Here is a 69,642-nt window from a genome sequence, read left to right on the forward strand (position 1 = left end):
CACTGGAACGGGATTAAACATGTTCTTCGTTACCTGAAAGGAGCGAAAGACTTGGGTTTATTTTATACTAACCATAACAAAGAAGGGTTAGTTGTCTTTGCTGATGCAGGTTATCTCTCAGATCCTCACAATGCTCGATCACAGACCGGCTACGTCTTTACTCATGGTGATACGGCCATATCATGGCGTTCCATGAAGCAGACGATCGCGGCCACATCTTCAAACCATTCGGAGATCTTGGCGATACATGAGGCCAGCCGCGAGTGTGTTTGGTTGAGGTCCATGACCCAACATGTTCGAGTTGATTGTGGGATGTCCGAAGGCAAGGACGCACCAACCGTGATGTATGAGGACAATGCAGCTTGCATTGCTCAGCTTAAGGATGACTACATCAAAGGAGACCGGACGAAGCACATCTTGCCTAAGTTCTTCTTCACGCACGAGCTACAGAAAGCCGGCGAGGTCCAAGTAGTCCAAGTGCGTTCCAGCGACAACTCAGCCGACCTGTTCACCAAATCACTTCCTACTTGCACATTCAGAAAGCTTACGCATCAGATTGGGATGCGTAGGTTGAAAGACCTTCAGTGATGTTCAGAACAGGGAGAGTAATACGTGTTGTACTCTTTTTTCTTCACCATGATTTTGTCCTACTGGATTTTCCTGGTAAAATTTTAATGAGGCAGCTCTGTATGGTTATGACATCCAAGGGAGAGTATTATAAATCATATTGTGGATGTCCATAACCGGCCCGGTACATAACCGGCCCAATGCTAGAGAGAGAGAGAGAGAGAGACGGCCGCGTCTCAGAGGAGAGAGAGAGCCGGCGGCTATAGAGAGAGAGAAACTCTAGTTTCCTTTTTCCTTATTAGTTTATGATTTGTACTATTTCCATATTTGTGTTTCCTTTTATCTCTCTTGTAATTCCCTATATATAAAGGACTCTTTATGTTTATGAATAATAACAGAAACAAGAATACACAGATTCTATTCTCTAGTTTCACAATATAATAGCTATAATTTTAGATTATCTAACAAAGATTTAATGGACTGTGTGTTTGATTTTCGTTTGAAATGGTTTATTTTAAAAAAAAAATTAAGATGGTTTGAATCCCGTTCTAGCGAATGTATGGGCTTTCAAATATCGAATCTCTAGAAACGAAGAAAAAAAAAGAAGTTGAAGCTAAGAATTGCTCTCCGGAAAACATATAAATGTATTCAACTGCACATAAATGTACTGTTCAGTTTTTATTAAAACTCTGAATGGTGACGGACTGCACTGCATCGCTGTTAATGGTAACCAAAATCTTTACATATACTTACGTATCTATATGTTTTTGTTACTATTAGAATCATACCACAGTTGTCCCGCATTTGTCCCGTTCGTTACCATTCGAACTTTTAGGGCTGTTCTTGAATAATGCATCCTATTGACTTAAGTTTGGTCAACCAGATGTTTTTCTTTTACATTGTTATGACCGGTACCTACCTTTGTTGAGATATTAGAATTGGACCAAAATATTTTTAAATATAGAAGTTTATAATCTTAATTCTCAAAAATATCTCATATTATTTCAAACTGCATTGATAGAATACAAGACTATATTCACTTAACTTTTTTCATTCTCTTAATCTAGTTGGAAAGGTCCTTATAGTGCTAACTGTGAAGTGAAAACTTGGATCCTCATGTTGTAATTTACAGTTTCCTGCATTTTTTTGGGAATCTATTCATGTCCCAAACGTCGATGACAGGTTCCCAATAGAGACACATGGCTTGTGGTAAAATAAAAATATAGTTTTATATTTGTCTTTCTCTTGGATCTCCTATATAAACACTAGTTAATTAACATTTATACTTCATCATCACCATTTGCATGATTTGATCTCATAACTCATTTCTGAGAACATTTTCGTAGCTAAGGTCAAAAATAAGCGATGACCATCACTTCAAGCTTTCTATGTTTGTTGATCCTTCTTTTGTTTTGCCTCTCGTGTGGATATTCCCTTCATGGTTTATCTCTCTCTATTTTACTTCCCTTTTCTCTGATAAACTATTCATATTTTGAATGTCATGAATATTCGAGATATTAACCCATAGTTTATGACCTTTACGTAATAACTTGCATTATGAGAATGCCAATCGAATTATTATTTGTTTCCATTTTGTATGAAAGATAATGCATGCATGATTTTATATATTTGTCTTAACCAGAACGTATCTAATATGTGTCATATTTTATTTCATCAGGAGATAAGAATGAAAAGTCAAGTGTTAACGTTGTTTCAAATGCAAAGGTATACTATTCACGTTCCAAATGTTTACTTCTATGTTTTCTTTGAGTAGTGAATAATACATACGTACTACTTTAATATATAATGGCCTCTCTTGTAGTTCTTATATGTTAATTAGTCAAGATTTAGCTAGGTTGAATCTACTCATGAACATGTATGTACTCCAGTAGTAGTATACTTTATATGAAAACTAAGAATATGTTGAATGGTGAAGCATGTTGATGGTTATGATGCAATGAAGAAGGCGAGAGTACAAGGAAGAAGTGGAGAAGAGTTTAGTAAGGAGACGACAAAGATGAAGATAAATCCGAAGAAGCCAATAGAGAAGGAGACAGGTGTTGAGGAAGAGGATGATCTCGTTGCCTACACTGCTGATTACTGGAAACCAAGGCACCATCCTCCCAAAAACAACTGACGAGATTTATCTTATATTTATATAAAAGACCCAACAAAATGATCCTCCCTATTAAATATTAATCAAATATCAGTATAAGATATTATACATACATATATATGGGTAATTTGTAATTTTGTGAGCTGTGTTTGTAATATCGTTATATTCATTATATATATAGAAATGTGGTATATGTATAACCAAGTGGTGTTATCTCAATGGTTTCATTTTGTCATTGGTGGATGTTGTCACAAACACACATAAAACTTGCTTGTAGTAAAAAAATGATTGAATATTTGCAGAGTTCCAAGTTTTGTTGTAATCTTTTCTTCGATACATTGTATATAATAGACTTCTTACATCCGAAAATCGTCAGAGGAAACCAAAACAAAAAAAAATGATGGGGATTGGTACACAAAAAATGAATCAAACATTGACAAGATATGTTCTTACATCAAGAACAACAACCTTACAAGATGTCACAGTCAAGAACAGGCTCAGACTCTTGAGTCCCATCCCAGAAAACTGAAGTAACAAAAATAAGCCTAACACATGAAGCTTGATTAGTTATATACCCTTTTCCCCATTTGAACCCATTCATCAACACTACTGTACAATGCAGATTTGGACCACGGGGTTTACCTTCAGAAGAACTTCAACAAGACAATACGGCTTTAGACTCGAGAAGCAAAACCACCAATGACAGCTTTGTGTTTGTAGAGAGAAAGTCAAAAGCTGCTTTGCACGGTGCTTGATCAACAGTAAGAATTAATCATTCGATGATAAATGGACAACAAAGAGGAAGTATCTATAAGAACAATAAAACCAATGATCAAGAAACATCACTAACAGCGATCCATTGAAGAAGCTAATGCGACAGCGATACAATTGGTGGCCGATGGTACCATCCAGTAGCTAAAATTAATCTGCTAATAAAGCATCAGTTAATTAGCAAAGCAACTTGTTTGGTTTATTATTTTACAATAACATTTAAACTAATGAAAGTTACCTCTTCATGTGACAGTTTCTCTACTGAAGTGTGCCTTCGCCAGCTAGCTAGCACATAAGATGAGACAATAACTTTTCAAGGCAATAAACCTGCTTTAATTGTCCAAGCAAGCACATCTGATGACTTGATCATCACCCTGCAGATATCTAAATCAGGCGAAACTCCCCGTGATAACATCAGGCAGAAGAAGAACTTAGCCTCCTTTGCCAATCCTCTCCTACACAGACGATTGATCACCGCACTGTAATCCCTAACAGAAACATCGAATCCTCTATCTAGCACCTGACAAAACAGCTTCACCGCCACTTCAGGATCACCTTTTACACAATGCGCCTTGATCAGTGTAGCATAAGCAAATTTCGATAAACTAGCATCCCTCTCCTGAAGCGAACAGAGAAACCTCTCAGCATCCTTTAAGTAACCGTAGAAACAAAGGCCGTTGATTAGAATATCATAAGTGGCAGGCGTGGGCTCAAGGTTTCGAGATTTCATTTCTTCGAATAACTCAAACGCTCTGAACAAATCTTTAGCCCTGCATAGATGCTGAATAACAGTGTTGTAAGTGATCTGATCTGGAGTTACACCTTCGGAAGCCATGTCCCGCAGTACCTGGTTGTATTTCTCGATTTTCTGGCCTATGCAAAGTCCTTTGATGATCACAGAGTATGTGAAGTTGGTCGGTGAGATCCCATTCGCTTTCATCTCACGGCGCAACTCGTCTACCTTTTCAGTATCTCCACAGTTAGCATATGCATTCATCAGAGTTGTGTAACTCACAGCGCTTGGAACCAAGTTATATAACTTGATGACATCCAAGACCTTTCTAGCCTCAGCTATGTTCTGAGTCTTGCAATAACCGTGAATCAAAGAATTGAAAGTGGCGACATTCGGAGTTATCCCACTCTCTGTCACTAATCTGAATAACTCTAACGCCTCCTCAATGCAACCAGACTTTGCATACCCATCAATAACGATATTGTACAGGATAATATCAAGTGTGCAGCCGGTTGAGATCAGAGAATTCAAAAGCGCTCTTGCCTCAAGTATCATCCCTTTCCGACATAAACCAAGCAGCATAGCACCATGCGTCCTCGAATTCGGGAGTATTCTTTTGGAACACATCTCGTCGTAAAGCCAAATAGCCAAATCAAGCTCTCCTAATCTACACAAGCCATGAATCACAATAGAATACGCCACGAAATCAGGTCTTACACCATTGGCTTTCATTCTATAGAACAGCGAGAAAGCTTCTTCGATCCGTCCTGTTTTACATAAACCGCTGAGCATCACACTGCAGGGGATGACGCTGTTCAACTCAAACCCTCTCGACAACATATCCTTCAGCAGTCTCAAGCCCTTGTCTATGTTCCCTAACTGGCAATGACCACATAGTAATATCGTGTATGTAATAACATCAGGAGTCAAACCTTTATCAAGCATCTGTTGAATGACCTCCCAAACCCATTTGATCATACCGAGGAGATGAAACCCTTTCGCAAGAATATTGTACGTCACGGTATCAGGCTCCACTCCGTGGATACTCATATCACCAGCCAGTTCCAAAGCTTCTCCGATTGAACCAGCTAGACAGAGTCCGTTGATGAGTATGTTGTGGCTATGTACACTAGGAACCAATCCGCATTTCAAAACTGTACAGAGAAACGACTTGGCCGTATCTACAAAACCTAATTTACAGTAAGCTGACATTATACTATTGAAAGAAACTACAGAGGGGCCAATGTCTTTCCACTGGGAAGTCCGGAGGAAAGAAACTGCGTCTTCTAGCTTTTGTTGGCGACACAATCCATCTACAACTGTTGAGTACGTGTGCTCGTTCTTAGACTCGATGGCCTTGTACAGATCCCACATCTTATCTGTTTCTCTCAAGTTGTACAAGATTGAGTTGTATGCTTGTGTAGAGACACTCAAGTTCAGATCCCTCATCTTCTCCAGTATATAAAGAGAATCATCAACCATTTTGGATCTCGATGAGAGAAACAGCAACATATCCCAAACTACGTTGGTAGAATCCCACTTCCTGAAGCTAGTAGAGAGAAGCTCACATAGCGAAAATGCTGAACCAGAGCCTAAAAGAAAAAGCAATAAGGTCATATTCAGGTAACAAACGAAGAAGAAGATTTCTACATTACACAACTCTAAAGGTTCCTCTTTTATACAAAAGCTCTAAGCATTAAGCGAAATTGAACAACTTGCCTTCTTCTTGGAGGAGCTCTTCCAAAACCACTTGAAGCTCTTTGAAACGTCTTTGACCGGCTAAGATATGCGAAACCAACAACGAGGAGAGCCTCGAGTGGCGAAACCCATAAACATCTTTCAGCTCTTTGAAAAACCAAACCGAAAGATCCGAACTTTCACCCATCAATTCACACATGATCTCTTCGACGTGGACCTGCTTCAACTCCGAAGCCAAGCTTCGAAACTGACGCCCGTGGAGATACTCCCGGAACCCGATCTTCTTCATCCCGAAGAGAATCTCTCGACGGAAGTAATCTCTCTGATCCGATGCGAAATTGGCTGCGGAAAGCGGCTCGTCGTCGAGTTTCGCGACGGAGGAGGAGGGTTTAGTGGATGAGAGGGAAGAGAAAGGAGAGAGGACACGGGACAATTTGCTTGGATTGAATGCAATCCATCTGCAGATCATGGAATTTGGGAATTAGGGTTTGCCAATTCGGGAGACTCCCTTGTCGTTTCCAGAGAAAATTTAGAGAATTGAGAGTCGCCGGAGAGAAAAATTTGTTTTCCCGGAAAGTTTGGGAGGGCAGAGACGGAGAAGACGACAAGGGTTTTAAGATTTTCGGGTTTATGATTTAAAACCTAATTCCGGTTTTCAACTAACCGAATCTATTATCCGTTCCGGTTCTATTTCTAGAGCGGTTTCAAAATCATTGGTACAGTACTGTCCGTCTACACGGATAGTTAGTTATATACACATCAATTTACCCCTCTGTTTACATGCAATAACATCCATTTAACTAATTTAGACAAACTAAACATATATACGTAGAGAGAGATGAGCCTTCTTTGTCTGAAATAGGCGAAACGTTGATGTCTCTTTAAAATCAACATGCAGCAGCAAAGAGTAGAAGCTAAGAATAATCCTCTTTTACGATTATTTAATTTACTTTATTTGATTAAATCCTTTTTATTTCATCACTAAAAGATTTGGCGAGTGCGAGCTAGACTATTGTGGTTTTTAAACAGCATCTTATTCCAAGATTAGCAGTTTTTCATCACAAAATTAAAAGTTACAGAACTTATATTTGTTATACATCCATTCATGCATGTATCATACTCAAATTTGATTATACATCTATCAATTAGTGTTTCAAATCAAATACACAAAGAGAACTCTAACAAATTAAATATTAAAGTTGATGGATTCCAAAAGGTAATAAGATGGATCACTTCACCAGCTTGGTTGTCTGTCACCTTTCTTGATACATGCATTAGATCTAAAACACCTTAAATATATATTGCAAAATCGTGCCATGTCTTTTTCAACTTAAATAAATTTCATTACCAAGAGATACATGAAACTGCCGTTTCTTTATACACTAGTGGAGGAATTATTCAAATATGGTAAAATTTCACAAACATGAAATCTACATTTCACCAACTTAGGTGTAGTTACTTCTATCGAGCTATTGATCTCCATTTTTTGGTGCACTGCTCTCCCTATAAGTACCTGTGATCATCTTTTGTTTTTATTTACTCTATGAACCAAACATGTACAAAGCAAGCCCTAATAGAAGAGCCATCTTGGAGAAAAGTAAGAGTGTAAGAGAAAAGGAGACTAAGCAAACATCAAATTTCTTTGCCAAACACTTAAAGAGGATATATCCGATCACGCTACAACGTAGTACTTCTTCTTCTTTCTCACTCTCTTCCATATCTCTATCACTCTCTCAAAACTCCACCGATTCCTCTGCCACGGATTCAACTTCCACGTTAGAACAAAGGATCTCTCTAGCACTCGGTTTAATATCATCTCCTCGTAGAAGAGAAACATTTGTTCCTAAAACTATTCCGCGACAACAAGAACAACGTCTACATGAGGATTTCAATAGTGATGAACCAAAGAGGTGTAATTGGATCACCAAGAAAAGTGGTAAGATCATTGAGAAATGTCCTAAACTAAAACCATATATGTATAGTATCTTATATCTATATACAAGTTAATTAGAGGATCATTAATGTGATTAAACTAAAACAGTTCCGTTATGATCATGATAAGTAAAATATAACGAGGGTTTTTTGTTGTTTCGTTGTAGATGAAGTCTACGTAACGTTTCATGATCAGCAATGGGGAGTCCCTGTCTATGATGATAAGTATGATTATAGCTTCCACAATTGTATACCATGCTTACAGTTCAATTGTTTAAGAAAAAAAAATATTATTTTTGAATGATGATGACTAATCATTAAACCAGCTTGCTTTTTGAGTACCTTGCCATGTCGGGAATGTTAATGGACTATAACTGGACTGAGATTTTAAAACGCAAAGAACTCTTTAGGTGAAATCTCTAACTACTTTTCATAAATTGCTATAGTATACCTGTAGATAATAATTTTATGGATGTTAATGAAATTTTTTGAAAGTAGAGAAGCATTTTGTGAGTTTGACCCAAATCTGGTGGTCAATATGGGAGAGAAAGAGATCACAGAGATTGCATCAAACAAAGCAATAATGCTACAAGAGAGTAGAGTCAGGTGTATAGTTGACAATGCCAGATGCATAACCAAGGCAAGTTCCCATATTTTCTTCCCATTTTTCTTGCGAAGCACCTCTATATAATCTCTTGTATAGATTTCTGTTACACCTTTGTTTTATATTATAATAACAAACAAAACTTTTTTTTGCAGGTGGTCAAGGAGTTTGGATCATTTAGCAGCTACATGTGGGGGTTTATGGATTACAAACCGATTATTAACAGATTCAAATATTCAAGAAATGTACCACTGAGATCTCCCAAGGCTGAGATAATTAGCAAAGATATGATCAAACGAGGGTTTCGATTCGTCGGTCCAGTTATCGTACATTCTTTCATGCAAGCGGCAGGGTTAACAATTGATCACCTCGTTGATTGTTTTAGACATGGTGATTGTGTGAGCCTCGCTGAGAGGCCATGGAGGCATATATGATATTTGGACTGAGGCTAATCAAGTTTTTCGGTTCATTTTGGGGTAAAACATATTTGGGAACATATTTTCGAGCGTTTGACTTTTTCTTTGGTTTAATAAAAGTATTTGAAATCAAACTGCTTGTTATTTCAAGGTTTTTGATCCCTTATCAAACTTATATAGTTTATGGTTTTGATTGGATTTTACTCTTATATCGAAATGTATGGATCTGCCTTTTTCAGCAAAAACATATTATAACTACATTGCTTATAATTTGATTAGGTATTTAACCGAACTTTCATTTTCAGTTCGGTTTGGCTTTTCCCTAAACTAAAAGCTGTACTTTATGTTGAATACAGCTGAATAGGGCCTTAATTTATTTGTTTCTTTTTAACAGGAGAATAAATTTCAATAAATCATACAATAATTAAGAAAATGCCTTTTAAGTGAAAATTAATCATTAACGCCGACAGAGAACAAAAATTGCTAAGATGATCTTGTTTACTTTTGCTGTAATTGATTTACTGTATTTTCTAAGCTTTTCAGATCATTTCTACATGTCGGCTTCCCATGCAATGAGAACCAAAGTTATTCAAAATGCTTCCATTAAAACCTTAAAATTATTCAAAACAAATATGAAGAAAAAGATTTCAGAGACTAAGTTTCCCAATAATTCCAATGTCTCTTAACAGTTTCAACGTTGAACAAGTTGGTTACAAGTTTAAATAAAGTATCAAGACTTTAAAGAAAATGCTTTTGTAAGGACATTGACAAGCAGACAAGTAATGGTCATTGATGTGGCTGTGATAAATTGTGTCCACTAAAGTATAAGTTTATCACAAACACATCTCATTCTCAGACCAAACGATGACAAGTTGCCATAAAATTAACAAAAGCAGGAATGAAGATAACAATGGATGAATGATACGTTTCGATTTTGTTTGAATAACTTTAGCTGAAAGATAGTAAAAACCTTAATTTTAACTGGTTAAATATTGGGCAACTATTGTTATTCTTGTAAACATGAGAAAAAAATAGAAATATTTACGAAGCACTACAGATGATAAAAAAGAACTTTATTCGCATTGCAATTGTTCGTCGTGGCCACAAAAGCAAGCTAATCGTAACGTAGATAACAAGTCACTACTTCAAACCCCGTGAGACGTAAACTCCTCGGTCTTTTCTATTATGTGAAGTCTTGTATGTTCTCAAAACTGGCACGATGTACCAAGTCTCTGTCTACTCCTCAACGTCATGGTCCGACGCTCTGCAAAAGCAGAGTCGAGCAACTCCTGAAACTTCTCCAAGAACACAACCCATTCGGCTTCTATCATGTCTGCTAACTTCACAAAGTTTGTGCTGACCGGCAGCAGCACGTTCGCGCTCTTGTGACTTGACAATGTCTTCTCAGTTTCGTCTCTTGGAGTGTTCAGGTACATGGATCCCATTTTGTTGTCCTTCGTTAATGTCGAGAGCTCTGAGAGAGATAGAGCAAGTCCTGCCTCTTCTTCGGTTTCATCCTCTTCTTCCTCCTCTAGCTTTCCAAGTGAAGAACGTCCGTTTGAAAATGGGTTTTTGACGATGAGGGTTTGTGTCTTGGAGCTATAAACCGAATCTAAGTCACTGTAGTCTAGATCAAACTGAAACTCTGTCTCTCCTTCTACATCTGACCTGAGAGATAAAATGTCTCCTTCTGCGATCAATCTCTTGGCTTCGATACCCAACATTTCAAGTACACTTGGAACTTCTCCTCCTGCGTGGAACTCCCGAGTCATCATCTCACCAATCTCTGCAAGACAGAGTCCATAAGCAGCCGCTTCTTTAAGGAAAACAGTACACAGAGCTAGAACCCTAAGACAAGCCTCTCGAATCATTGGAAGCTCTCTTCGCAGCATTTCACAGTCTTTCACAGGATCAAGACTTAGTATGTAGTCAAGCTCTTCTTCAGAGAAAGGTATCGACGCCTGAGGCCAATGAATCCACTCAAAGTAAGGATCTTCGAGTGTTTCTGGCAAGCAAAGGCCGTGATCTATCGGAATAAGCTCCACTTGACCAAACCTACCATCAGGCTTCTTCACCAAAAGGTTTCCACCATGCCGGTCTGTGTTGAGAATCCTTATGTCCAATATCCCAATGCGGTGCACAGAAGCAACCGGAAAGCTTGAAGTCCCGTGATCGCTAGCATCAAAATCGTGAGCTACAAACTTCTGGAACGAAGCAATCTTGCTGCTGACCAGCTTCTTCTTCTCACGAGATCTGTTACCGTTCACTCCATCGTTGACATTGAATACAGTGTGTGTTATCTTCACGAGTGCCGTAGGGGGAACATTAGCAAAGTGATCATGGTCAAGAAGGTAGGCAGCAACTTCTCTATATCCGGTTTCTCCGACACGCACAGAAGGCTTTAAACCAGGATCCCCAAGCGATTTCCCTGTGAAGCCTTTAGGGTTATTCGGAGCAAACGGTTCTTCATCTGTAGGCTTGACAATTGCAACGCTCTGACCCTTCTCATTCCTAAAATAGTACGCCCCTCCCATCCCACCATTAACAGGGATCGGCTCTACACCTGCTTTCATCGCCTCAACAATGTCATTAGCCGTTTGCTTCAAAGACAGAAAACAACGCGAGTGACTAAGTATCTCAATAGGAGCACTTAGATCTTTTCTCTGCAGATCACTCCCAGTAGGTGACAGACACGGAGTAGACGAGCTTCTGTGCATTAAGTTACGCTTCAGCAGAAGCGGAGAATCATTCCTCACAGCACTCAAGTCATCGTTCTTCAGCACCATATCCCCAAAGGTCAAGGAACTTTCCTCCGTGGGGAGGTTAAAGGCAATCTGAAGCCTCTTTTTAACAGTATGAACGTTGTCACTACGGTCAAGATCCATCCCCAAAACACAGCCAGTTTCGGTTTGCACGAAAACACGTCTTCGTCCTGAAGAGTGGCGATGAAGCAGATGATGATGCTTGAACTCCTTCGATTCCATATTTCTAGATCCATGAAATTCCCCTTTAATGGGAGACTTGAAGACTGCCATTGCCATCTCTCAGAACCAACACGGAGCTCAACAAGGCAGAAGGAAACTTTAGCCTGGTGTTACATCAGGTAAGCCATCTGCATAAAGACACCGAATACGATCAGAACTCTAGAAGATTTATCTTTATATCTAGATTTAAAGCCACCTTCTTTATCTCGGTTTCTACACAGATACTGAAGACTACTTGGAGATATCTTCTTTGTGCACACCTCTTGAAACGTTTATCCATCACACACATCTTTTTATCCACGAAACTTTAAACAATCAACACAACGAACATGATCTTCCTTATAATGATCAAAACAGATTCAGAGATTCCGAGAACTACAACCTAACAGATGAAACATAACGAGAATCAGCGATTTGAAGAAGAAAACTCACAAGAAACCTAGATCTGAAGATTTTCAGTTACATCGTAAGCATCGTGGACGAAGAGGAGACACTGAGGGAGGGAGCAAACTCAAGAAAGAGATCTTCGATGGAGGCAATGACTCGCTCAAATCCGACTCAGTGAGTCACTGATCCTTTAGCCTCCTCTCCTCTCCTCCGTCTCTTCTATCTCTCTCTCTCGCGACGGCCTTTTTTAAACTCCAGCGAAGTATGGGCCATGGTTACTTTATCATCACTGGTGACACGTCGGCTTTGTATTTTAATTTTATTTTTGTAATATCTAAAACAGGCCAAGAGAGCCGTCCGATGGATAGTTCCGTACGAGATAACAGCCGTTCGATTGAGGCATGATACGTGGCTCTCACTGAGGGGGACACGCTGTGATGAAAAAGGGAGATTAGATAATGACGTGGCAACTTGTACCGTCTTTACTGACGAATACGACAAGATTGTATACAGTTTCCTTAACAAGTTGCAAACAAATGGGCCTTGGTACTTAAAAAAGCCCATATAACATAAGGAAATAACAATCAAGAGTTTGCCGCAACTTAGGGTTTGTGCCTTGTGTTTGAAGCAACACATGAAACTTGGGGAAAAACCCTCAAAACTCAAAAACAAAAACAATATTTACTGAAATCAAGGCACCCTCGATCTGCAGAATCTACAACAGATAAGAGAGTAATGTCTCCAACCTTTTTCCTGTCTCTTCTTAGCTCTCACCATTCTTGCAGGACTGCTGTTCCATTCACGTTGCAATCTGTATTCACAAAAATGGTTATGCAGATAATAAGTTGATTTATATATGTTTGTGAGTGTATGTATGTACGTATGTATATTTACACTGGGAAAGCGAAGGAGTTTGCGCTGACAGTGCTTCCATCAGATCGAGCTGAGAGGCTTCCGGAGATTGAGATGGGTCCAGAGTAAGTTATATGAGCTAAACCTGACTCTGCTGCTTCAGAGAAACTTCTTGCACCAAACTCATAACTTGAGAAGAGATGGTGATGATCATAAGAGTCCTCTACGAGTACATTGTTTAGCCGTTGGTTCTCTGGTTCCACCGTTTCTGAGGGAAGATATCTCCAGCTAACTGATTTTTTCTCCACTGTTTTCCTCTGTTCTATATCACGGCCTAGGTCTCCTTCAGGCTCATTAGTGTTGACATTGTTGAGAGGTTTATTGGAATCCTCCATTGATATAATATCTCTCAAGGTCAAAGCCTTGTTAGAGACACTTTCTGATTCAGCTACTACATTTTCAAGTGGCGGTTTCTCGCAACCAACTTCATCTCCAGTCACAACCAACTCCATAACATCTTTAGTGTCAACACATTCTTCAGGCTTGTTGTCTTCTGAGGACTTGGGTTCGGAAACATTCCCATTTACTTTGAGAGTTTCTTCCTTGTTGAATAAGAACTTCTCCTGCACCATAGGCACACCCTCATCGACACATATATCTTTGACGACGATTTGAGTAGGCTCCTTGCAGTTACAAACTACGCTCTCTTGTAAGTCGCATGCTGATACATTCTTGTCCATAAACATTTTGTCGCTTATGCTTTGTAGATCATTCATAGTGGTTGCCTGGTTGCGGCCTGAAGATAATATAGCTTCGTCTCTGCAGAAGACAACAATTGAGATCAGGTAGGTCAATCTCTTCCCAAATTATAGCAACCCGTTGAGGAGAAACATAGAGCTAAAAAGAAGTTATGTGTATAAGAGTATCATTTGAATGGAAGTCACAAAAGGTAATTTACACACGGTCGTAGATGGTTTATCAAGGGCATGGCCCCCAGAAGTCAAAACAAATGATGAGTCTCTCCACTATTCCATTTGTAAAGTGATATTAAAGACAGTAAAAGATGCAATCAACAACCATCATTTCAACTTTTGTTGATGGAAAGAAAAAAAAAAGACATGAGCATTATACAAAATTCAAACCTAATGCGAGAAGACATGATGATACTGGTTTTAGAATCAAACCCCTGATTTATCTAGCGAATGATTAACAGTTTCCTAGTTAGTTAGAGACATGATATTCATTAAAAAAAAAAATAGTTAGAGGCATGTGTCATGAAGAAAAGTGGCAAGAACTTGAGAAAAAGTATGTGGGGTTTTCTGCAACTCACACAAGCTTTTGATTAAACAACTACAGCAACATCCTAATCTTCACAATATATATGAAGATTTAATGAACAAAGCCATAGACTCCGCTTTTAATGTTAAGTTACAAAAAAACAAAAAGATTTAATGAACAAAGTGGTTAATATTTCATGACTAAAGAATCTAGCAACTAACAATCTCAAAAATTTAGACTTGAAGATAATGATCTTTCAAAGAACAATGATGGAAGAATAAACAAAGAAACTTGAATTAGTTGATCAGCAGATATAGGCTTGAATCCTTCTAAGAGTCTTGCTACCACAAAAATTAAACCTAACAACTATTATCAAAATGAAAAAAAAAAATGTATTAAAACTGAAAACAGATTAAGGGTTGATACCCTGATAAGTTTGAAATACAAATGAAAAATTTGGATCGTTTCACAAGCTAACCTGGAAGAGAAAATGTCATATGTTTTTTAACTGGTTCTCCATGAAAAACAAGAAAATGGACAAAAATCCATTAAATAAATCAATGAAATGTAAATTCAGTAATCACGATCTATAACCAAAGAGTGGAAAAATCATATTGCCGTCACCAAAACATCATTACCCCCAAAAAAAACTGAAAAAACATCATCAGAAAATGTAGACCCTTCAGAAGTCAACAGAATCAATAAGAAGTTAAGAATAAATCCATACAAGATCGACATACCTTCTCACTTTCTTCTGAAACTTAGAATTACAACTATTCTGAAAATATCGAAACTTTCTCAAGGGAAGGAATTGGTTGTATATGCATTTATAGTATTGTTTTTTCTAATCTTCGTGTGGATTTGGCTTCGATTTATTGGTTCGTGTGATCAAATTTAAAGAGATTAAAACAGGTCAACTTTTGTCCTAAAGATAATGGATGCATATACAACAATGGCCGGCCACGTTTTCAATTTTCCTTTTTCATTTTATTAACTCTCATACTTGTCGACAAAAATATAAAATTTCTTGTACTTCAAAATATTCTAGTTCATACTATATAATATACACAATATTATTCATAAAATATAGCTGTGAGACTTGCAAATCTAACCTATACTAAAAGGTGAATATGAAGGTTTGTGAGACTATCCACGTCATCAATTAAAATCAGCCAATAGAGTGTCTGAAATTCGCCACGTCAGCAGCCCACGAATTTATCTGGGCTTAAAGTTTAGCCGGCCAGATTCTGACTGGTTTCGTCGAGCTCGTTTAGCCCAAATACGGTAGATACGGTTTCCACGTTATCCTCTCTTCCAAAACCCAACGTCGGCTTTTCAGAGTCTCATCTTTTCGCCTCCCCTTTCGTTATCTCTTCACCTTCCCTATGGTTCAGTGTATTTGTTTTAATTCTACCATAATTGTTAATCCCATTGAATCCAGATTCCATGTCGTCTTCTCCCTTTCATTCATCTCAAATCTATAAATATAAGCAGGTTGAGAGTATGATCGATGCTCAGCAAGATTGTCAGTGTACCATTTTATTAAGCTAGAAAGATTTTCAAAATTGTCTTCTTCCGATGCTGTTTTTTTGCACTCTGCGTTTGAGGCTCTCCGCCTCTGAAGATCTGGCCAGTTCATTGTTGCCAAATTAATCTGTTTTTGGGACTTGAAAAACATCAAGAAACATGGGTAATTCATGGAAATCACTCTACTTCTCTTGATGATAAGGTATTATAACGACAAGCATTTTTTTTTCTCAAATCTTCTATTTTTCCCATAACCGATAATCTAAATGTTCAATCTTTGATTGCAGAATTCGGTGATACATGGATTCATCCTGCTGGTCGCGCCTCTTACCACCGTCCGTCTTTGCGAGGAGGTTCAGTCGTGAAGTTAATTGGAGAGAGGAAGGAGCTGTCATTCCAGTCAAAAATCAGGGACACATATGTGGTATGATTCATTATTTCTTTGCACGATTGGATTTGTGCATCGCCATTGCGGTTGAGATTGCAGTTATTTTTGATAAAATAGGAAGTTGTTGGACGCTCTCGGTGGTTGGAGCGGTGAACGGTATAAACAAGATCAAGACCGGAGAATTGATATATTTGTGGGAACAAGAGTTCATAGACTACTACAGAGAGGACGACAATGGTGGATGTGATGGAGGTACAACAGCCAACACTTTCTAAGTTCATTTATCTCAAGTTAACGAGATGAATCACTTTGTACATTTTTCAAAGTTTGGATTGTAGACTAAGATGTGAGGAGTCATAGTTTCAGTTTGCTTTTTTAGTTAACGAGATGAATCACTTTGTCTTTGAAACCATTGTCATGAAATTCTATAAATCAGACGGCCTTGACATTCTACAAATCTGTATATCCATTCGACACTGTCACCAAAAATATTCATTTTCTTTAAGAACATTGTCATGAATTTTTGTGTTTGTGCTTCCTCAGGGTTTATGTACAGGTCCATGTGAGGATGGCTTTGGAAACCATGATGTGCTAGCCGTGTGGCATGGAACAACAGACGGAGGTGAAGACTACTGGATTATTATTTGTAACTCATGGGGATCATATTGGGGAGAAGGCGGATACATCAGGTCCTATCGTAACTATCATAAATCAACCGGGTAATGCGAAGTCGCAGCACGGTCTATACCCAATCAAGCCAAGCTCTCCATTTGGTTTGGTGTCTACAGGTGTGTTTAAATTTGAGGTTTTATTTGCTATTCAGATAATTGGTTGGGCATTGTTTTGAGATACACTTTATAGGCAATATCCACCTAATATCCACAAGCCCTGGGTGCCTCTTTTAATTAATCATGCTCGGTTTTGGGGTATTATTGAAGGCATCCATATTATTTAATTGTTCATAATTAATTCTGTTTATTTGATTCGCCATGGGAATCTAATATTGAAGTTGGTTCTCCACGAGCAAGGAATGAAGCTAAGTTGAGATACAAAGAGAAGAAACTCAAGCACATGTGAGTTTTTTTTTCTTTTCTTATTAAAAAGCGTTATAAAACATAGTTTTTACAAAAAAAAATGATTCAAGATTTAATTGTTTGAGTTGTAGTATTGGGAAAAAGATTCGATATGCATCTCGCAGAGTGAGAGCTTACACGAGAAAAATAGTGAGAGGAAGATTCGTGAAAGCTGGTGACAATTATGACTATGACCCATCATCACTAACCATGAAATCAATGAGTTTTCTCTTCCCCTAAAACAATGTATGTCTTCTTCTCATGATGATGATATATGATTACTCTTATACGTGGTGAACCAGTTTCTTCTCGGAAAAGTAAGCCAAACTCTTTATCTTTTTGCCTACAGTTTTATTTTGAATCGAGGAAATCAACATGTTGCGGCATGGAAACGTTGGAGACCTGCACAAAGAATGCTTAGATGTAGTGAAAGTGACGAATTGGGTGGAAGGCCAAAATGGGTGAAAATATAGCAATTTTGCTTCTTTTTTTTAAAACAGAGCTCTTTCTTATGTTATTTACTTTTTTTAATATTTCTAATCATTATGTAATAGGGAAAATCCTAACTACTTTTATTTGTAAACTTAGAAAAGAATAACTCTAAAATAATTTATGTTATATACGTATATAATTTTTTTTTTTACAAAACTCTAAAAATTCAGACTTGATTCTTCATATTTTATTAGTTAATTGTGTTACATATAATAGAAATATTTATTTCAAACTAAAAATATTAAAAAAATCAAATTTAAAAATTAGTTATGTATAATTTAATATACAAAAATTCAAATACAAATAAAATGATAAATGTAACAATTTAAATAAAAAATATTATTTGTAAACTTAGAAAATAATATATCAAGAACATTCCTTTTTAGGAAAGAAAATAGAAAAATACATCGGAGACAAATCCATATCTATTATGAAACTCTTTTAGAGAAAACAAATAGAGGAATACATTGGAGATGGTCTAAGACATAGCCGACGTAAATGATTGACGTTGAGATTTCAGCTTTTCTGATTTTTACTATTCTAATGTTTCAATATAATTTGAATATTTCTTTTATTTTATAATATAATGGTTTAAAAGTATTTTTTGTTTCACTACATAAATTATTTTTATATTTTAATGTAACTTTATATTTATTGCATATTGTGTGGCCAATTAAATTATTTAAATTACTGTGTAATTAATTAAATTTATATATTAAATGACAGTTTTTTAAAGTAATAACTTTTAAATATTACAAATTTTAATTAAAACTGATTACATTTTAAAACAGATAGAGTAATCTATAAACTAACTCTATATAGATATGACGACAAAATTGTAAAGTGGTCTCACCTTGAATTTCTCTCATATTGTGCATTCTTAATTGGAAGGAGATAATCAACATCTAATATTATGTTACTCTCAATATATTAGAAATGGTCGAACCGTAAACCAATTAAAGATGATGTAAGAAAGACATAAAGATGTATTTCCAGTTATCACAAATATATAATCAATTGACAATAACTTAATTATGTCCAGCGTAGGACAACAAAGAAGAGTTTGCATACCTTCTAATATTATAATATCTCACCATATTAGTGGCTAAATCAGTTTTCTCTAGCACAAATACTCACTCGATTCTTGAAGTTTAAGATTTTCTATCTGATGATATTAGTAGTTTGATCCCCAAAAAAACTGTCGAACTGCACATTGTAATTAGAGAAAGAAAACAAGCAAAAATCAATCGAAGACTTTTAAGGTATATGAAACAAAAATTGGAAATAACAATTCTCTGTAATTAAAGAATAAGGCAATAAAATTGTAAAAATACAAAATAAAACAAAAAATATACACAGAAAGAAAGATTTAGTAAAATAAAATAATAATATAATTTTCATAATCAATAGTGCTAAGTTACACTAAAAAGTCTAAATTTACAACATACACAGTTTATTTACATCTTTAAACATATTATCTAATTAAAATAATTCTAAAAAAATTGCCACCATGAAGGGTTAGAAAATATACGATAAAATACAATACATAACATTAAAAATAAAAAATCATGTTAGTAGTAATAAAAATGAAATGACAACACATTTATTAAAACCATAGAACGGCACGCAACAAAGTGTTATTAGATATATAAACTACAAATTAAATATGCTCAACGTAAACACACATAAAAATGAGACATCATATCTAGATATATATAAATAAATAATTTTAAACATATTATATTCTTGACAATTTTTAAATTATTTAAAAATAAACTAAATTATTAAAAAAAAATAATATACAAATAAAACTAAAGAGATATTTTGTAACGTCAAAAATAATAAATGAATAAAAAATATATTACGTTAATAAAATAGATTTTAGATTTTAAAGACTTCTAATTCATGTAATATTACAAAATTCAAAATTTGTTTATTACAATTAATATTTTACCATTGAATATATTAAAATAATATTTTAGATTGATATTCAATTGTCAGTTTTCAACTATTACACGTAAAAAAACACTATTAAGTACGTTTTTTTTTGAAAAAGGGGTTTTATATTTTAAGTAGGTTATTGGAGTACTTTTTCTTTTCGTGAATTTATTCGAGATGAGATTCTGATCTTTTAAACTAAGATAATTTATCTTCTATACATAATTATATTTTTTTACATAATTCTAAAATCTCAGACTTGATTCTTCATATTTTATTAGTTAATTGTGTTACATATAATAGAAATACTTACTTCAAACTAAAAATATAAAAAAAAATCAAATTTAAAAATTAGTTATATATAATTTAATATGCAAAAATTCGTATACAAATAAAAATGATAGATATAACAAATTTAAATATATCACCCGCGTGTAGCGCGGAGAAAGGATCTAGTCAAATTAAACATAATTTGAATCAAGTTAAAAACATATGTGAAATAAGATGATGCTATTTTTACACCAACTATTAAATTAAAATAGTAGAATGACATTAATAAAAACTCAGGTTTTTATCGATAAGAAAGGATCAAATGCTGATATAGACCAATTGGTCTAGAAAAAATCTAAAAAGGACCCCTTATATTTTGATTTTTATTTTAAATTAATTTTAAACAGAAAAATAGTTAAAAAGACTTCAAAACCCTGAAACTTCTATTTATTTACCAATTCAACCACTACCTATCCAAACACAATAATCCGACCCAACCCAATCCGGATCCCTAGACCCCCAAATCTCTCCTTCTTCTCCAACATCATTTTTTACGTTCTTCATCTCCATTTTTTCATCACCATTTCTTAAAAATCAAACTCAAACTCAAACTTAAGTGTCATTCATCTAATCCCTTCCATATTATCTGTTTTTATTTACTTCATCTGGATTCACAACCTTAAAAAAAACCAGATTTTAAATCTCCATCAAAATCAAAATAAAAAAAAACTCTTCAACCCTTACGAATTTTCGTTCTTATCTCAAATCGATCAATTCTTCATCATTCCCAATCCATTTTCTCTCATATAAAATTGAATCTCACTTTTAAATACAAAATTTTTGACAGTGAAGAACGCAATGTGCTACTAGTCAACGCGCGGATTATATTTTATTAATGGGTTCCGATCTTTTTAGTTATCTGTTATTTTTAACAAAATAATTTTGAAGTTTAGCTTTCTCCAGTTAGGTAAAAATAACAAAACCGAACTCGTTTGTATTAAAAAATCCTGTAATCTATGACAAATTTATATTATTATTTAGAGGTAATACTAATTCTTTAGAAATAAGTCAAATTATTATTTAGAGGTAATACTAATACCTTAGAAATAAGTCAATTTTGTAGACTAAATTTCAAATTACTGTTTAAAATTTTGTTACGTTAGACATTTTGATTTTAATTATCTAACTGATTGTAAACATGTGCATCCATACCTCAAGTCGGGTTCAGATCGGTTCTTGTCGAATCCGGGTCTTTTAGGTCTAGAAAATTTTGGACTCAGTAGGTACTTTTAGTTTTTCCGGTTTGGTTCCCGGATCGATTTATATTGGATCCAAGTCGGTTTGGTTGCGATTTAAAAAACCTGTTAAAAATATATACTTGATGCAAAGCTTATCGGAGGTTCCAGAGTACTGTATGCAAAAATGTTCGTTGTGTTTGTCTGCTACGGAGAGAGCATGTCCATCGAGAATGCCATACATGAAGAACTGTCCGCCGATCCAAGTATTTTGGGGAGAGCTTCATCGTGGAATCATCATCTGTGGAGCTATTCATCAAATATCGCAGATGTTGCCAGTAGTTTGATCATCATATGTAATAAAGTTAGAGATAATATGATGATGTAATGTGTGTTATTCAATGTTAAAAAATGGACATGGAATACATGAACTTTGCTAATTTACGTTTATACCCTTTTGTTGATCAAACTAATTATTTATGATATTATCTACACTAAATATTGATTTGCTAATTATTTTTCTTGCGTTATGTTGGTGATATGTTCTAATTATTGGTTTCCCCTTGAGCATGTCATATTGATTTGAAACTGAGCATGTAGTGAACCAGCCTTGAAGCCCAACCAAATCCCTGCTCCTTGAACTTGATGAAAACTCCCAAACTCGACTCCTTGAGCTCTTCAAATTCGTCATCAGTAAGAGCTTTCCTAAGAGCAGTATGCAACTTGTTGTTATCCGTATGATACGAAATGCTATTATGGGCTTCTGGCTCTTCCCCTGATGTGTATAACCTACGGGGGAGTTTTGGAATATCCATCCTTTTTGTCTGCAAAATAATCAAAGACAACAATATAAGTCCAGACGACTTAGTAGACGACTTATAATTAAGTCGTCTGGAAAGTCTTCCAAATGGACGACTTATATTTAAGTCATCTACTAAGTCGTCCAGTTGGAAGACTTTCCAGACGACTTAAATTACTTACAAGTCTTCCAGTCGCAGAAGGAGTTGGAGTACTCGCCATTGCGGTTATAGATCTGAAAAAATAAACGTGAAACGGTGAGAATGAGTAAATTGATAGAGACAACGTTTTATGTTCATCTTTTCCTCGAGATTGATGACTTAGCGGCGTTAGAGTTTACAGAGAAACGGCGCTAAGGTTTACAGAGAAGAAGCGGCGGCGCTAAGGTTTAGAAGAAGCGGCGGCGCTAGTGTTTAGAGGAAGCGGCGGTGAGAACGTTGGTGACCACGGTGGCGAGGGCGACGGTTTGTTCGGAAATAGTGGAAGCGGCGGCGCTAGGGTTTAGAGGAATCGGCGGCGCTAGGGTTTAGAGGAATCGGCGGCGCTAGGGTTTAGAGGAATCGGCGGCGCTAGGGTTTAGAGGAATCGGCGGCGCTAGGGTTAGAAGAAGCTGCGGCGACAACGGTGAGAATGAAGTGAGATAGATAGCCGACGTTGAGAACGATGGTTTGTTCGGAAATTGTGGGAATTCGAAATCGCCTTTGAGAGAGAACTGTTAGGGTTTCTGAATTTCGCGAAAAATGAAACAAAAAAAAAAATCACCTTATATATTGGGTAAATAATCCGGTTAGCTTTAAAAGTACATTGGTAAACTTTAAGGTTTGGTCCGGTTAAGACGACTTATTATGGCTGATAATGTACAACAGACGACTTAATATTTAGTCGTTTGTTTTCAGACGACAAAATATTAAGTCGTCCTAGACCCTAAAATGAACCCCTAAACTAAAATGACTAGATTAACTAACTAACCACGTTATAAAATCAAATTATACTTAAATAGTGTTTACTATACACAGAAATGAACACGCATAAGTAATTTTAAAAATTTTCAAAAACGGTTTTAATGCTTTCCAAAATCTAACCCTAAGAACACATACAATACTACAACATATGTTGATGAAACATAAACTAAAGAATATCATGACTCATTACTTTCACTCATCTATGCTGAAAACAATTGAAATTTGTTATATCTTAATTTATACCTCCTAAGACATATGTTAATTACATAATTCCCATTTTTCACTTATCAAAATATTTTTTACAAAATTTTTAAATTATGTTTAAGACTAACTGTCCAGACGACTTTCAGTTAAGTCGTCTGGACGACTTATTTTCAAGTCGTCTAAACAGACGACTTTCAGTTAAGTCGTCTGGACGACTTATTTTCAAGTCGTCTAAACAGACGACTTGCGAGGGGTAGAAACGTAAAAAAAATTCAGTTTTTTTGTTTGGTCACAAGGGGATAGTTGTAATTTCAATAGCCTTTTAGGTTACTTTTGCCTTTGACCCAAATTGGGGTATTGTTTTGGGTTTGACTCCAAGTTTTGAGTCACACTTGGCAATTCTCCCTTCTTTTAATGTACATCACTTTTAGATTTCAATTGTTCTTCATTTCTTCACTGCTTTAACACTTAATAACAAATTCATATAGATTTTCTTATCACCAAATAATAAATAATCAATATAAAAATTTTAAAATATATATTGGTTGATTTTAACGTTAAAAAATGTTCGAATTATATGCTAATTTTGACCATATTTTCACAAAATTCAAATAAACAAGATAAAATAATAGTTTAATTTGAACTAATTTTTTTTAATTCAGTTTGGTTACCAACTTATATGTATTTTGATATTGAAAGAAAAACAGATAAATTTTAATAATTTTAAAATTTAGTCAACAAAATCAATACAAATAATTGCAACTTTTTTAATAATTTAGTCTAAGTATAAAATTTTTAGTCAAATCCAAACTCCATAATAAACTAAATAAAATTACAATATAGGAGAAAACTCCGGGCTACGCGAGAATAATATATTTATATTTGTTAAATTTATCATTTTTATTTGTATGTGAATTTTTGTATATTAAATTATATATAACTAATTTTCAAATTTGATTTTTTGAAAATATTCAGATAATATCGGAATTATATATTGGTTCACTAATTTAAGGCAACATATTTCAATACAATATGTGATAATATCAATGAAATAATCGTTGCAAGTCTATAGCTTTCTTTCTTTAATTTTTTTTTGTTGGTAATCAATTTATTTGTTATGATCAGGAACCCTTGCTCTTGCTTCTATGGCATCATCTAGAGTGTTTATGGATACTGATGTCCAGCCTACCAAGGATTATCTTGCATGGTAGGCATTTCCGTAGTCAGATCATTTTTCATACAGCTTCTGCTTTGTCATTTCATGTGACTCTCTAACATATTTTGTGTTCCTCAATTTCCTCAGGCTGAGCTCTAACTTGGACATTGCTAATAAGATTACGGCAGAGGTTGTCACTAAGCGTGAGCCAGTAACACTAGAGGAACTATACTCTTACATCAAGCAGGAGACTGCTAAGGTTCAAAGTTGATTCAAAGTTGATCTGTTTTATCATTCATTGTGACATGTTGGGTATTTATGAAGTTTATTTTTCTCAATTTTGCAGGTTGCTTGGTTTGAGTGCACAACAACTATAGATGATATTGTCCAGAGTTCTTCTTGGTATTATATTTCTTGTGGTGGGTGTAATAGTAACACAATCAAAGGGTCTACTTCACTAATTTGCAACAATAAGAAGTGTGTGAAAAGGGAGGTTACAGGCGTTCCTCAGTAAGTATTTTAGACAGTGTTTTATCTACTTTTTGTAAGAAATAATAACTAATCATATTTCATTGCAGATATCTCACGAAGATTGCTGTTTATGATAAGAGTGAACAAGCAGTTTTTGTCATTCTTGGTGATGCTGGTAAAGAGTTGACTGGGAAGCATGCATCCGAATTGGTTGCCAAATATTTTGAGGTAATTTCAAGTCTGTCTATGTTGAGCCCCATATTGGTCTAACTAAAAATTAATTTATTGAATGTTAGTCAAATGAGGAATTAGGAGCTAACCATCTCGTGCCGGTACTGCAAGCTTTACTTGATACGATAGGGCACACGCACAAGTTCATTGTCAAAATCTCAGATCATAACCTAACAGGCAAGACTCAAACCATAACTGTCACAAAGATACTTCCACCAGAAGCTCCACTTGCTATAGCACACTTGGAAGAAGGCACTACTCCAGCAGTGTCCGATGATGTTTTGAAGGGTGTAGGTGATGAACCTGGTCCTTCTACAAGCTTTGAGCATTCCGCTGGTGATAGGGTCAGAAAATCCTCTGAGAGTTTTGAATCACTTGAAGCAAAGCGTTCCAAGAGTGGCTAATAAAGCCTCAGCCTATCCTCTTATGCAGTGATTGTGTGTTGCTGCAGTTTAAGTAATGGTGATGCAGCGCATCCCTTGGTTTACGTTCGGTTATGTGTTAAACCGATAGTCACTCTTTCTGTCGAGTCATTAGGATTTGTCTTTATCTTAGGAGATCTTTTACAAGTTAGTTAATATTCATAGGATTAGGATAAGTCCAAGAAGAGTCGGTCTTCGTTTTTATTATATAAAGCAATCTAGCGTCATGTAAAAACTCACCTTTTGATTGAATTATTCAGAGATTTTTACAGTTCTTATTTCTCTTGTTTTCGGCATTCAAACATCGAATCAACGACAACAGGAAAGCAAAGAGAGGTTTGGGCATTCTCAGACTAAACAAACTCCCTTTGAGTACTTGTGCTGCGCCAGTTTGGTATCAGAGCAAAGACGTTCCGGGCACTAGAAATTTTTTTTTCTCTACAATCGTTTCAAATCATTCAATGGGACCAAGGCGTACGCAAGCGGAGCAACCGATGAATGATTGGGAGGAGTTCAGAAGAACTATCATGATGATGCACGAGAATCTGTTGGATACGATCCAAACTTCGTTTCGTGAACTTACAGAGACGATACATGACCGGGATTGGGATCGCAACAGAGAGAGACAACAGTCGGATGATGGATTGTCTGATGAAGAAGATAACCCGTTTGCGGGTGAGGATCACCAAAGGAATAGGGCGCGTCCCTGTATTCGAGATCGTGATGATCGGAGTTGGGAGTTGGGCTTTAAGGTGGAACTACCTGAGTTTCACGGTGGTGTTCGTGGGGAAGAGCTGCTTGATTGGCTCGTGGCGGTGCAGGAGATGTTGGAATTCAAGCGTGTTCCTGAAGCGCGCAAAGTAGCACTGGTGGCAACAAAGTTTCGGGGGAAAGCTGCTTCGTGGTGGCTTCAACTGAAAGCAACCAGAGCTCGTTTGGGGAAGAGTAACGTCGATTCATGGGAAAAACTTGAGAAAGTGATGCGGAAATCGTTTCTCCCCTACAACTTTGAGAGAACTATGTTCACTCGGTTACAAAACATTCGCCGGGGAGCGCGATCTGTGGATGATTATGCTGAGGAATTTTCGTTACTATTAACCCGTAACGAGATACTAGACAGTGAGACTTAACTTGTCTCGAGATTTATTGGTGGCTTGCGTTCCCAAATTCAAAACTCAATGTCGCAATTTGATCCTCTCACGGTGGCAGAGGCTCACCGTCGAGTTGTTGCCTTCGAGGCTCAGTTTAAGTCGAACACTTCGACATGGAACTCCTCAATGCGTGCTCGTCAAGTCACGGGTGCTACGGACGGAAATCAACAGGCTTCTTTACCTAAAAGCGCAACTGATGCCGGAGCCGGGAAAGGAGAACCATTTGGCAAGACGCCTGGCGTTACAGAGGACCTGCGTCGCTCAACGAGACCGAACGCAATGCGGTGTTATACTTGTGGGGAGCTAGGTCACAGACAAACCGCCTGTCCCAATGCTAATCATCGTGGTCTCCTGGCTGAAGAAACCAAGTGGGACGAGGATCATGACGAGGATGACGACGAGGGGATTGAGGAAATATTGGATGATCACAATACCGGGGATAAAGGCACATTACTGATGCTAAGGCGTATTTGTTTGGCACCAATACGACATGATGATCAACCGTGGTTGCGTAACAACATCTTCTCGTCTACCTGCACCATCAACGGCAGAGTGTGTAGCTTTGTCATAGACTCGGGAAGCTGCAGGAATGTGATCTCAGAAAGCGCGGTTCTAAAACTCGGTCTGCGCCGTTCAAATCACCCTGCTCCGTATAAGTTGGTATGGCTGCAAGAGGGCATTGACATTCGAGTCGTCCACCGCGTGTTAGTTTCTTTGTCGATTGGAGAATACTACAAGGACAAAATATACTGCGATGTTGTCCCTATGGATGTCAGTCATATACTTCTGGGTCGCCCATGGCAATACGATCCTGAAGTGATGCATAACGGCCGCACCAACGAATACAGTTTCTTCTTCGAAAAATGCCGCATTGTTCTTCTGCCTACTCACGAAAGCCATGTCATACCCGCCATTCATGACTCAACTGTTCCATCTCAGTTACGTGAAGGAACGGGATCGAGTAATTCGGTTTTGTTCTGCTCTTATGCATCCTTTGCAGAGGAGTTGCGTCAGGAACAAGTCATGTATGCTTTGCTCACAGTGCCGAAGGCAGAACCAGCGTCCCACATTGTTGACCCAGCGATCACGAAACTCTTGACGGAATTCAACGATGTGTTTCCCACAGAGCTACCATTAGGCCTCCCGCCTCTCAGGGATATCCAGCATCACATTGATTTGGTGCCAGGAGCCACACTGCCCAATCGTCCTCACTACCGCATGAGTCCCCAAGAGCACGAGGAGTTACGCAAGCAGGTGGAAGAGTTGCTGGCTAAGGGTCATGTTCGCGAAATTCTTAGCCCATGTGCAGTACCTGCCTTACTAATTCCTAAAAAGGATGGGTCATGGCTCATGTGCGTCGACAGTAGAGCCATCAACAAGATTACAGTGAGGTACAGATTTCCGATCCCACGGCTTGACGATTTGCTGGATCAGATTGGCTCTGCGACAATCTTCTCCAAACTGGATCTTAAGAGTGGTTACCATCAGATTCGTATCCGACCTGGCGATGAGTGGAAGACTGCCTTCAAGACTCGTGAGGGACTTTTTGAGTGGCTAGTAATGCCTTTTGGATTGTCCAATGCGCCAAGTACCTTCATGCGAATCATGAATCAGGCGTTGCGTCCGTTCATTGGTCGTTTTGTAGTCGTCTACTTCGATGACATTCTAATCTTTAGCAGCTCGCTCGAGGAACACATTGCCCATCTGCAACAAGTGCTTGCGGTGCTTCGTAGAGAGACACTTTTTGTCGCAAGACAGGAATGTGAGTGGGGCGTGAGGCGCGTCCTTTTTCTTGGTTATGTTGTATCGACAGAAGGGTTGTCGATGGATGAGAGCAAAGTGGAGGCAATACGATCATGGCCTGCACCTAAAACAATCTCGGAGGTTCGTAGTTTCCATGGTCTCGCTTCCTTCTACAGACGGTTTGTCGCCAACTTCAGTTCCATTACGGCGCCTCTAACAGACTGCATGAGGGGTACCGTTTTTGCGTGGACAAAGGAGGCAAATGCGGCTTTCGAACTCATCAAAGAACGCCTTACTACGGCTCATGTTCTGGTCCTCCCAGACTTCGCGGTGACATTTGAGCTCCACTGTGACGCCTCCAAGCTAGGGATTAGAGCAGTTCTTAGCCAAAACTCTAGGCCTTTCGCTTACTATAGTGAGAAACTCTCTGGGGCTCGCGGCAGATATAGTACTTATGATGTGGAGTTCTACGCAGTGGTACAAGCTATTCGTCATTGGCGTCATTATTTGATTCACCGCGACTTCATCATCTTTACTGACCATGATGCTCTCAAACACTTGGATAGCCAAGTTAAAGTATCAGCGAGGCACGCCAACTGGATCGCATACTTACAGCAATTCACTTTCACGATTCGCCACAAGGCAGGAAAGCTGAATCGCGTCGCTGATGCCCTTAGTAGGCGACATACCTTGCTCACGACGTTGCACACCTCAGTAGCAGGCTTTGCCTCTTTTGCTGACCTGTACGCCACTGATCCGTACTTTGGGAAGTTATGGGCCGATGTGCAGGCTGGCGCTAACAACGAGTTCACGATAGTTGATGGGTTTCTGTTCCGAGGATCGCAACTCTGCCTCCCGTCGTGTAGCTTGCGACTGAAGATCATTGAGGACTTGCACAAGGAGGGTCATGTGGGTCGTGATAGAACCCTCCAGTTAGTGACCTCTGCGTACTACTGGCCGAGTCTCCGTAGGGATGTCGAGAGATACGTTGAGAGGTGCAGAGCATGTCAGCTCGCGAAGGGGCAAGCTACAAACGCCGGGCTGTACCTCCCTCTTCCAATACCAACACAGCCCTGGACTGATCTCAGTATGGACTTTGTTCTAGGTTTGCCGCGAACTCAGAAAGGTAATGACTCCATCTTTGTCGTCGTCGACCGTTTCTCCAAGATGGTCCACTTCATCCCTTGTAAGCGTACTACAGATGCTGTCAAAGTCGCACAACTTTTTTTTGCTGAGATTTACCGTCTCCATGGTCTTCCTACTTCGATTGTATCAGACAGAAACACTCGCTTCCTAAGTCATTTCTGGCGTTCTCTGTGGAAGATGTTGGGCACAAGCTTGGATATGAGTACTGCGTATCACCCTCAATCCGATGGCCAGACAGAGGTCGTCAACAGGTCTCTCGGCAACATGCTTCGTTCGCTGGTTGGTGATAACATCAAGTCATGGGATAATCGCCTATGCCAGGCTGAGTTCGCGCACAATCATGCTACCAATCGGTCGTCCGGTTTCAGTCCATTCAGAGTAGTGTATGGACAGGTTCCGCGTTGCCCTCTCGATCTCGCGCCTCTCCCCGAGTTGAATCGCTTTCATGGAGGAGCAGCCGAGTTTGTTGATTCTCTTCGCGAGGTTCATAAGCTAGAAATTTTTCCGGGCTACGCCCGGGTTATTTTCCATATATTTTAATTAAATTTAAATTACTTTATAATTTGTATCTGAATATAAATATATTTTTATACTTAGACTGATTACAATATATACTATAATAAGTTCACATTATTGATTGCTACATTTTTATTAATTTACTAATGTCTGAAACCTTTAACAACATAACATGGTGTTAGATTTATATGAGCTACCGAACTTCTAATGTCAAACCAAAATAATCTAATGGTAATGTTCTTTACATTGGAGTATATGAATGTTAAAATGGGAAAACCCACCCCATTTAAGACACATCCCATGTTGTCAAAAAAAAAAATTAAGACTCACTCCATTCAAAAGCTATGCCGTTAGATTAATTTTAAAAAAATCTATTAGAATTTTTCATTTAGACCCTCAAATATTACATTGACTCATTTAAACTTGTTTTGACCAATTTAAAATGATATATGATCTTCTGTTTTTAATATTTATTTTTAATATATGACTATTTGGAAGAAAAAACACTTTTTAAAAATATTATAAAAATATTTAAAGATTGATTATGGAAAATGAGGTTTTAGTTGTTTTTTTTCAAAAAACGCAAAGTCGATTTTTTCGGCAAACCCGTAAAATTAAATTTTTCCTCTAAACCGCAAATCGGATTTCCATCTAAAACAGCAAATTAGATTTTTCCTCTAAAACCGCAAATTGTATTTTCTCGATAAAATAAAAAAAATTGAAATTTACTGCCAAAATAAAAAAAAATTGTTTTTTCCCGTCACAACCGCAAGAGCAAAAGTTTTCGCCAAAATCACAAAATTAAATTTTTTGCCAAAGCCGTGAACTTGAATCTTCCCGCCAAAATCGTAAACACAAAATTTCCAGCCCGCTAAAACAACAAATTCTTTTTTCCGCCAGAACCACAAAATCGAATATTTTGGCCAAAGCCGAGAAAATCAAAATTTTCAGTCAAAACCACGAAATCAATTTTTCCACCACAAAAATCAAACTTCCAGCCAAAACCGGAAATCAAATTTTCCTGCGATTACCATGGATTTTGTATGGAATACGATTCGATATAACAACGAACTGCAAAACACTAATGTGATCTCAAAGGATAGCAATGAACTGCTTGATTTACTTGTAGCATAAGCAAAGCTCGCAGTAATTGTCCATGTCATTGACATGGCATCTTTCCGGTGGCTCGAGCTTCCGCAGGTTCCTTTGGCAAAGGCTAGTAATAGCAGCTCTTGTTTCTTGGTATGTCGTCATGTAAACCGGGAGTCTCGCAACAACAATACCATGAAGCGAAGTTTTAATTCGCCTCCAGCATTCGTCTAATTGATATCTTGTGAATTTACATGTTTTTAACTTCTTATTCTTGCATGGTTTGGTCATTTAGAGCATCATTTAGGAACATTTAGGTTGCATATCATTGCATTTGTACATATCAGGTGTTGGAGAGCACCATGGATGAGTTAGAGGACCATTGGTGGGATTTTCAGAGGCATTTGGAGCTCAAAAAGGAGTGTTTAGAGTGGTCATTGGGCGAGCAAGGCATGGGAGCGACCAGTCCGGAGCGACACCACCAAGTCGCTCTGATCACCCTACTGGAGCGACCTTACTAGAGCGACAGGGAAGAGTCGCTCGCGTATTGATCACCCGGAGACAACGAATCCGGAGCGACCTCTCACAGCGACACAGCGAGGTCGCTCCCGAATCCGGAGAGTGAAAGATGAACACGGATGAAAGCCTTAAAAATCTCTTCTGAAGCTCAAAATTTGTGGAGACACTGGAAATTGAGTTAGCTTTCCAATGGAAGTGGTTTCAAGTCATTTGAAGCTGTATTGGACAAGTTATGATCGATTTACTATAGGTGTATCAATCCTTGCCGGGGACCACTTGAAAGTTGATGGGATCAACCAACTTCCCACTATCTTCCACCCACCTTTCCTTTGCACGATTTTTCCTACTTTTCTGTATAATATTTGCTTTCTTATTATCAAAAGAGTGGGCAAGAAACATCAGAATCTAACTTTGTAATAATTTAACTTGTCAAAACTCTCTCTCTTTGAAATACCATTGTTCTTGGTGTTCTTGAGTGTTCTTCATTGTTCATCATCTGTTCTTGAGTTTTAATTTCGTTTTGCTTGTTTAAATCCTTGTTTATCTTTATTCTCTGTTGTATCTACTTGAATATGCTTCAATCTGTTATGAGATTAAGTGTTTTCATGAAGATTAGTGAGTAGTTTCCCTAAGAATTCATGGGTTAGGGAGATTAGAGTAACTTAGTGAAGATCTATGGTGTTATTGTATTAGATCCTTGTATGAACTTGCTTGTTGAGTATTTTTAATGCTTGTTTAGTCTTGATCACTCTAAACCTGATTTCTAAACACTTCTCATCAGACATGATTAGATGAAGTGTTTGAATCAACTCAACTAAGCTCTAGTGAGATTAGCCAAGGACACTTGATGTTAAAATTGCTAGATAGTTATTGAACTTGAACTTAAAGATTGCTTGATTGAATTAAGCCAAAGACATTTGATGTTTAATGATTTCTAAGCAAATGGGCATTTACCTAGACATAGGACTTGTCTAGAATTGTGTTTAGACTTAAGAGATTACTTTGATTGAAAGCTTGTCACCTAGATTGGATCTTAGTTACTTGAAATCAATTCCCTTAGCCCATGGATTCACTTGTTTATATTTCTAGGATATTAGTTTGTTACAAATCATCTATCTTCTTGTTTGCTTAGATTAGGAAGGTTTGTGTATTCTTGGTGTTATAAGTCTCTAGTTCTCTGTGGATTCGATCCTAAAATGCTACAATGACATACCATTCGATTGTGGTATTGTTGGCACATTAGGTTAATTGGTGTGTGCTTAAACGCGTAATCAATTTGGCGCCGTTGCCGGGGAACTAGTGGATTTATCATTAGGATTTCAATCTTTCTTGAGACTAAGCTTTATTTTCTTATGTTTTGTTTTGCTTTTGTATAGCTACTAATCTTTTATTCTAGATTTTCTCTTTTGTAGTGATGGCTTCAAGCTACTTTGAGAAGCCACAAGAAGAGGATGACACATTTGAAGATCACATTGAAGATGAGCCCTATGTGTTTGTGGAGCCACCACCCTTTGATATACGCATACTCACACCAGACCAAAGGGATGAGTTGCATCGGCTTCAGAGAATGAAAGAGAATCGGGACAAGACAAAGAGAAACCTAGCACAACTTATCCGGATACACCTCATTAGGGACCGAGCAGAGTTTGAAGAAAGGGAGGTTACCCAGTATGAGTTAGATGCTGCTTGTGCCCTTAATGAGGTAATGTATTGGGCTCCACCACTCCAACTGGAAGGTATAGAAATTTCCACTTTAAAACTTCAACTCGAGGAAATATGCTTGCCTTGTGGTGAGAATAATATCTCTGGTCTTAATTCTCTTGTGCTCATGAATGAATGTCTTGATCTGATATGTGAAACTAAGAAACTAGATGAGTTGAGAATAGAAAAGCTTGTTAGAGATCATATTGAAGTTTGTTTTGACAAGAGCTATCTATGTGCTTCATTTGATCTTGAATCTGAGTTTTTCATTCTTGATGAACCTAGACCTCTTCTTGAACTTCCTGATTTAGGGGATGAACTTGATGTGGATAAGCTCTTGCTTGAGATAGAAAACCCCCATGCTGAAAACTATCATGAGAATGTGAACATTGTGTATTATTTGATTGATGGAGATAGAGTTGACTACTTTGTTAAAACCTCATTTGAACATGTAGTTGATTTTGTGTTTCCACCTAATGCTTTTGATTCTCATGATCATCTGAACCTCAAGGAGCATTTCATAACTCATGTCATATCTTTAGTGAAGCTCTTTGAGGAAAAATCTGTCTATTTTCTATGGACAGTAGTGTGCTCCTTTGCATACTTGGTTCCTTGTTCTTGGAGGAGAAGGACCAAAGGTGCATTGGCTCAACCTTTTGATACTTATGATTAGCAAGCACACAAAGTCAAGCTAGAGACTTAAAACAAGCTCACTTGGGAGGAAATCTCAAGAGTATCCTTTGTATATATGTGTGAATGTTTTTAATAAATTGTGTGAACTATCCTTGTTTGTGTGTTTGTTTGTGTGAATTGTGTGTCATTTCAGTTTGGAAGGTGCTCAGGAAAAGGAAAGGATTCAAAAGAGGCTAGGAAAGAAACACAAGTGATGTGGAGACATGCTCATAGCGACATATCCATAGTGACATGCTCAAGTCGCTACAGTCACAAGGTAAGTACTCTAATCCGGTTTAAAATCTCTCCACATCTCTAGTAATTTTTATTTTACTTATCATGTAAACCACTCCAAATTCAAAGTCACACAAGAGACTGTGTGATTCGAGTGTGGTGGGGGTACTATAAAAACTGATCATTTTGCTTGTTTTTATTTGGATGATTTGCATTTGACATATCTAGCACTTTGCATCTGTGTGGATTTTAATGATTTGCATTTTGGATTTTTTTGTGATTTCTAAAAAAAAAAAAAAAAAAAAAAAATGTGAGTTTTGAATTATGCATAGGGAGCCATGATTGAAATTGCCATGAAAAGAACATATCTACAAGCATCTCTCGAGCCTTGAAAACTCTTTTTGAAACATGTTGCTCATATGATATTGACATTGTTCTTGAAACCAATTACAAACTGAACTTGGGCATAATGAATTTAATCTCTCTTGCATATGGGCACTTGCATACTTGATCATGGATTTCATACACATTTGGGTTATCTTATTCCATTTATTATCCTTTGATTAACCCAAATGGCACTCCCCTACCCTTAAACCCTTGCCATTCTTTGAAACCAATATTGATTTGTTGAGTGAGGTCTCTTATTGATAGCTTGTCATGTGCAAAATCTTGAGAGTATTGGGAGCGACATATGTTTGTTCTCATCTATTGCTAGCATAAGATCCTCATTTGAACTAGCATCTAGGATGGTGAGTGAGTTTGTGTGTTTTTAAGTTGTTATATCTTGGGTTTGAGAGAAGAGAAAAAGATCAAAGAGTGTCAATAAGAAAAGAAAACCAATAGGAACCAAGAAAATAAAAGAAGAAAAACTCTTAAGTGTGTCAATTAGAATTCCCCAAAGTAAAAAAAAAAAAAAAAAAAAAAAAAGAATGAAAAATCATAATGGGGAAAGAAAAAGAGTGTCAAGTTCTTAGTTGGTTGATCATGTAAAAAAAAAAAAGAGAGAGTTCACTTGGTGAGAAATGTGAGTGAAGTGTATATACTTGGGTTTTGAAATATAAAAGATGGGTAGAATTTGTAATCACTTAGGAAGAAGAGTAGAATGATGAGAATGAGCTATGTATGCATGAATTGCTCCTAGTCTTAGATAAATTTTGCATAATGATCATGCTCCTTGTTCTTGAGTGATTGCCACCATTAAAAAGATTGTATTTGAACCTTTCTTTTTATTCATAAAAGACCATTAATCTACCAAGCCAAGTGATTGAGATCATGTGCCCATTTGTGAGAATCCACCTTGTGTGTGTGTGTGAATGAATGTGAGAATTGGTTGAAGTTACTTGTTGATTGATGAGCATTGCACTTTGTATAAAGAAATAAAAAGAGGTTGATAGGCATTGAGAAGCTAGACTGATAAAAGAATGACCAATGATTGTTTGCTATGATCATTTGGAATGTTGTAGAAGAGCTAGGATGTGTGTCTTTTGGCTATGAGCTCCCTTTTTCAAACTTCTTCCTTCTTAGGACTTGAAAGTTTACTTGAGGACAAGTAAAGGACTAGTGTGGGGGAGTTGATATCTTGTGAATTTACATGTTTTTAACTTCTTATTCTTGCATGGTTTGGTCATTTAGAGCATCATTTAGGCACATTTAGGTTGCATATCATTGCATTTGTACATATCAGGTGTTGGAGAGCACCATGGATGAGTTAGAGGACCATTGGTGGGATTTTCAGAGGCATTTGGAGCTCAAAAAGGAGTGTTTAGAGTGGTCATTGGGCGAGCAAGGCATGGGAGCGACCAGTCCGGAGCGACACCACCAAGTCGCTCTGATCACCCTACTGGAGCGACCTTACTAGAGCGACAGGGAAGAGTCGCTCGCGTATTGATCACCCGGAGACAACGAATCCGGAGCGACCTCTCACAGCGACACAGCGAGGTCGCTCCCGAATCCGGAGAGTGAAAGATGAACACGGATGAAAGCCTTAAAAATCTCTTCTGAAGCTCAAAATTTGTGGAGACACTGGAAATTGAGTTAGCTTTCCAATGGAAGTGGTTTCAAGTCATTTGAAGCTGTATTGGACAAGTTATGATCGATTTACTATAGGTGTATCAATCCTTGCCGGGGACCACTTGAAAGTTGATGGGATCAACCAACTTCCCACTATCTTCCACCCACCTTTCCTTTGCACGATTTTTCCTACTTTTCTGTATAATATTTGCTTTCTTATTATCAAAAGAGTGGGCAAGAAACATCAGAATCTAACTTTGTAATAATTTAACTTGTCAAAACTCTCTCTCTTTGAAATACCATTGTTCTTGGTGTTCTTGAGTGTTCTTCATTGTTCATCATCTGTTCTTGAGTTTTAATTTCGTTTTGCTTGTTTAAATCCTTGTTTATCTTTATTCTCTGTTGTATCTACTTGAATATGCTTCAATCTGTTATGAGATTAAGTGTTTTCATGAAGATTAGTGAGTAGTTTCCTTAAGAATTCATGGGTTAGGGAGATTAGAGTAACTTAGTGAAGATCTATGGTGTTATTGTATTAGATCCTTGTATGAACTTGCTTGTTGAGTATTTTTAATGCTTGTTTAGTCTTGATCACTCTAAACCTGATTTCTAAACACTTCTCATCAGACATGATTAGATGAAGTGTTTGAATCAACTCAACTAAGCTCTAGTGAGATTAGCCAAGGACACTTGATGTTAAAATTGCTAGATAGTTATTGAACTTGAACTTAAAGATTGCTTGATTGAATTAAGCCAAAGACATTTGATGTTTAATGATTTCTAAGCAAATGGGCATTTACCTAGACATAGGACTTGTCTAGAATTGTGTTTAGACTTAAGAGATTACTTTGATTGAAAGCTTGTCACCTAGATTGGATCTTAGTTACTTGAAATCAATTCCCTTAGCCCATGGATTCACTTGTTTATATTTCTAGGATATTAGTTTGTTACAAATCATCTATCTTCTTGTTTGCTTAGATTAGGAAGGTTTGTGTATTCTTGGTGTTATAAGTCTCTAGTTCTCTGTGGATTCGATCCTAAAATGCTACAATGACATACCATTCGATTGTGGTATTGTTGGCACATTAGGTTAATTGGTGTGTGCTTAAACGCGTAATCACTAATTTAGTTGGGGACTCCCTCCAACCAAGCATGTATATGTAGGCATGACCGACAGCTCGCTCACCTCTGCACAACATGATTACACCATCTGCGTAAGAACCACCTGCTGAGACGCGTAAATGGTGCATGCCATTGATTGTGTTGTTGCGAAAATATTCATGAATTCCTTGCACGTAGTGTGCCTGGATGTTACCGCTAGCAAGACATCGATCCATAAGATCACGGAAATGGTTGATAAAAGCCAATCAGGAAAATGTATGCGTCTGGAGATCCAGGTCCTTGTATATACGTGAGTCTCCTGCTGCCAACCCCAGAACCGGCGTCGACGCCATTGCGTAACGTTAGTCAGTTTCAGAGGACTTCACGAGCTGTGCAAGTAACATTTATATCTCTTGGTAGAAGCTCGTTGCGAGACAGTTGTCGAACGTCCGACATGTTTTTTACTATAAAAAAACATTCTGTTTATTTGACTATTCATTTTAATGTTTGTTTTAGTTTAATTAACTATATTAATAGTTAGAATTAGTTTTTAAAAATTGCTGATGAGTTTAATGAAGTTATAAGTAATAAGTTGTGAAGTTTAATCCATTTTAACTGGAAATATAATTAAATCAGATAAACTACATAAAAATTTAATAGTGGTCATTACTATTTAAAATTATACATATTTGTTTGAGTCTTAAATATATTTACTATTTAAATTTGTTCCAATTTTATTTTGTTTATTTAATAATTTACTATATATTTTTAAATGTATTTTCTCTATGGGGTCCCTTTTTAAGCTAACTTTATATGCTCACTGTTTTTCTTTAATTTTCTTTTGGTTGTAATTGTAATGCATATGTACTGTAAAATATTATTGCTTATTATGATTCCCAAAAAAAAGATACATAATAAATATTACAAAGTGGAAGGTGAATGTGAGCTCTTGATCACATTATTGCATGATTTGAATACATCAGATTGAAGTCATTCAATCTGTGCTAATAAATTATCTGCTGCAGAAGAAAAGGGAATGCTACCACAGGAAGAGCGTGAAAGACTTCACTTTCCCCTTGCTGATATGAGCCTCATTCTCAATTATCCAAGTTGTGAGATGTCACTTCACCAAGAATCATAATCCAAGTATTTCTTAGCCATCTACATGGATGTTTCATCATCAACATAGCTAGCAGTGATGAGTTGATTCTTCAGCTGAGTGAATAACAAAGTGGAGATACTTAGAATCAGAAAACTGCAGAAGAATTTGTTATGCAAAGGGAGTCAAAGTCTGGTGTTTTGAGAATATTACCGTACCGCAAAACATGTCTTTGCTACAGCAGCATGAAAACTTGCAGGATCACCCTGCATGCAAACACTGAGAGAATAAGTTTTGAGGAATGTGAATAGAAAAGTTTGAAGTTAGGGTGACATCAAATTTGATTACTCGAGACACTGATTGACAAAATTATGACATCAAATGTAAACTTCTAAAAAGAGCACATATTTTGAAATAAGGGTGATCCTGCTACTCTGCTTTCTTAATTAAGTATATGACTAAGATGTAAAGCATCATTTTGAAACACACAAAAATGTATTTTAAACACTTACCGAATGGTCCATATAAAGCAGTGTGCCCACCAGGTGCTTGACCTCCAGAGAGAACACGAAGCTGCCCATAGTAGCTCGTTCCAATACCCTGTTGAATTGTAGTCATGACCTTTATAAACCAAAAATACTACACAAACCTAGAACTCCCAGGTAATAACGCGGATCAGAATATATTTAAATTTATTATATTTATCATTTTTATTTGTATGTGAATTTTTGTATATTAAATTGTATATAACTAATTTTTTTAAAAAAAATTTTTAAATATTTTTAGTTTGAAGTAAATATTTCTATTATATGTAACACAATTAACTAATAAAATATGAAAAATCAAGTCTGAGATTTTAGAGTTATGTAAAAAAATATAATAATGTATAGAACATAAATTATCTTAGTTTAAAAGATCGGAATCTCCTCTCGAATAAATTCACGAAAAGAAAAAGTACTCCAATAACCTATTTAAAATATAAAACCCCTTTTTAAAAAAACGTACTTAATAATATTTTTTTTACGTGTAATAGTTGAAAACTAACAATTGAATATTGATCTAGAATATTATTTTAATATATCTAACGGTAAAATATTAATTGTAATAGCCAAATTTTGAATTTTGTAATATTTCATGAATAAGAAGTCTTTAAAATCTAAAATCTGTTTTATTAGCATAATATATTTTTTATTCATTTATTATTTTGACGCTACAAAATATTGCTTTAGTTTTATTTGTATATTAATTTTTTAATAATTTAGTTTCTTTTTAAGTAATTTTAAAATTATCAAGAATATAATATATTTAAAATTATTTACTTAAATATATCCAAATATGATGTCTCATTTTTATGTGTGTTTGCGTTGAGCGTATTTAATTTGTAGTTTGTATATTTCATAACACCTTGTTGCGTGCCGTTCTATGAGTTTAATAAATGTGTTGTCATTTCATTTTTATTACTACTAACATGATTTTTTAGTGATCAGTGATAATGTATTTTTAACGTTATGTATTATATTTTATCGTATATTTTTTAACTCTTCATGATGGAAATTTTTTTTAGAATCATTTTAATTAGATAATAGGTTTAAAAATGTAAATAAAACATGTGTATGTTGTAAATTTAGATTTTTTTAGTGTAACTGAGTACTATCAACTATGCAAAATTTAGATATTTTTAGTGTAACTGAGTACTATCAAACTACTAATATCATGAGATAGAAAAGCTTAAACTCTAAAAATGAAGTGAGTATTTGTGCTATAGAAAACTGATTTAGCTACTAATATAGTGAGATATTACAATATTAGAAGGTATGAAAACTCTTCTCTGTTGTCTTATGTTTTCCTATGTTGGACATAATTAAGTTGTTGTCAATTTATTATATATTTGTGATAACTGGAAATACATTTTTATGTCTTACTTACATCATCCTTAATTGGTTTACGGTTTGACCATTTCTAATATACTGAGAGTAACATAATATTAGATTTTGATTATCTCCTTACAATTAGGAATGTACAGAATGAGATAAATTCAAGGTGAGACCACTTTACAATTTTGTCCTCATATCTATATAGAGTTAGTTTATAGATTACTCTATCTGTTTCATAATGTAATCAGTTTTAATTAAAATATGTAATATTTAAAAGTTATTACCTTAGAAAACTGTCATTTAGTATATAAATTTAATCAATCACACTGTAATTTGCATAATTTAATTGGCCACACAATATCCAATAAATATAAAGTTACATTGAAATACAAAAACAATTTATATAGTGAAACAAAAAATAATTTTAAACCATTATATTATAAAATAAAGGGAATATTCAAATTATATTGAAACATTAGAATATTAAGAATTAGAAAAGCTAAAATCTCAACGTCGATCATTTACGTCGGCCATGCCTTAGACCATCTTCAACGTATTCCTCTTTTTTTTTCTCTAAAATAGAGAAATTTCATAATAGAGATGGATTTGTCTCCGATGTATTTTTTTATTTTCTCTCCTAAAAAGGAATATTCTTGATATATTATTTTCTGAGTTTACAAATAATATTTTTTATTTGTGAAAGTTGAAAACCAACCCAATATATTTTAGTATTTTATAAAATTATGATATTATCTACACTAAATATTGATTTGCTAATTTAAGGCCACATAATTAGGAATAATCCTAATAGTATGTTATAACACTCTAGTACAACTACAACGAGTATAACTAGTATAATTAGAACAACTATAACTAGTACAATTTTATAACTAATATGGCTATATTAGAGTTTTTGTTTTCAGCGAATAATGTTATAGAAGAGGATAATGTAGAACCAAAATGTTGGTCTAATTTTGCCATGCGTGAATTTGTCAATATATGTTCAAATTTTGTTTATATAATATGTATTTGAATAATTAGTTGTTTTACCAGTTGTACTAGTTGTACTATTTATAGAAAAAATCATTTTTATCCTTTTGCTCTCGAAACCAAAGAAGACAATTGTCAAACCGAAAAATGTTGCAATAGTAAAGGATTAGAAGAATATATTCTAGAAGATGACACAAAAAACATCAAGAGTTCAAAATGATGTATAAGCATTCATGTTTGGTGTTTGGATTACGATAATAATAGTCTGACTGATACAACTGGTTTAACTACAATAATAGTATTACTAGTTTAATTGTGGCAACATTTGAGTTGCGTTGTTTTAAACACTTACCAATTTGGCCAGCTGATTATTTTTTCATATGTAGTACCAAATTTAATATTTAAATTTCAGAACTTGAATAGTTGTCCTAGTTATACCAGTATTAATAATGTGTTCAACCCCAATGTTTAAAATATGATACACATTTAAAACGTGGTGAACATTTAAAACAATATTAAATAAAATAACAAGTAGTTGTACCGGTTTTCTAGTTGTACCTTCTGTACATAGTTGTATTAGTTTTTGAGTTGTACCAATTTGTGTATAGTTGTACTTTGACGGTGAAATAAAAAAATATTAGTTGTACCTCATAATAAATATATTTACCTCAGTTGTACCACTTATTTATGTGTACATAGCTTTGCCCAGTTACAATGAAATCATCAATTTCGTAAAAATATATTTCATGTATGTTTTCCATAAATTATGTAGACAAACAAGTTAATAAACCTTAAAAGTATAAGGTAGATCATGTAAACTTATGTGATGGTGTAAGAATTGCTAAAAACAAAAAAAAACAAAAAATCATTAAAAATAAGGAATCTATCTAAATAGTTACCAGTTTGGTTATTTGATTGTTTTTACATATGGAATACCGAATTGATTTTGTCAATATTTCCTGCTTGCATTTGTCAAAATACATGTATAACTAGAACAACTAAAAAATGTATAATTACTACAACTTTACAATTAATATGATTATATTTGATTAAATAATAACTAGTAAATAATATTAAGTCAAATATATTGCAAGAAATATTAATGCAAATAATACATAAAATTATTTTTACATTTAAAAAAGATATCAAATATATTCATAGCATAATTTTAATATATAATTACATATTTAAATGGGATGATATATTTAAGTTACAACATAATGCATATTTAAAATAATACTAAATTAAATAACAAGTAGTTGTACAAGTTTTCTAGTTGTACCGACTGTACATAGTTGTACTAGTTTTTGAGTTGTACCAGTTTGTGCATAGTTGTACTTTGGCAGTGAAATCATAAAATATTAGTTGTACCACATAATAAATACATTTACCTCAGTTGTACCACTTATTTATGTTTACATGTCTTTGTCCGGTTATAATGAAATCATCAATTTTGTAAAACTACATTTCATGTATGTTTTCCAAAAATTATGTGGACAAACACGTTAACAAACATTAAAAGTATAAGGTAGATCATGTAAACTTATGGAATTGTGTAATAATTTTTATATTTTTTTTCTAAAACTTCAAATTAAATTAAGAGAAATTTTATGAGTACATACCAACTGAGATATATGATTGTTTTTCTCATATGAAATACCAAATTAGTTTTGTTAATTTCTGAAACGTCGAAGTTGTACTAGTTGTACCAGTAATACTCGTATAATATATATATATATAAGTTATATATATATATATTGTTTATATGTCTATTCATGGGTTGTACCAATATTTTCACATCATAGCTTTGTAAAATATGTTCGATGTTTGATTATCATAAAAATATGGCTAATATAGTTAATAACCTTAAAAGTATAAAGTATATAATATAAAATTAAGTGTGTAATGCAATAATTTAACAAAAAAATGAAAAATCTTAAATTAAATAGATGACATTTTTGTCATCATATACCAATTAGAATATTTATTTGTTTATTTCATGTGTAAATTATAACATTTTTATATCAATTATATAATTTTTTAAAATATTTAGTTGTACGAGTTATGTTAGTTTTACCAACTCGAATGAGAAAATGAGATAAGAAAGATTGTGTGGATGTGAATGGCTGAGATTAAATAAAGAGAAAGAGAGAGAATGAGACATATGTAAAATTGTATGGCCAAGATTAAAACATAGATGTGATGATCCAATGGCTTATATCACTTTTTCATTAATGGCAAAATCGTCATTTCTCTTTAATTGGTCCATGTAGATTTTATTTTTGGATGTTGTAGATTTTTTTTTTGACCATTTGGTCTATAAGAGATTTTTGTCCGATAAGAAACGGTACATGGGTAAGATCATGGTGATAACTTTTAGGATAACCCTAAAAAAAAATCTAGTTGACCCATAAAAAACATATCCTTCTTTTGAAATATCAAATAAGAGACTCATCGCCGAAATGATAAAACTGGTTAGACGGTATACACTGAAGACCATTTGAGTGTTAGACAAACAATGATTGGGCCTTTCGTATTTGTCGACATATGATACTCTCACCACCCTAAGTTACACGAACCCATCAAAACGTCAATTTAGACTTGATTCTCCTTATGTAAGACTCTTCTTTGAAGTTTTGAACATTCATATATGGGGTGCACAAAAAAAAAAGATGAACATCCTCAGAGCATATGATTATTGGGGGATTCTTAGAGTAGGGTTCTTAGCGGAATATAAGAACCCGTCTCTTAACTTTTAATTAAAAAAATTAAGAACTGGTTCTTAAAACTCTTATTTAAGAACTGATTCTTAAAACTCTTATTTAAAAACTGATTCTTAACTTTTTTAGTTAAAAATTAAGAGACGAGTTCTTATATTCCGTTAAGAACTCCACCTAAGAACCCCCAATAATCATGTTCGGTAGACAATTACTAAAACATATTTTCTCTCCTGTTAATTTTTATATGATTTTTTGACTTCGTATAAATTCAGGTTTTGATCTCCAAATTTTCAGTTTAAAGGGATCTGTCATTAGTTTCTTACTATTTTTTTTTTCTTTTTTAAGGGAGAAGCTATCCTATACGGCTATACGTGGATACTTTTTTAACAATATACGTGGATACTTGTCCGAAGTATTACTGGAATTTGGTATGGTACGTCTGGAGTACAGTATTTAGAGCATGATAAATGTTTTTGGCTATATATTTGAATTTTCGAATATTTTATATTATGAGTTAAATCATTGATCGTAGTTTCACATAACACCTGTATCATTTAAGCGCCATTGCGTCAATCGTTTTTTGTGTGATTTTTATTCTGCTAATTACTTTAGTTTCATTCGTGGATAAGAATCGACAAACATACAAGTTCCACCATGTTCCTTCTTTGGCAAACACTGGTGCGAATGTCAGAGTAGAAAAAAAAAAGAAAAGCGAGTGAGCCAACATATCTTGTTCATATACACCATTAATATTTCACTGCTCTTCTTCGAACTTGGACACCATTGGATCAATCAATTATGGTCAGTTTATGTTTTGTTGTTGCAACTGACGTAATTGCCGAAACAGTGAAATCCACCCATATATTATTATTATATTAATTTATAAGTGAATTGTTTTTTTTCTTTTCAACAAATTCAGTGAATTGTTATTACTCTCGTATTCAAACTTGACAATATGATTCAATATTTTGTTCTGTAGGAAGTTACATTGTCCGGTTAAAAGTGAGCAGTTTTGACGTTGTATATTGAACATGCGTGCATTTGTGTAATTTAATTGTCAATTAGAATTTATCAAGATGCAAAGAAATTTGATTTCAGGACCTCTACATTTTTAGTAGCTACTATATGATATCTAATCAATATGTAAATTCTCCCAACAAATTGATCGATGGGTCATCTTATCTTTATCACTTTTTCCCTTTGTGACATAAAAGGGCTTGGGAACTTGCATGACAGCTTGAAAAGGTGTGAATATTCATGGATAATAACGTGGCATCCCCACGAGCACAAAAGAACATATTGATTCAAAATATTTTTTTGGCCTAAATGTTAAAAAGTATTAAAGAGTTTCCAACATTATATACAATTAGAAGATTCATTCAATATGGTTTAGCTAATAGTAGCGCACCTTACTCGCCTAGAACTGATATTACATACACTTTTGCGTTCAAGAAAAAAGAAAAAAAAAACATACACGTTGCGAAACAAGAGAATAGAACCTATATATATAGAGAATTACACCGTCATAGAATAATAGAAAGACTAAAGAAAAAAAATACAAATATGAAAAGAGTACAAATCATAATCTAATAAGGAAAAGACAAGATGCCGATTTTCTCTCTTTCTCTCTCTCCCCACGGTTGACTCTCTCTCTCTCTAGCATTGGGTCGGTTATGAACCGGACCGGTTATGGACATCCACAATATGATTTATAACACTCCCCCTTGGATGCCATAACCATATAGGGATTGTATACGCTTTAGATGTTGCCTCATTAAAACCTTACCAGGAAAACCCAGTGGGACAAAACTATGGTGAAGGAAAAAGAGTACAACACGTATTACTCCCCCTGTTCTGAACAACTCGCGGCTGGACTCATGAACAGCCAAGATCTCCGAATGGTTTGAAGATGTGGCCGCGATCGTCTGCTTCATGGAACGCCATGATATTGGCCGTTCCACCATGTGTGAAAACATAGCCTGTCTGTGATCGAGCATTGTGTGGATCCGAAAGATAACCTGCATCAGCAAAATCAACTAAACCTTCTTTGTTTTGGTTAATATAAAATAAACTCAAGTCTTTCGTTCCTTGCAGGTAACGAAGAACATGTTTAATCATGTTCCAGTGCCTTTGGGTTGGACAAGAGCTTAATCTAGACAATAGATTCACGGTAAAACATATATATGGTCGTGTGACTAGCCAGATACATTAAAACTTCTATGGCACTGAGATATGGCACTTCGGGACCAAGGACATCTTTATCGTCCATCTTAGGACGGAACGAATCAGTGTCCAGACCGAGGGACCTCACGACCATGGGGCTAGATAATGGGTGAGACTCGGCTATGTTGAATCTCTTGAGTACTTTTCTGTATACGCCATTTGATGCACAAGGATTCCATCTCTTATGTACTCAAACTGTAATCCCAAACAAATCTTTATTTTTCCAAGATCTTTCATCTCGAATTCTTTCTTAAGATATTCAACTGTTTGGGGATCTCTCCAGAGGTTCTTAGGATATTTAAATCATCAACATACACTACTATAATCACAAAGCCCTGGCCGAATTTCTTTATAAAGATACAAGGGCTGATCGGATCATTCTTGTATCCTTCTCTCTCTAGGTACTCACTTAACCTATTGTACCACATTCGGCCTGATTGTTTCAATCCATAAAGTGACTTATTCAACTTTATACAGTGTTGTTCTCGAGTACTCGATTTGTTTTTCAACTTTATATCCTCTGGTACTTTCATATAAATCTCATTATCCAATGGCCCATATAAGTATGCAGTTACAACATCCATTAACCGCAAGTCTAATTTCTCTCTTATAGCCAGACTTATCAGGAATCTAAAAGTAGTAGCATCCACCACAGGGGAGTATGTCTCCTCATAATCGATTCCTCATCTCTGTGAGAATCCTTGTGCAACAAGCCGTGCTTTATATCTCACAACCTTGTCGTGTTCATTTCTTTTCCTCACAAGGACCCACTTATAGCCGACTGGTTTAACATCATATGGTGTCCGGACTATTGGTCCAAAGACATCTCTCTTCTTTAAAGAGATTAACACCACGTTTATAGCTTCTTTCCATTTGATCCAATCTGATCGTTGAGTGCACTCATAAATAGACGAGGGTTCATGATCCTCATTTAAATACATAAGTTCAAGTGCTACCTTGTATGCAAATATATCATCAATGTCGACATTCTTTCTGTTTCATTGTATCCCAGACAAGACATAGTTTATTGAGATCTCATTATTATCAGGGCCTTCAGTACCTTGAATCTTGGTGTTCCAAGAATCAGTATTAAATTCATCAGGGCCGGCCGCATCTAAGCATTCATGATCGGCCACGATCGCTATTAGGGTTTTGGGATCGGCCGCGGTTAAGTCTCGGGATTTAGGAACAGCCGCGGTCGTGTCTAGGGTTTCAACAACCTCAGTTTCATTCTCTGCACCTTTCTTAGTTTTCCGAGGGTTCTTATCTTTGGAACCTATTGGTCTACCACATTTCAAACGTTGTCTAGCTCTGTAGAAACTTGATTATGTCCCTCTTGAACATCAATTCTGATTGGTGCATTAGCAGCTGGTATATATGACTTAGTCACTCTTTTCAGGTCAGCAAAGGACTCTGGCAATTGATTAGCTACCTTTTGGACTTGTAAATCACATTCCTGAGTCTGAGGATCTTGCCAAGATAAGGATGTTTGATTCCATGTAATCTTTTTTTTACCAGCTTATTGCTATCTCCTCCTAATGTTGGATGTTCGGATTCATCAAAGTGACAATCTGCATACCTGGCCTTAAATAAATCATCTGTAGTTGGCTCAAGGTATTTTATAATCGTGGGGGAATCATATCCAACATATATCCTCATCCTCCTTTGAGGTCTCATCTTTGTTCTCTGTGGTGGAGCAATTGGTACATAGACGGCACAGCCAAATGTCTTAAGATGAGATATGTCTGGCTCATGACCCGTAAGCAATTGTGGTAGGGAATATTTATGTTCATTAGACGGTCTGATATGAATCAGTTCGGCCGCGTGCAAGACCGTGTGTCCCCAAGCTGTGGCCGAAAGCTTAGACCTCATAAGCAATGGTCTAGCTATTAGCTGAATTCGTATTATGAATGATTCGGCCAAGCCGTTCTGTGTATGTGAATGTGCCACAGAGTGTTCCACGCTTACCCCCATGGACATACAGTAATAATTAAACGCTTGGGACGTGAACTCACCAGCATTGGTCTCTATCACTCCGACCTTAGCATACTAAAATGCCAGTAGAGAGCGCATGTATAGACTCTAGGACTTTTTTATAGCCTTGGCTGATCTCTATGATCTGAAGGAACTCTTTGTTTCCTTCGCCCTTAGTCTCAATATGAAAGCCATTCATTCGAATGTCTTTAAAGCTCAATAGGCTTCTCTTAGAGCTGGGTGAATACAATGCATCAGATATCTCTAGATGCGTACCCTTAGGCAACAGGATGTTAGCCTGGTCGTAGCCCTCTATGAGACTGGCTATACCCGGAATGATACTTTAGAGATTTCAAATAAAAACTTTCATTCATTAATAAAATAAGTTCAAAGCAATCAAAACATAGAAAACATAAAGAAAAGAACACGAAAACATAGATGTTGAATTCAACTTCATTCTTTTAAACAATCTGAAGTTTCATAATCCATAAGATCATCTTGTTCATGATTGAAATCATCTTCACCATCTTGATAAGTCATATGAGCTTCAGGATTTTTCTCTTTCAAACTCTCTTGGTAGAGGTCAACGAGATGTTTGGGAGTCCTACATGTCTTAGCCTAATGATTATCCATACCACATTTATGGCACACAGATTTGGTCGAGTTTTGTGGCTTGAAAGATGTACCACGGCCTCCATAGGAGCCACGTCCATATGAGTTGCCTTGGCCTCGACCAAACGAGTTTCGGTCTCGACCACCACGTCCATGCCATTTTCCACGACCACGGTTGTGTTGGCTATCACTCTGGACATGGTTTGACTCTTTCTTAGCCTTTATGGTCGCATGTGCCTCAGGTAATGGGTTTGTTCCAGGAGGTCTCAATTCACTGTTTCTCATCAACAGTTCACTGTTCTGCTCAGCGAGCAAGAGACAAGAGGTCAGATTAGCATAAGTTGTGAAGCCCTTCTCACGGTATTGTTGTTGTAACAACACATTGTTTGTGTGAAAGGTGGAAAAGGTTTTCTCAAGCATATCATTATCCATTATATCCTCACCACACAGTTTCAATTTTGAAACTATTTTAAACAGGGTCGAGTTATACACGTCCACGGACTTGAAGTCATGGATTCTGAGATTCCTCCAATCATACATAGCCTTTGGTAATAACACCGTTCTCTGGTGATCATATCTCGTTTTCAACTCTGTCCAAAGGTGTAGAGGATTCTCAATAGTCAAATGCTGATCTTTGAGACTCTCAATAAGATGATGGCATATAATTAATATCGCACTGTATCTATCTTTCTCACTTGCATTATTGTCCTCACTGACACATTCACCGAGTCCCTTGGATTTTAAGATGATCTTAGCATCAAGTGTCATTTGCAAGTAATTATCTCCAGAGAGACTTAGGGCAGCAAAATCCAAGTTGTTGATTTTCGACATCTGAAATCATATGTTTCATAATTTAGATTTAAAAGTGTTCAAGCGAATGCAATCAATATGCTCAAGCAATTCGGATTCTAGGTATGATGCAAATAGGTCATTCGTATATGATGCATACATGTTCAATCTTAGCATTCAGATTCTATATGCAATCAGTTCGTACTATTATGCATGCATGATACAAACAAGCCGCACGGCTACAATCTTAGCAAACGATTTCAATGTAACAATGGTTATTCGTTTTCAATCTTAGCAAACGGGTTTCTAAGAGTTCAATGTGTAATTGCAATCAAACAGCCGAGCAATGCAACAATTAGGGTTCATTCGAGAATGTATGAAAACTATCAATACTAGCCGGATCATTATCAAGACGAGAATGCATAAATCGTTTAACCTAGCAAGCGATTTCTATTTCAATTCAAGCATTCGTTTTTAATCAATCAAACAAGATAGTTTTCGATTTTAATTTCAAGACATCAGGGTTTCGATCAAACAATCAATACGACTTCAATTTGAAAATCATTCAATCGGTTTTATCAATTCAAACAATCAAATTCAAGAATGAGATTATCAATCCTAGCAATCGATTTCTATGTGATCAAATTCAATACAGTTTCAATTAATCAAGGCAAGCATACTATATTCAAACATACAATCATTCAAACAATCAATTTCGATTCAAAGCATTAGATTAGGGTTTTGATTTTAATTCATTCAATCAATCAATTTGATTTCGAATTAGAGTTTATAAAATCAAATGTGTTTTAGTATTAGGTTTTTAAATAAAATCGATTTCATGCATTCATGCAATAAGCATGTATGCGGCTAGGATCATGGATATTAGGGTTTCGATTTTGATCTTAGATCATTGGGGTTTTGAGATTCAAAACCATTAAGGTTTCAATTTTAATTGATCAAACAATCAACCTCGATTAGGGTTTGGGGTATCGAACTTATGATTATGAGCTTCAATTTACTCATTGGGGTTTTGATCTATTACCCTATGGTTTTGATTTCAACATTAGATCATACTATTAGGGTTTGTAGTTTTTATGGTTTCGATTCTTATCAAACAATCAAATTCGATTATGGGTTCTCTTTAAGGTTTCAAATTACCTTAACCTCAAGTAGGGTTGAATGGACCACCAAAGAGATGAACCGCGAGCTGGAACTGATCGGAACGCGAGCTGATGTTGTCGCGAGCTGTCTGATTGCTGAGATCGGGAACGCGAGCTGTCCAACGTGCTGATCGGATCGTGAGCTGTCTGAGATCGTCTTGTTTGCGAGCTGAGGTTGAACAAGGCGAGATCGTCTGAGCTAGGATCAAGAACGCCTTGAGCTGAAGCTGATCGGGAACAAATTGCAAATAAGGATCGGGATGTAAGGTTTCGCGACCGGGATTAGGATGGTTTGCCGGTAAGGATGTTCGCCGATTAGGGTTAGGGTTTTAGGCGGTTTGTTTTAGCTTAGGGATTTAGATTCTATCGTGCTGATAATGTGTTGTGAAACAAAAGAATAGAATCTATGTTTATGTATTATTCATAAACAGAAGGAACCCCTTTATATATAGGGAATTACACCGTCGTAGAATAATGGAAAGACTAAAGAAAGGAAATACAAATATGGAAATAGTACAAATCATAATCTAATAAAGAAAAGACAAGATGCCGATTCTCTCTCTGTTTACGGTCGACTTTCCCTCTCTCTCTAACATTGGACCGGTTATGAACCGGACCGATTATAGACATCCACGATATGATTTATAACAATACGCTATCAATTTTAAATTTTGTTAAGGACAAGACAGCGATAATAATATTAACTAGTAGTAGACAACATAATTATCGACAATAGTGATCAAATCTGATTTAATCATATTATCTTCATGTAATGAGTCATTGTGTTATATAAATACACATAAAGTAATAAGGTTTTTATTATTTAATTTTATATTATCTGATTAAAATGTTATCTTATTATAACTGTTTTAACTCAATAATTTTAGATTGTAATATATGAGAAGTCTTGATAAATAAACAGGCTATATTTTTTTTTGTAAATTTATGAAACTTAGCAAATAATGAAGCTATACAACACTTAAGATTTCTTTTGTAAAAAACATCACTAAAATAGACAAGTCGAATAAACCTATCTTTATTAGCTTAGACTTTCACCTCACTATTATTGAATGTAAAAGCACATATCCTTTTTTGTCAATCTAAAAAACATATATCGCTATCTTTTCATTTTCAACCTCAAGTTGTGATACTAGTTACTGAAGTGAACATAACTAAAGATATGAACCTGGTTTAGTCCGGTTCAGTTAACCGATCACTTGCATTCTATAAAGCAGACGCGTGCATCTTTCAGCTCAAACCACAGTCCTAATAATAAATACCGACAGACACAAAACACAATCGCAACTCTTGGAACTCAAGAAATAATGTCGGAGAACGCCGGCGATTCTTCAACCACTAAACCAAACCTCAAGAGGAATGGCTCCGGCGAACTGGACGTCTTTGAAGCCACTCGCTACTTCTCCGACTTCAACGAACCAACTATGACCGAGTACTCGAGAATCCAGGTTCAGAAACAGAGCACTGTTACAGAACTTCGACAGAAGAGAATACACCCGGAAACAGAGAATAAGCTTCCGGAACCTAGAGTCGTCATCGTGAAGCCGAAGGAGAAGGAGAAGAAAACACGTGGCGGCGGTGGGAAGAAGCTAACCAGCTTCTTGAACTCTCTTCTCCGTTCAGCAGGTCTGAAGAACTTAAAGTCAAAGTCCAAGTCAATTCCAGAGGTGGAGAGTCCACGAGGGGAAAGAAGGAGGAGGCATAGCTGCGTGGTGACCGTGACCACACACGCCGAAGCTTCTTCGCCGATCTCCGGTGCTGGCGCGTGGAGTACGCGCAGGAGAAGCTTTGATGAGAAACACGTGAAAGGTTTAGGTTCGAAGAAGAGTGATCAGAAGTTGAACATGAGGCTTTGTGAGAGTCTCTGCTCGGACAAGAAAGTTGAGTGTAAAGATCGGAAAAAAGAAGTTGATGTAAATGGTGGATACGAGAGTGATTCAGGTTCTGAATCTGATCTTTTTGAATTGGACTTGTTTGCCAGATCAAAGCCTTAGTTAACGACGGTCTCAAAATGTAATCATTTGATGTAAACTTATTATGATATATAAATCTAATAGTGCGCGGTTTGTAGACAACAAAAAAAAAACTAAAATGGTATGGACCTAAAAATTGGTGTTACACTCTTGCCTTATCCTACTTGAATAAAAATAAACGTGATGAGGTGATATTTCATATCCTTCATTCTGTATAAGCATGACTGAATTAAAATAATTTGATTAATTTCTTGACATTTTCTGAATCTGATAGAACATGTTAAAGCGAATCTTTAAAAGTAGACACGTTATGATACAATTATGAGAGAAAATACCATATTAGATTATTGGTCTGATTGTGACAAAAAACGGTAAATGGTTACGGGCAATAAGACTTGTGCTACGGTAAAAACTGGCGATATCACATCTCCTTTACCAAATTGCTAATAACATATGAGGCTTAACCGTTGCCAGGATCCCAAAATTGTCCACAACAATCTATAGATATATGTGTGTAAGTGTGTTGTGTGTGTGTGATTAGACCAAAGTATTACAGATTTTTAAAAGTCATTTTCGTTATATGCTATTCAGAGTGAAAACTTCAAAACTAGTCAAATCTGATTTATTTAATTATATATTTATTGACTCTTTAATTCTTTATACTCTTTTTTGGTCAAATCTTTTTTCTAATTTTCTATATATAAAAGGATTAATTACTTTCAAAGGGGTTACCCAAACAAGACAGATATATTAGATATTAAGGAAAGATAATCTTTAAAACATTATAAGTTCATGAACAAAATATCAGGATCGGTCAATCACTAACCAAGACTCCAACGTTGTAATAAACGTTTCGTTTTTAAAGTTACACTAATTCTACAAAAGATACTAATAGATATTTCTTTGTCAAAAAAAAAGCCAGTAACAATGGCATTTTTCAGATTCTTCTTTGCAGTCACAACTTTGGTTTTGCTTCATCTCGCATCAATCGCTTTTGCTTCTTCCCATGGCTCAAAACAGGTAAACCAATTTTAATAAAAAGTCGAGATTAAATATGAGATCTAAAGATGCAATGTGAGTTCTTCAAACGTTGCGGTAACCAACTATGACAACTCGCCAGAATTTCTGAAGGAGATCAATTTGAATATATATTTTACGGAATAGTTAGGGATGTTATCATCCATGTTACAATTTAGGGATTTTCATCAATATTCAGCTCGGCGACCAATGCTCATCCGACGAAGAGTGCAGCGTTGGACTTGGTTGTTTTAAATGCGGCATCGATGCTGCAAGATGCGTAAGATCAAACATCACAGATCAATTCTCCCTTGTGGTAAGTAAGAAACACTTTTTATTTTTATATGTTAAAACTGTTAATGTGTTTCATATACCATCAACAAGAATATCATAGCATGAAAAATTGTAAACGTAAACGCTAAACACCAACGGAAAAAGAATTGTTTGCATTTATAATTTATTAGTAATGTTTATTGTAAAACATTAAAAAATTGTGTGTGACCAAAAAAAAAATTTGTGATTTTTTGAATAGTTATAACTTATAATGTATATTTAGTTAACTGAGGCAAACCCAAACGCAATATACTATCTCCTAGGTCACATAATTCATAAACTAACCTCTATTTTAGTGTTTTGTGTAGTATATGAATGTACATGAGAGTCATGTCACTTAAGTCTCTTCTAATTTTCAAAAGGACATTCTTAACATGTCTCTCCGATGATGGATCGTTTGGTCCATAGTTTTGGACCTAATTTTACTTTTTACATCGGTTGTATATATTTGTTTTCTTCTTCTTGAGTTCTGTCACGCTATTATACACGTTTAGAATGTCTTTTTGTCGTAGTCCTAAGGTAGGTCTGATCAGCGACTCTTAACGGTCTAACTACTTATTACTCTTCTTCAAATCGAGCCATAACGAATCTTTATATTTTTGACAGACTATAATGACGCATTAATAACTATTTAGTGTGTGTTTTTTTGTAACAGAACAATTCCATGCCGTTTAACAAATATGCATTTTTGACGACCCACAATTCATATGCCATTGAAGGAAAACCGCTTCATGTGGCGACCCAAGAAGATAGTATAACCGAACAACTCAATGTTAGTATTAATTCATTGACACATAATCAGTTCATTATGTTTCTTAATTTCTAGACTATAATGTAAATGTTCAGAGTGGTGTTCGAGCATTGATGTTGGATACATACGACTACGAAGGAGACGTATGGTTGTGCCATTCGTTTCACGAGCAATGCTTTGAATTCACTAAGTTTGTAAGTCTAATCTCACCAATTTTTTAAAAGATAAAAGACTCTCAACATGTCTTCGGTAAAATAATTTGTTTTGTTATATCACATTTTAGAATCGGGCAATAGACACGTTCGAGGAGGTATTCGCCTTCTTGACAGCAAATCCATCAGAGATCGTGACAATATTTCTCGAGGATTACGTCAAATCGCCAAACGCGTTAACCAAAGTTTTTACCGACTCTGGTTTGAAGAAATTCTGGTTTCCGGTTGAAGACATGCCTAAGGGTGGCCAAGATTGGCCATTGGTTAAGGATATGGTTGCAAATAACCACCGGCTAGTCGTCTTCACTTCAGATAAATCCAAGCAAGAAACCGAAGGAATAGCTTACCAGTGGAACTACGTACTTGAAAACCAATGTGAGTGTGAGAGATACCAAAATTCCGGATCGTTGGTCGAGAAAATAACCGAATAATCTCAAATTTTTCAGATGGGGACGATGGAGTTAAGCCTTCGGAATGTAGCAATAGGGGAGAATCTGCACAGCTAACCGATAAAACCAAAGCTTTGGTTTTGATAAATCATTTCAGTACAATTCCGGTTAAGCTCATGAGTTGTGAGGAGAACTCTCAACATCTTATCGATACGATTAAGACATGTTACGTAGCCGCTGGGGACCGATGGGCGAATTTTGTCGCTGTCGACTTTTACAAGGTAAGGGTTACAAATATATGGTTTTAGAAAGAAAATAAAATTGGGTAATGATTTTTTTGTTTTCTTTCTTGGTTTGAATATAGAGGAGTGATGGAGGAGGAACATTTCAAGCAGTGGATAAACTAAATGGAGAGCTTCTGTGTGGACGTGATGATGTTCATGATTGTCATCAGTAACAAGCATGGCCTTTTATAAAAAGAGTTATTCTTAAATCTTTGGGTTAACCAACCAATAAGATTTAGTTATTTCAAATTCGATATTTTTTAAAAAATGAAACAAAATATTATCAGATTATATTACGTTTTTAAAATTAAAAAAAAAAATATAAATAAATAAAAATAATCGTAGTTGCAAAAAAAAAATCAAAAAAAATTAATACCATAAACAAAACACTAAACTCTAAATCTAAACCCTAAACCCTTTGGTAAACCCTAAACCTTTTGATAAATTTTAAATTCTTGAATTTAAAAAAAAATATTTTTAACACAATCAACAAAACACTAAACCCTAAATCCTAATCATAAACCCTAAACCCTTGGATAAATCTGAAACTCTTGGATCAATCTTAAACCCTAAGATTTATGATTTATTCAAGAGTTTAAGGTTTACCTAAAGGTTTAGGATTTAATATTTGTTCGCAGCGTTAAAAATACTTTTGAACAACAAATTCTTTTTTTTTGCGATTAAAAAATCTTCTTTTTCTGATTAATACATTTTTTATTTTTAAACTATAATATAATTCAATATTATTTTGTTTCCTTTTTTAAAAGATACTGAATTTAAAATAACACAATTTTATTGGTTGGTGAACCTACAGGTTCAACCCCTAGGTGAACCCAAAAATAAATCTAATAAAAATGTTAATCTTAAAGCTTTTTCATAGGTCTTTTTTTTCTATGGATTTTTATTCATATCATTTTCTCGTAGAATGCTTGTACTAGATCATTTAGTCTATTGTTATAATTTATGCAGTTATGAATAAGTGAAATTTCCATACAACATTTTCTCACTGTATTCATCTGACAAAAAAAACTCCAACCATTTCCTTAATTATCATGAGTTCTATTACTATCTTACTGCAAATTGTTTGTAAAACATTAAAAAAAATTCATCTTAGCTTCTGTTTCAAGAAACTATGTTAAATTGTTAATTTTGTGTTGTCAACCTGTTAATTTGTTGATGAAGAAAATCACTAAGAAAAATAGAAAAAAATCACTAAGAAAAATAGAAAACATTAAGAAAATAAATAAATATTAAATTCTTAGGCTAACCGTCGTGGGCCTAAAGAGTTAAGGCCCATTAATATCAGACTTGTTCTTAACCAAAAATAAAAATCACCGTCGTCGTCTTTCTACTTTCTAGTCTCACCGAGAAGATCCCACTAAGCGATTGCTAGAGAGAGAGAGAGAGAGAGAGAGAGAGAAGGAACTCGAGCAATGGCGGCGGTTCAACAGCAGCAAGCGATGCAGAAGAACACGTTGTACGTAGGAGGCTTAGCCGACGAAGTAAACGAATCGATCCTCCACGCGGCGTTTATACCATTCGGCGACATCAAGGACGTGAAGACGCCGCTGGACCAAGCCAATCAGAAGCACAGATCCTTCGGATTCGTCACTTTCCTAGAGAGAGAAGACGCTTCCGCGGCCATGGATAACATGGACGGCGCCGAGCTGTACGGCCGTGTTCTCACCGTCAATTATGCCCTCCCGGAGAAAATCAAGGGTGGAGAACAGGGCTGGGCCGCACATCCGCGTACGTTGCCTCTCCCTCCTCCTTAGTGATTGTGATCTGTTGTTGATGTTGATTCGTGTTAGCTTGAGGTTTTATGAATGAGTCTGGAACTTAGGGATTGTTGAAATTAGGGTTTGGCTCTGAAGTTAGTTTAGGGATATGTTCGTTGATGTTATTTATCTGATTTGAAGTTAACTCAAGCTTAGGATGATCGATATGTTCTTGGTTAAGCAGAGAGATTCTTAATTCTCATTGGTTAATAAACTGATCTTTCTTGGTTGTGTTGTTTTTTGTTTCCCCAGTTTGGGCGGATGCAGACACATGGTTTGAGCGGCAGCAACAAGAAAAGGAAATTCTCAAGATCCAAGCCGAGAACAAGGCTGCTATGGAGGCTGCTGAGGAACTTCACAGGAAGAAATTGGCGCAAGATCGACAAGGCGAGATGGAAGAAGATACGGATGTCAAAGATGATCCTATGGCCAGAGCTGAGGCCGAAGCTCTAAGCCATGACAACCCCCAGTGAATGTAAGCTTTTGCCGCTTTCACTTACTCCCCCCCTTCCTCCTGTAGAATTATGGTTTGGTTTTCGCCAGAGTTGTGTCACACTATAACTTCATCGAGTTTGAGATTAGATTGTTTTATGAAGTTACTGACTATGTTATTTTTATAGTTACTAGATCTGGTACTTTGTTGAAACTTTCATGATTAGAGAAGTAGAAAAAATAGTTCCATGTTTCTTAACCGGATGCTCTTCATACAAAAAGGGTCATCATTAATGTAAAGAACATTTAGCTTTTGGAACAAGAAGATGGTCTAAATTCTATTCGGAGAGATTTAAACCCTTCAAGTTTAGATCCTGCTGGTTTATCCATAAACCACACCAGATTCCTGTTGCTCGGCTGGACCAGACGTGCAGGCAGAGACAAAGAGCTGTCTTGTAATGGCAAGTCGTCGATTGCCAAGTGGATAGCATTGGATTTGGATGCGCCGGTTGCCACTATAGCGACGTTAGCAGCTGAGTTAATGACTGGCAAAGTAAATGTGATTCTCTCTGGTGGCGGTTTAGGTGAGTTGGTTAGGTACGTAACCCAATCGTCTTTCACCTCGAGTGCTGGGTGGTTGGGGAAGAGCGAGGCTATTTGCCCATCCCTAGTAAGATCAGATCAAACTTGGGACATTCACTGTTCTCAGATGGAGTCACAGTTCGCTTTTTCACCATCCGTCTGATGGAGAACTCTGCTCTGTTGCAGCTTTGTCGACTGATACCCTGTCGTTAATGGAATATATATGCCTCGGAAACACATTGACCTGAAAAAATAAACCAACTCTCAGAACAAGAGCCTCAAGTTTCTTCTATATATTAAGTTATCAAAACCCAAACCAGACGTACATAACCTTAGAAGATGATCCCTGGCGAGTTTGTAGTTGCTATCGTCAAGGCTTTTTACCTACCCCACGCTCTTCCGCCCAAAAAACATACCATTTATCCCAATCTACAATTGTCGTAAAGCGACTCGATCAATTTTCTGTTGAACAATCCATTAGGAGAGCGATCAAGGAGACTGAAAATGGGATCTTAACAAGCTTGAAAACGTTTTTAGTAAAACTTGTAATTATTTTTATTTTTTTGAATTATATAGAGGTATCCCGGCACAACAGAAGTGAAGTAAAACTTGTAATTACCCCATCAAGCTAACGAGAGAGCCTCCTGATAAAACAATGCAGAAAGCACCGTGTTTTAGAATCGATGCTTCTGATATCTCAGCTATAATATCTACCACGCCAGTGCTAAGTTCCTCCGTATTCTCGTGAACCCTTATTTCTCCTCTGTCTTTATGAGTCCAAGTAAGCGCCATACTGCTTCTTTTATTTTTTCCACCAGTTTTTTTCAGCAATTCTACATTAAATAACAAATGGGATACAATTGTAACTTAAGAAATAGATCAAGTTTTGATTGGGAGGTTAAGAAATCACATATTGGAATGAAAGAAACTGAGATGAGATTTTAGCTGACTCTCACCAAATCAAGTTTGACTACTAATCCAATAATCAGCATTTATAATTTACAGAAAACAGCAATACAAGATGAAAATAAATATATATAAATATAACGATTAATTAAACAAATGTCAGTCATAAAAAACAAATGAGCATCAGCTCTAATTGTTAGGATACAAAAGAAAACAATAATATAAAATGGTAAAATGTTTTTAAACCGTTAAAGAAATAGATGAAATAAGTCCTTTCTCAAAAAAAAAAAAGAAATAGATGAAACGTAGAATCAAGATTATGTCTCTTTTCTTAACTTAATAAATCGCTCGTAGTTGAGGCAGTTTTTATACAGTTTTTGAATAACAAGATAAAATCACAAGATTGTTTTGTATCACCAAAACAGAATTTGCAAATAACACTCATGCTATATTCTCAAAACTTACTTTAAAAAACTTAAAATATTGTTGGAACTATTGTATTTCGAAGCTTATCTTGCATAAATTGTTATGTGAATGTAATTATGTTGTCAATATAGAAAGATAAGATGTCTATACATAGGAGATATTTACAAAACATAGTCATAAAATAATTTGGATATTTTCACTAAGTTTTAGCTATTTGTCACCAAATTATCTTGGTTTGGAATTTAAACATCAAGTGTTAGTCATTTGTCACTAAATTAATTCAGCTTAGTTACTAAATTAGCTTAATCACTAAATTATTTAGATTAAGTCATTTGTCACTATATAGATTTAGTTTAGTTATCAATTTATTATAAATTTTTCCATTGTCAAAAGATAACTCCATCATTTACTTTACATTAGATAAAAAATTTACCCGGCTCATTGAATTTGCTCAAAATTCTATTCACATATACTTATTTCTACTTGGACCGTTAGGCTTGTAAAAATTAGTTTCAACGCTAATTCATGTCGAGTGGCCAAGTAACATGGATAACTTTTTTTCAGTTCAATAAATTATGGATCAAGAGTTCATAATTTCTTTGAGATTAGAAACAAGAGCCAGCTGTTAAATTTCCTCTAGCAGCCGTTGAGATTCTGAACTTTTCACGTTTATTTTTATAGAAAAAGATTTTACCATTAGAGATAACAGTTCCAAGTAAAATAACTTCATTTTTATTTCATGTTTTCTTATAAACATTATTATGTTTGAAAAATAAATGAACAAATGAAAAAATAAATAGTATATATTTTTAATTAATTTGTTAATCATTTGAATTGTTTTTTTAACTTAATCATTTGAATTGTTTTAACTTATAAAATTATTAACAAGTAAATTAATGACGTAAATTACAAGTAGTCATTTGAAATACCAGGTCAGGCCTAATGAAATAAAATTTCAATAATAATTCAATTACACATTATATAAATTGAACCCATGTTCTCAAACGCGGTGGCTAAATCCGAGAACTCTTTAGCAGTGGTGATCAGCATGGCCAGATGGTTATGCCCGTGTCAGCCGTGGAAGTAAACAAATTGCCGTGTAATTTTGTCAAAACCAAGTTGCCATGTTCATAAGAACTTGCAAATTCCAGAATTCTAAGGAAGGTACTATAATCACACATTTCCCTTGGAGAGGATGTTAACCTATTCGGGGAACTAGGTTTTTGAGATCTCCATGACTTCAATATAGCGCTTCTTGCAAAATAATTGTAGGGACCAAGTCATTATCTAAATTCATTATTAGCACGTGTTTTAAAAGAAAGGTACTATAATCACACATCTCACTTGGAAGATCGACGAACATACTCACCATCATATGTATGGCGTAGTATCATGGCAACAAAACTTCTATTCGTATCGGGTTTACGAAAAACAATTGGTACGTATCCAGATACGAAGGTTTGGAGTGAGTCTAGGGTTCCAGACTCAGTGACTCGACCACCTAAACCTGCCGACCACATTGTTTACAAACTATCCTAACTTTTTGTTCAGTCCTTTATTAGGAATGATACCAAAGAGTGGGATATATATCTTTTACGAGAATTTTTCACCAAGATGATATCCCTTTGATACTTGGGCTAAAACTTTCTCGCTCTCTTGCTCCATATGGATATGTTTGGAACCACACAAAATCATGAGTGTATGCAGTTAAAACCTGTTATGACTTACTCCGATCGACCAAGCTGAGTCTTACACATGAATGGGTTCTAGAGACGAGTATCATGAGCCTTCAGAGCGATGTGTGGAAGATAAAGGCCTCGAGTAAGATGAAGCATTTCTTGTGGCAAGCTATCTCGGGCTGTGTGGCGACGGCATATAGGCTCACTTATAGACACTTGGGCACCGATAGAGGTTGTCCTAAATGTGATAGCCCAGTGGAGTCGATTAATCATCTTCTTTTTTAATGCCTCCCAGCCCTGCAGGTTTGGGCTTTATCGATTTATTTATCCCTTCTGGGTTACTTCCCGAGTACATCTATATACCAAAACATGAACTGTCTGTTTTGGAAGAGAAAAGATGTGGTTCCACTGAGACCACAATTCGATACCTTTCCATGGATTTGTTGGTACATTTGGAAGACGAGGAGCGACAAACTCTTTCATGGGAAAGTCGTATCCCTGATTGACACTCTCCAACCCGCGTCTTTTGAGGCAGAATGTTAGAGAAAGGCTAACGAAAAGGAGGAAGCAAATGAAGATCATAAAGAACCTCCTATTACATAGGTTGAGACGGTGCCTCCTTGGATTCCCCGAGTCCCTACCTGTCAAATTGATGTGTCATAGATCGATAATGTCAGTGTCAGTGGCTTAGGATGGAATCTTAAGGATCAAATGGGTTATGAATATTTCGAATTACAGGTGTGCAGGAGGAGCCTTTCAGCTTTACGTGTTGAGATAGAAGGTTTACTTTCGTCAGCCTCGTGTATGAGAGACATGAGGATAACCTCGATACAGTTCGAAACGAACTGTTCGGACCTAGTGGACATGACTACAAACCCAGCGGATTGGCCAACATTCACGACAAAGATCGAGGTGTTCCAGAGTTTACATGAGGATTTCGAAGATGTGAATCTATCTCATATTCCTTGGAGTAGGAATGGTCGGGCGGATGCGTTAGCAAAAGAAGCAAAGACCATAGGCTATATTTTTTTCCATATAGATCAAATCCGGTCAGACAGAGGTTCTCCCCGGAGTATCGGCTTCTCTGACTAGTATTTGATCTAGATTAAATGGGTAGTGGACAAAAAGAATAAAAAGTTTGAAATCATAGTTATTGCGATAGGTATGATATATATAGGTACAACCACAAGAAAAACATCTGAAGAAAGTGCATCAAATGAAAAGAAAAAAGAAAAACAATGGAAACTAAATCAGAGAATTCACATAGATTAAGGTAGAAGACCCGTCTTTTCTAATCTATCTATCTATATATATAAAAATATGTTCGTCTCACTCCTGCTTTGCCACGTGGAAAATCGATGCCTGACAAGCCGACACGTGTCCCGGCTTTTAACCATACGCGTTTTTAGATACATTTGGCTTAAATTCGTACTGTGATTTGATGAAGCTAACCCTAATCTGATGAAGACATGTTCCGGAGTCTTCTCTTCTACGTTCAAAGGCGACGGTAACTTTCGAGCTTCTTCGCGATTTCTGTAACAGAGTGCGTTATGGTTTCATCGTGTTAAATCCCATTAACTCAGACGTCCACGTTGTGTTCTTTAATGTGTTGCTTGCGTCGGCAAGACGGTGAGCTTTTGGGTATAAATATGTCACCTTCACTCTCAGCTTCGATATATTAAAAGTCGGAGGAGGAGGAGACGATAGCACCACTTCCATCTCCGGAGTTACTAAAGAGTTTTCCCCGTGGCTGGAGACTGTAGTCACCTACGAGGTTCGAGCTCCAGAAGCTGGATGGATCTCTCTTTCGACACGAGATCGGTGTCTCCGGCCGGCGCCGGCTCAGGTGAGAAAGAGCCGGAGAGGACCAAGGTCAAGAAGCTCGCAGTATATGGGAATCTCATATTTGATAACACTCATTTTTCTCAACTTTTATTTTGTACTTTGTGAGATCAAATCCAGAACTCCTTTTTATTTTATTTTTAAATGCAGAGATTGTCGGAAAAAAAAGGTTCTTTTAGGTAAGATTAATAATTTTAAGTGATTGTTGATAGAACGACAACAAGTGTTGTTGCTTTCATCTTTAACTCTCTTCTTGATTTCAATTTATAGGTGGTTTTGACACTGCTCATGCGCCTGCTAGGTACCTCTACATCATTCTTTGGGATTTGGTTTTGTATATGAATCAACTTTGTCTTTGAGTTTTTTTTTAAATATTTTTTTAATGTATACGTAGAGCTTTTGATCCAGCTGCTATAAAATTTAGAGGTGTTGATTCTTATATCAACTTTACTGTTGGTGATTACAAAGAAGATATGAAGCATGTTTTTTTATATGAATGTAGTTTTGGGTTCCTCTTCTCCCGAAGCTGAAACTACCACATACCATTGCAGTACTTTGTTTCATGTATCGATTGACTCTAACTATCATAGATTCATGATTAATAGACATTCCATGTTCATTTTTTCATGTCTGCTTACATGAGTTTATTCGTGTTTTCATGTCTGCTTACATGAGTTTACATGAGCGAGCTTTAGTTTATTCATGTTTTTATGTCTGTTTACATGAAATTAATTGTTAATGACTTCCTTTAGGTCATGTTTACTTATTCAGTCTCCTAAGGCATCTATTTCGGCTTTTGTATTTTGCAGGTACCATGATAGTGCATATGTAAGCTCTGGGGTTTATTCTTGCTTTCCTTTTAAAAGAAACATTTGATGTTCATTGGGATGGAAAGAAGGCTTCTCTCTTTGTGCAATCATATCTCACATAAGCCATGTCTCAGTAAAATAGCTTCTGGGCTGCTGTTACTAGACACCACCACCAGGTTTTGTTTCTAAATCTTTACATCTCATCATGTCTATGATTTATTTAGATCGTATGATAATGCGTAACTAATCTTTGCTTCGATTCTTTATAGTTGAAAGGGTTCATCAAACATGAGATGGAAAGAACGAGATCACACATGGGTAAAATATGCTTTTTTTTATAAAATGTAAATTATATTATCATAAGTAAATATTTGTTATAAGCAGGTGCAGATAGCTTCGTTGGAAAAAAAAAGGGAAGCTAAACGTGAAAATCAGTATGAGAAGCTTGGATTAGCTATAAGTGAACCAGACTGAAAGGAGACTGGCACATCCTTTGTTGAACCTTTGTGAAGGATATTCCGGGGGAGCCTGTCAATGTGAGCAAAGATAGTACCATGAGGTTTAGCAACGCATGAGTGTAACCTGTTTTTCCTCTCTTTCCAGAGAAGATAAGAATATTCCTTGAGTGACCAGTTTTCTTAGTAACAAACAAGATCACCCTTCCGTTGGAGAGAAGGGAGTCAGCGATCAATTTTCTTTAAAGTTTGTTTAGTTAACATTATTGCGTTGAGAAAAGAAGTTAACATTATTAATTCATATTATGTGAATGATATATTTTAAATTCATCATAGCATATTTGAAAAAAATCAAAATCTGCTGAACATAACATTGTTTGAATCCATTTTCAATATTGATCAAACCATCTGAACATCACTCAAATCAAAAATAATGTTTTTTCAATCATCGATTGAATCGTTGAATGTATGTCAAACATTTTATTAAAGAATCATTAGCACCATTATAAGATTTTATATAGTTGCGTGAAAGTATTTCAATATCTTAATCTAAGGATTTTAGATCATGGATGAACTAAATATACAAAATATTTATCGTCCTAAATAATTTAAATATTATGCATAATTGAAATGAAACAACTATTAAAACTTATTTTTAATTTTTTATACCTAATCAAATTAAAATAACTATTATACCTAATATTTTTTTATACCTAAACAACTATTATGCATAAATAATTTTTTAGTACTTTCGTAACCAAGTAAAACAAATATTTAAAAAATTAAATGTAGCCATTATCATTTTCATCGAATTATTTATAATGATGACAAAAATTTTGTCTAATAAAAATAACAAAACAAATAATTAAAGTCTGTGTTATTTTAATTAATAATAAGTTTATAGTTTGACTTTTTCATTACAATTTAAAATACTTTTATATTATTCATTCATTCGTTGTCCGCCCGTAGGGCGGGTTCCCCTAGTTTAATAAAAAAAAAGATGAAAATACTTTAACCCACTCTCAAACGTGGGAATTCTATTTGTTTTAAACTTTTAATGAGAGCACATACCACTAGCCCACTCAACAAGAAAAAATAATGAGATATTTATGTGAAATAAATTTTATTTAAACACATTAAAGATTGATCTGCGCATGTGCGCGGAAATTAGTTTTGCATTTTTATATATTGATATTTGTTTTTCATAATTATTGTCATATATTTTAGATGTTTCGTAATATAACTAATTGTATTCAAAAGATCCGAACCGAATCAGGTAATATAGTTATTTTTGGTACAATATATGAACCCCTTTCAGATACATTTGTTATTTAGAAATTTTTAGGCTTTTATACATCATAACCGAACTTATCCGACCCAGAAGGACCCAACTTAAAACTCACATATAAATTTATAATATTCAAACGGACCTAATTAACGAAAAAATAACGATACCAAAAGGAATGACCCGTACTAAATAGATAGTCAAAGTTCATGCCTAACTGATTTTATAAACTAATAAAATGAACTTTTCTATATAGTTGGCTAAATTAAGTGAAGTAAAAAAAGTTTTTTTATATAGTAACATAATTATATGAAGTGAAAAACTAAGGGACAATAAATGTAATACATTTTTATTATTTTGATTTAAGTTTTTATTTTATTAAAAAATATGTTTTTGAATTATGTTTTTGGCTACGAAATTTTTCACAATTGAAAGTAAAATAAAAAATAATAATTTAGTAAAACAAACTAAACTGAACGTTTAACCATATGAAAAACTCAATTATTTTATATTTTTTATTATATAATTGGCACAAAGTTAATGTTGAAAACTAATAAATAAAAATATGCACTATTACTATAATAATATAATTAATGATGTGATGTATTGTTAAAATAATATAATTAATAAAATTGTAAAACTGAGTGAAATATGAAAATACAATTATTGCAATTATAATTTATATTAATAAAATTAATAAAAGGAAATTATCAATTTTCCAATTCTAACTGTGTTTTTCAATTTTAATAATATAGATGTAAATGATCATTTGAAACTAAAAGGATTTACATATATACTCGGCCATACTTGTGGCAGACCGATGTATCGTGTACCCACATATGTACTGTATAGATTTTTTTTTAATTCCTGCGGGTGCTATTGAGAATTGAGTAATGAGTGGCGCAGAAAATACAAAGCCTTTTTGGAGTTTAATATAATTTAAAAATGTTAACTCGCGATTGTTATAAGTTGCAAGTGAATATTTGGCTTTAACAAAAGCATCTAAAATCAGCTTTACGAAAGGAACCGTAATCATTAATTAAGCCACTTGAAGATCAACAAAAGTATAAATAACTAATGAACTAATTAATGTCTACAACCCTAGCTAAGACAAAGGATCCAATTCTCTTGCCCAATGAGAGGCAGATATAATCCCAGAGTAGTGGATGACTAATGATTCACAGCCCAATTGTATATCATGATAATGCTAGATGATTTGGAAAACTGAATCGTAGAAATTTAAAATTAATTGAAGGCACTGGAAATTTTATATAAATTCATTTATCAGATGCCCAATATAGAGTGCGGCAGCTTGCTTGAAGAAGAGCTTTCAATATCTTGGAACATAAAAATGTAAACAGGATATCTTTTTTAATGGAACATAATGGTATACTAAACTGATATTTCAAATTATATATTTAGTAATTGAAAGTATTATATCCACTCACAAAGTCACGACCAAGAGAAAATAATTTCCAGATATTACCTAATTTTTGGTTAAGAGAGCATCCAACGATTTAAGAACTTATGTGAATCTTCTAACAAAGCATATATTTTGCAACCACATAATTGTCACTTTCGATAATGTGTCTACTAACATCGATTCTTTGGTTCCAATCCGTTTGTGGTGAATCAGTCATATCTACAATGAAGGAGACGAAGAATCGATCATGCAAGGGAATATGGAAAATTTAAAGAAAGAAAGAGATGGGAAGGAAAGCAACTTGCACTTATTTTGGATTAGCGAAAAGTTTTATTAATTGGATATCGAAATCCAAAAATGTAGTGTATCTATCTTCATTTTTTGTCACTAATGTTTTTTTTTTTTTTTTGAAAAAGGGCATATGTCACTAATGTTAAATCGTGTGTATATCTTATATTTATATTTTATTTTCGATAAGTGCTTTAGCACTTTCAATCGAAACGTTTCCATGTCCCATGCCATCCGTTAATTTATATATAAGTATAGAATGCGACCGTTTACGTAAAATTATATACTCACTAATTATTTCCAATTATAACGTTTTTTGTATGAACCATCGCTATCATATCGAATTGGAATACAATACAGCTGAAACAATCATTTCCAAACATGTTGAACTGATTACAGTACGTCGCTTTGGTTATTATAAAAGGTATATGTCTTTTTCTTTTCCAAAAGCCTAAACCCTAGCTATCCTCTTGCATTTTAAATTAATCCTTATTTGAAGGCTAACAAATAGTCTTAATCAAATTTCAATCTTTCAGTGATTTGAAAGATAATAAGAATACGCCACACGGTCCTCACATTTCAAATCATTTATCTAATTCTACAATAATTTATTCCAAATATTGTAGTCATGAAACGATAAAAACATACAAATACAATGGGTAATTACCTTTTGATAAGCTTGTTTAACTGTGTCTTGACCAAAAAACTTGTTTAAATGTGTTACAAGACGTAAAACGAATTGGTTGCTCAAAAAAAAAAAAACGTAAAACGAATTGATCTCTGAAAAGCAATCACAGTATGCTATATTAACATCATACTTCTGTACATAATACTTATTGATATATAAAGGTGTAAGAAAACGAGATACTTACAGCAATATGGCAAAGCATTGGTTTGGTCAAAAAATGGCCAAAGCATGATCCTTCTATTTCCTGATGGATTTCCCCATATATGCTCTTATTCTTCGAGTATATATTATTAGGAGTACACATTAGTTGTTAATTTCACACAAATGAATAGTATTTGTTTTGATAAAGGAAAATGAATAGTTAATCAACGTTGGAAGATTCATAAACAAAAAAAAAAAGAGGAACGTCGAGGATACGATCTTGTAGGAGTATTATAATACAGATGAGTCATAAATTCTATCTAATCCATTAATACATTAAACATTTATGTTGATAATATTAATTTTTAGTGTAAACTTTAAATGGTGCTGAGTTCCTATCGGACAAACAATATTCTTCGAGAAAAAAAAACAAAGGAGAAGAATATATCGAATTTATGATTGTTATATTTTCTCTCATTGTTTGTCTACGTCATTTTAGCACATTTTAAATTTACTTTGTGCACCTTTGAATATGTGGTTGATAATGTGACAATTCACTAGAACAAAAAAACGACGCTGAGGAAAATTGATGTAGCGTCTAATTCAGCGGTTAATATATAGTAGATGTAGTTTGCAAAAAAAAAAAAAGACTATAATTATATAGTAGATGTGAAAGAGAATACGATTTCAATGTTGAGATGAATATCATCATTTTTCTCACAATCTATAGTGGAATTTATATTTCTCTATTACATATTTACATGTTGTTTTTCTATATGAAAATGACAAATTTTGTATTCTGAGTATCACTACACAATTATAAGAAATGATATTATTTGGTTCTAAATAAATTCCATTATAATAATTATCACATATTTAGTTAACAATTTATTGTATATACATCAGATATTTTTAATTGTTAGGAAGTGTTGAGTTGAACCTTGTAATTTCTCTAAATTAAATTCAAAATTATAATATCTAATATTAATTTCATTATAAAAGTAGTTTCAGCTATAAGTTAACGATATTCATATTAAACTCACATCAAGATAAAACCCCAGGAGATAAAACAAACACGTCAAATGCAAAACCAACACATAATA

The 69,642-nt window shown here is 35.3% G+C and overlaps 10 protein-coding genes and 3 long non-coding RNA genes across 18 annotated transcripts; 8 read left to right on the forward strand and 5 right to left on the reverse strand.

Annotated features, from left to right (window-relative positions):
• The first annotated feature begins 984 nt into the window (after nt 1–984).
• Nucleotides 985–3,399, forward strand: LOC106431581 (protein GOLVEN 5). The gene is made up of 3 exons (XM_013872375.3): nt 985–2,008; nt 2,246–2,292; nt 2,504–3,399. Exons 1-3 carry the CDS (start codon nt 1,933–1,935, stop codon nt 2,702–2,704), a joined length of 324 nt encoding a protein of 107 aa, XP_013727829.1. The 5' UTR covers nt 985–1,932; the 3' UTR covers nt 2,705–3,399.
• LOC106431580 (putative pentatricopeptide repeat-containing protein At1g13630) lies at nt 3,074–6,845 on the reverse strand. 3 transcript variants are annotated; one of them, XM_022709924.2, is made up of 4 exons: nt 5,907–6,842; nt 3,693–5,779; nt 3,534–3,609; nt 3,074–3,433 (listed from the first exon to the last, which is right to left on the reverse strand). In XM_022709924.2, exons 1-2 carry the CDS (start codon nt 6,352–6,354, stop codon nt 3,768–3,770), a joined length of 2,460 nt encoding a protein of 819 aa, XP_022565645.1. In that variant the 5' UTR covers nt 6,355–6,842; the 3' UTR covers nt 3,074–3,433; nt 3,534–3,609; nt 3,693–3,767. The 3 variants fall into 3 exon arrangements, with proteins under 3 accessions (XP_022565645.1, XP_013727828.1, XP_013727826.1); XM_013872374.3 differs by having other exon boundaries at nt 3,074–3,612; nt 5,907–6,845; XM_013872372.3 differs by having other exon boundaries at nt 3,074–3,609; nt 5,907–6,839.
• A 565-nt stretch (nt 6,846–7,410) lies between these two features.
• LOC106431587 (DNA-3-methyladenine glycosylase) lies at nt 7,411–9,095 on the forward strand. The gene is made up of 5 exons (XM_013872384.3): nt 7,411–7,821; nt 7,985–8,042; nt 8,144–8,227; nt 8,316–8,457; nt 8,577–9,095. The coding sequence occupies exons 1-5, from the start codon at nt 7,440–7,442 to the stop codon at nt 8,853–8,855; spliced, it is 945 nt and encodes a 314-aa protein (XP_013727838.1). The 5' UTR covers nt 7,411–7,439; the 3' UTR covers nt 8,856–9,095.
• Nucleotides 9,096–9,895: 800 nt separating this feature from the next.
• On the reverse strand, nt 9,896–12,498 carry LOC106431595 (phosphatidylinositol 4-kinase gamma 6). Of its 4 annotated transcripts, none has more exons than XM_013872387.3 (3): nt 12,285–12,498; nt 12,018–12,203; nt 9,896–11,949 (listed from the first exon to the last, which is right to left on the reverse strand). In XM_013872387.3, exon 3 carries the CDS (start codon nt 11,876–11,878, stop codon nt 10,043–10,045), a length of 1,836 nt encoding a protein of 611 aa, XP_013727841.1. In that variant the 5' UTR covers nt 11,879–11,949; nt 12,018–12,203; nt 12,285–12,498; the 3' UTR covers nt 9,896–10,042. The 4 variants fall into 4 exon arrangements, with proteins under 4 accessions (XP_013727841.1, XP_013727843.1, XP_013727842.1 ...); XM_013872389.3 differs by having other exon boundaries at nt 12,018–12,126; nt 12,254–12,484; XM_013872388.3 differs by having other exon boundaries at nt 12,018–12,110; nt 12,254–12,469.
• Nucleotides 12,499–12,751: 253 nt separating this feature from the next.
• Nucleotides 12,752–15,269, reverse strand: BNAC05G49340D. Its single transcript, XM_022709421.2, has 3 exons — nt 15,079–15,269; nt 13,103–13,879; nt 12,752–13,019 (listed from the first exon to the last, which is right to left on the reverse strand). Exons 2-3 carry the CDS (start codon nt 13,834–13,836, stop codon nt 12,899–12,901), a joined length of 855 nt encoding a protein of 284 aa, XP_022565142.1. The 5' UTR covers nt 13,837–13,879; nt 15,079–15,269; the 3' UTR covers nt 12,752–12,898.
• A 241-nt stretch (nt 15,270–15,510) lies between these two features.
• On the forward strand, nt 15,511–17,987 carry LOC106447513. The gene is made up of 7 exons (XR_001288994.3): nt 15,511–16,067; nt 16,153–16,289; nt 16,371–16,505; nt 16,797–17,041; nt 17,263–17,326; nt 17,419–17,572; nt 17,676–17,987. It is a non-coding gene; the product is annotated as an uncharacterized LOC106447513 (long non-coding RNA).
• A 6,383-nt stretch (nt 17,988–24,370) lies between these two features.
• On the forward strand, nt 24,371–25,487 carry LOC111209494. Its single transcript, XM_022709422.1, has 5 exons — nt 24,371–24,432; nt 24,529–24,640; nt 24,728–24,891; nt 24,960–25,080; nt 25,149–25,487. The coding sequence occupies exons 1-5, from the start codon at nt 24,371–24,373 to the stop codon at nt 25,485–25,487; spliced, it is 798 nt and encodes a 265-aa protein (XP_022565143.1).
• A 12,763-nt stretch (nt 25,488–38,250) lies between these two features.
• Nucleotides 38,251–39,134, reverse strand: LOC106376073. The gene is made up of 3 exons (XR_007323759.1): nt 38,999–39,134; nt 38,705–38,752; nt 38,251–38,602 (listed from the first exon to the last, which is right to left on the reverse strand). It is a non-coding gene; the product is annotated as an uncharacterized LOC106376073 (long non-coding RNA).
• Nucleotides 39,135–52,048: 12,914 nt separating this feature from the next.
• Nucleotides 52,049–52,912, forward strand: LOC111206580. Its single transcript, XM_022703822.2, has one exon. The coding sequence runs from the start codon at nt 52,154–52,156 to the stop codon at nt 52,838–52,840; it is 687 nt and encodes a 228-aa protein (XP_022559543.1). The 5' UTR covers nt 52,049–52,153; the 3' UTR covers nt 52,841–52,912.
• Nucleotides 52,913–53,143: 231 nt separating this feature from the next.
• Nucleotides 53,144–56,054, forward strand: LOC106351270 (PI-PLC X domain-containing protein At5g67130). The gene is made up of 7 exons (XM_022702917.2): nt 53,144–53,839; nt 54,036–54,152; nt 54,825–54,941; nt 55,016–55,114; nt 55,204–55,507; nt 55,579–55,802; nt 55,886–56,054. Exons 1-7 carry the CDS (start codon nt 53,747–53,749, stop codon nt 55,976–55,978), a joined length of 1,047 nt encoding a protein of 348 aa, XP_022558638.1. The 5' UTR covers nt 53,144–53,746; the 3' UTR covers nt 55,979–56,054.
• A 1,093-nt stretch (nt 56,055–57,147) lies between these two features.
• Nucleotides 57,148–58,274, forward strand: LOC111206582 (peptidyl-prolyl cis-trans isomerase E-like). Its single transcript, XM_022703830.2, has 2 exons — nt 57,148–57,554; nt 57,836–58,274. The coding sequence occupies exons 1-2, from the start codon at nt 57,239–57,241 to the stop codon at nt 58,054–58,056; spliced, it is 537 nt and encodes a 178-aa protein (XP_022559551.1). The 5' UTR covers nt 57,148–57,238; the 3' UTR covers nt 58,057–58,274.
• On the reverse strand, nt 57,833–59,389 carry LOC106346554 (probable 6-phosphogluconolactonase 1). The gene is given in 4 exon segments (XM_048757119.1): nt 57,833–58,674; nt 58,677–58,772; nt 58,775–58,841; nt 59,231–59,389. Coding segments are annotated over 4 exon segments (675 nt in total). The 3' UTR covers nt 57,833–58,321.
• A 677-nt stretch (nt 59,390–60,066) lies between these two features.
• Nucleotides 60,067–65,015, forward strand: LOC125587470. The gene is made up of 2 exons (XR_007323760.1): nt 60,067–64,435; nt 64,529–65,015. It is a non-coding gene; the product is annotated as an uncharacterized LOC125587470 (long non-coding RNA).
• Nucleotides 65,016–69,642: the final 4,627 nt, after the last annotated feature.

This window comes from Brassica napus, chromosome C5 (genome assembly GCF_020379485.1).
Source record: "Brassica napus cultivar Da-Ae chromosome C5, Da-Ae, whole genome shotgun sequence".
Classification (NCBI taxonomy): domain Eukaryota; kingdom Viridiplantae; phylum Streptophyta; class Magnoliopsida; order Brassicales; family Brassicaceae; genus Brassica; species Brassica napus.

Bases quoted from the DNA above. Each gene is read 5' to 3' on its own strand.
- LOC106431581 (XM_013872375.3), top strand. From the start codon at position 1,933: ATGACCATCACTTCAAGCTTTCTATGTTTGTTGATCCTTCTTTTGTTT. The intron at 2,009-2,245 runs GTTTATCTCTCT...TTATTTCATCAG, and splicing joins GTGTGGATATTCCCTTCATG to GAGATAAGAATGAAAAGTCA. The intron at 2,293-2,503 runs GTATACTATTCA...TGAATGGTGAAG, and splicing joins ACGTTGTTTCAAATGCAAAG to CATGTTGATGGTTATGATGC.
- LOC106431580 (XM_013872374.3), bottom strand. From the start codon at position 6,354: ATGATCTGCAGATGGATTGCATTCAATCCAAGCAAATTGTCCCGTGTC. The intron at 5,780-5,906 runs GCAAGTTGTTCA...TTTTTCTTTTAG, and splicing joins AGAGCTCCTCCAAGAAGAAG to GCTCTGGTTCAGCATTTTCG.
- LOC106431587 (XM_013872384.3), top strand. From the start codon at position 7,440: ATGTACAAAGCAAGCCCTAATAGAAGAGCCATCTTGGAGAAAAGTAAG. The intron at 8,043-8,143 runs GTATGATTATAG...TCATTAAACCAG, and splicing joins GTCCCTGTCTATGATGATAA to CTTGCTTTTTGAGTACCTTG. The intron at 8,228-8,315 runs GTGAAATCTCTA...TTTTGAAAGTAG, and splicing joins AAACGCAAAGAACTCTTTAG to AGAAGCATTTTGTGAGTTTG.
- LOC106431595 (XM_013872387.3), bottom strand. From the start codon at position 11,878: ATGGCAATGGCAGTCTTCAAGTCTCCCATTAAAGGGGAATTTCATGGA.
- BNAC05G49340D (XM_022709421.2), bottom strand. From the start codon at position 13,836: ATGAATGATCTACAAAGCATAAGCGACAAAATGTTTATGGACAAGAAT. The intron at 13,020-13,102 runs GTAAATATACAT...TTGTGAATACAG, and splicing joins AACTCCTTCGCTTTCCCAGT to ATTGCAACGTGAATGGAACA.
- LOC111209494 (XM_022709422.1), top strand. From the start codon at position 24,371: ATGGCATCATCTAGAGTGTTTATGGATACTGATGTCCAGCCTACCAAG. The intron at 24,641-24,727 runs GTTCAAAGTTGA...TCAATTTTGCAG, and splicing joins TCAAGCAGGAGACTGCTAAG to GTTGCTTGGTTTGAGTGCAC. The intron at 25,081-25,148 runs GTAATTTCAAGT...ATTGAATGTTAG, and splicing joins TGGTTGCCAAATATTTTGAG to TCAAATGAGGAATTAGGAGC.
- LOC111206580 (XM_022703822.2), top strand. From the start codon at position 52,154: ATGTCGGAGAACGCCGGCGATTCTTCAACCACTAAACCAAACCTCAAG.
- LOC106351270 (XM_022702917.2), top strand. From the start codon at position 53,747: ATGGCATTTTTCAGATTCTTCTTTGCAGTCACAACTTTGGTTTTGCTT. The intron at 53,840-54,035 runs GTAAACCAATTT...ATCAATATTCAG, and splicing joins CTTCCCATGGCTCAAAACAG to CTCGGCGACCAATGCTCATC. The intron at 54,153-54,824 runs GTAAGTAAGAAA...TTTTTGTAACAG, and splicing joins CAGATCAATTCTCCCTTGTG to AACAATTCCATGCCGTTTAA.
- LOC111206582 (XM_022703830.2), top strand. From the start codon at position 57,239: ATGGCGGCGGTTCAACAGCAGCAAGCGATGCAGAAGAACACGTTGTAC. The intron at 57,555-57,835 runs GTACGTTGCCTC...TTGTTTCCCCAG, and splicing joins GGGCTGGGCCGCACATCCGC to TTTGGGCGGATGCAGACACA.